Consider the following 72,089-nt stretch of genomic DNA (forward strand, 5'->3'; position numbering starts at 1 on the left):
CCATATATTTCCTAGGGTAATAAAAATGCCCTTTTCCCATCTGTATACTTTTAAGACAGTTTTCAGAAAACCGGATTGACCTGGATCGAGGCCTTCCAGGGAGGCCTGGAGTGCTGCAGTGCAGAGTCACAAAGAATCAGGCACGACTGAGTGACTGAACAACAAGCCTTCCATGGGCTATTCTGGCGTGAGTGAGGCCCCGGAAGCATACAGGGATTTACTCCTGCTTTTGGGAGGGGTAAAAGCCAGGTTCTCACTGGCAGAAAAAGTTACATGGAGACACTTGAGGGCACCCTAAACAACAACCTAACACAGCAACAACAAAGTTATTAAAAGTACACATTCAAATTTAACATTTGGGGTGGGAAAGACTGTTTTGTTCTATTATAACAGTGAATCCTGACTCTTGCCCTAGGTAAGGGGGGAAAATTACTTGTCATGCCTATAATTCCCCTTGTACGGAAAAATTAAATTGTTCTTGTTTCTAAAAGGAAGTCAAAAATTCCCCGTACAACCTGGTGATTTATAAGCAAATGAGAAGTTGAATCATGTGATGAAGTTACTACTAACATATACCAACTATCATGATTCAGATAGGAGAGCCGTTATGGGAGATACGCTGAAGCAAAGTGAACAAACAAGCTTTGGAAGGTACAGCAGTGAGATTTTCCGTTTTCTATCCTATACCACCAACAAAAATGAGTGAAGGCATATTGTGGGCAAACAACTGTCCCAGGGCTCTCGTCTTGCTGGATCCATACATAATTTTTACAAAAGCATTACCTTATGGATACTCTTAAGGCAGGGTTTCATGATCAGGGTACTATTAACATTTGGGACTAATTTTTGTTACAGGGAGCTGCTCTGTGAATTACAGGGTGTTTTACAGCATTCCTGGAGGCCCATAGCACACTGGCCCTCACCAGTGGTGATACCAAGATGGCTCCAGACACTGGTGATCTCGCCCCCAACCAAAGCTCTAAGGAGAGGCGGACTTTTACTGAGTACTTCACGGTATTCCGTGTGGCAGACACCGTGGAACATCAAAGATTGTAAATGTGCAATTTGCATTTCCAGTGTAATTATCCCACCTAATACTTCCACTCCAGTTCTGGTTGATTGAAACAATATTAGAATTTACCAACTACTTTTAAAAGCTAAATAGACTTAGTTATAAGGAAAAGTTGAGACGTTACTAGGTTATCATGAAAGAAAAAGACACATTTAGGAACTAATGCTTTCAAAGTCTGAAAGCATTACTAAGGGAAGTTGAACTCATCTGTTTATTAGATGTATGCTGTGCTGTGCTTAGTCACTCTGTCGTGTCTGACTCTTTGCAACTGCATGGACTGTAGCCCTCCAGGCTCCTTTGTCCATGGGATTCTCCAGGCAAGAGTACTGGAGTGGGTTGCCATGCCCTCCTCCAGGGGATCTTCCCAACCCAGAGATGGAACCCAGGTCTCCGGCACTGCAGGCAGGTTCTTTACCAGCTGAGCCACCAGGGAAGCCCAAGAATACTGGAGTGGGTTGCCATGCCCTCCTCCAGGGAATCTTCCCACCCAGGGATGGAACCCAGGTCTCCCACACTGCAGATTCTTTACCAGCTGAGCCACAAGGCAAGCCCTATTAGATGTATACTTGATGCTATCTCCTGCTACTTCAGTGATTAGAGGGGCTTTGGCAGAAAACCCTAAAAATGACCAGCATGTCGATATAACTTTGTTTTACAGAGTAGTGCGTGCGTGCTAAGTCACTTCAGTTGTGTCTGACTCTTTGTGACCCTATGGACTGCAGCCCCCCAGGCTCCTCTGTCCTTGGGGTTCTCCAGGCAACAATCCTGGAGTGCGTTGCTATGTGCTCCTTTAGATCTTCCAGACTCAGAGATCGAGCCCTCAGCTCCTGCGGCTCCTGCACTGGAGGCAGATTCTTGACCACTGAGCCACTGCGGAAGCCCTTTCCAGAGTAGCACTTCATGCATAATCTGAATGCATTGCTACTGTGACACCCTGAGGCCACACGGCGGATAGCTAAATACCCAAACTCTGTTCTTGGCAACCTGGGGCAGACTGAGCTACATCGGTGCCTCAGGGCTATATAAAATACTCAGAATCGTGCTTGCAGTATTATCAGATTTCCAAAAATGTTTTTTTCTCTGTAAGAGAGGGAACTCTGAAAGTATTCCTTAAGTAAATGTGAGCTTTTTCATCCAAGTTCAGTTCAGTTCAGTCGCGCAGTCGTGTCCGACTCTTTGCGACCCCATGAATCGAAGCACACCAGGCCTCCCTGTCCATCACCAACTCTCGGAGTTCACTCAAACTCACATCCATCGAGTCAGTGATGCCATCCAGCCATCTCATCCTCTGTCGTCCCCTTCTCCACCTGCCCCCAATCCCTCCCAGCATCAGAGCCTTTTCTAATGAGTCAACTCTTCGCATGAGGTGGCCCAAGTACTGGAGTTTCAGCTTTAGCATCGTTCCTTCCAAAGAAATCCCAGGGCTGATCTCCTTCAGAATGGACTGGTTGGATCTCCTTGCAGTCCAAGGGACTCTCGAGAGTCTTCTCCAACACCACAGTTCAAAAGCATCAATTCTTCGGCGCTCAGCCTTCTTCACAATCCAACTCTCACATCCATACATGACCACAGGAAAAACCATAGCCTTGACTAGACGGACCTTAGTTGGCCAAGTAATGTCTCTGCTTTTGAGTATGCTATCTAGGTTGGTCATAACTTTTCTTCCAAGGAGTAAGCATCTTTTAATTTCATGGCTGCAGCCCATCTGCAGTGATTTTGGAGCCCCCCAAAATAAAGTCTGACACTGTTTCCACTGTTTCCCCATCTATTTCCCATGAAGTGATGGGACCGGATGCCATGATCTTCGTTTTCTGAATGTTGAGCTTTAAGCCAGCTTTTTCACTCTCCACATCCAAGTTAGAGAAACAGAAAAACCAGTTCATGATTTTACAATGGGAAGTGCTGTAATAACAATTAAACCATTTATTCAATAAAGAAAATGTTCCAGAACCATATTATGCTGCATATTACCCATAGCATAATGAGAAGCAGAATTTCTCACTAATTTACAAATAAAGTAAGTAGCATTCAGAAGGATCCCGAGGCTCACTCAGGGTGATGGTGACAACGCATATGAGTGACGGGGCCGGAGTCTGGACTCAGGTCCGTTTCCTCACGACGTTGATTCCCACTGCACAGGTCTCCGCCTCTCGGCCGGCTGAGGACAATCTTCACGGAGCAGTTAACCGCACCGGGAATCATGCTAGCTTACGTGCCTAAATCACAGGATCTAGCTCATCTAGCACTCCCACAACCCTAGGTACTCTTATTACATTCTGGATGTAGAAACAGGCTTGAGGAGGTAGAACAAACAAATCATCCAAGGCGGAGTAGAGGGTAAAGTTTGGATTTACGTTTGAATGCTGCCGTCTATGGGGTTGCACAGAGTCGGACACGACTGAAGCAACTTAGCAGCAGCAGCAGCTTTTGAGGGCTTCCCTGATAGCTCAGTTGGTAAAGAATCTGCCTGAAATGCAGGAGACCCCAGTTCGATTCCTGGGTTGGGAAAAGCCCCTGGAGAAGGGATAAGCTACTCAGCAGTAGTCGTGGGCTTCCCTGGTGGCTCAGTTGGTAAAGAATCTGCCTGTAATTCGGGAGACCTGGGTTTGATCCCTGGGTTGGGAAGATCCCCTGGAGAACGGAAAGGCTATCCACTTCAGTGGGTATTCTTTGGCCTGGAGAATTCCATGGGCTGTACAGTCCACAGGGTTGCAAAGAGTTGGACAGGACTCAGCGACTTTCACTTTCACAGCCTTTGAGTAGAAGCTGAGTTTGAATTTGGAAAACTCAATCGGGCTCTAGGCCACTCCTCTTATCCGCTTGCCGAAGAATGTCAAGAGACCCAGAGGCCAAGGAGAAGGCCTGAGTCAGGACTAAAATGGGTCAATTATGGGTCAGGAAAAGGAACTTAAGCCTTTTTGTGAAAAGTCACCGTCAGATGGTCCAAGGCAAGGAAGCGAGGGATCGTGAGGGATCCGTCTGTATGTTCTGGGAACCTCTACCAGTTTCCTCATCCATAAAAATAACCAAATGAGATGATCTCGGAACTCCCGCTGGTTCTGAAGAGCACCATGTCATTGCAGTCTGCACCACTCCTTCGCTTCCAGCCTCCCGGCAGCTTCCCTGTGCCATCGTACAAAGTCTCTCCTGGGGAGCTGGCTGCTAACACTCCACAGGCGGCTGTCCCTGCCTGCCCTGACTCCCCTCCTTGTCTTCTCTCCCTCAGTCACAGTGCTCTCATCACAAGCGTCTCTGCGCTGGAAATGTCCTTGATCAGGGCCCTTATACTTACTTTTCCTCTGCCTGGAATGTCCTTCCCTGGATCTTTCTTTAGAGGTTTCTGAAATGCCACAGCCTTCAGTAGCTCTTCATAACTAACCACGGTGCCTATGGTAACATCCACCGCCTTGTTCTTCTCCACTTCACTGAAGTCCGTGTCCCTTGTTGCTTATTCATTTATCGTATTCTCCACCTATCCGTCCCCAGGTAAGCTCCATGAGAGCAGGATCCTGCCCATCTGGTTTGTGGCTGCAGCCCCTGAGCCTGGTACATTACAGTACTTGATAGGTTTGATGAATGAATGAGTGGACAGGCGACTACAGCTTTGACAGCCCACATAGGACCTAAAAATAATAAGCATATCATAACAGGAGTTCAAAACACATATAACAGCAGTAATGAAAGCTAGGATTTAGCAAGCTCTAAATATTGGCACCATGCTAAATCTTTTTTTTTTTTTTTTTTTTACAAATTAGTCCCCTTAATCATTAGTCCTTGCCACAACTCCAGAACGTGGGTAATATTATTTTGGCTTTTCAAATGAGGAAATTGAATCTTTGCAAGACCAAGCAATTGGCCCCAGGTCAGAGTGTTAGTCAGTTAGCCCAGTTTCAAAACCAAGTCCAATTTCAGCACAATGTTATTTGTTACCGGCTTCTGTGAAGAAAGGTTGCTATTGCCTCCATCTGGATTAGTGACTTCGTAATTTCAAAGAGCATTACTTGGATAGTTACTACTTGCGTCCTGGAGCTCAGGCCAGATAACAGTGATAGATACCTAGGACTCAAAGTCGAAAAATGTGATACAGCTTTCAATTTCAGATGGCTCAGTTTAATAAAAACTAATATGCAATTGTCCTAAAATGGACTTCTCTATGACATGAACACTCCTCGTCACCCCTACAAAAAACCCAGGCTGCTGGAGCCTCATTCTTCTTAATTGTTCCCCTGAACCTTGCCCAGGTATTTAATTTTGCATTCATTACATTATATTCTAACAATGTAGCAATGACTGGGATGAACCGAGTGCCTTTATGTGGCAGGTGATTTATATACAGTCCCTAATTAAGTCCTTGTAACAAGCCTGAGATTGGTGTCATTATTCCTACTTTACAAATGAGCAGCCAGAAGCTTATTGAGGTGGTGGATTACAACCTGCTGATCATAATACAGTGTCGGATTAGAACGTGGTATGGAAAATACTAGGATAGATGGATATGCGTGCAAAGACCTATGGGAGCCCCAAGAAGGGGACAGTTCTCAGCCTCCATAGATATTTACTTGAAAACTGTAATTGTAACAAACAAGAGACTAGTTAACGATTTATTATCTTATTAGTTTTGTAGTTAAATGTCTAATAAACTATGTATATTTCACTTTGTAAAATATATTACCAATATATTTACTGGAGGGAACAAATACTTTACCATTTTATTTTATATTTTTATGAATATTAATATGTTAGAAACCTTTTTATTATGATAATTGGAGCACAGACTTCAAGATTTTTGTATTATAATTTCCTGATATATAGCCTGCCATTTTTTCCTTCTGGGGCAGAAAAAAAGTATCTTTCTTCAGGTACTGTAACAGTCTCTTTATTTAGAATTATTCTTAAATAAACGGGTATTCCTGTCCAGTAGAAAAACGAGTGTAGGATAACTAATATTTTTGACATTTAAAAATCCAATCTTAGAGTAGTCTTTTGAACATAACTGAATCATGACTGCCTGCTAAGAATGCCTCAGTAAAATAAATTTCCGTTCTGAATGCATCTACGTGAAGGCACAAAGCCATCTCTATTATCTAAAAAAATTTAAAAAAGGACAGAAAAAGCTGCTAAGACAATCAATGTAATAAAAAAGTTAACAAAAAAATGTAGATCTCTAATGAATATCCAAAGATGAAATATTTTCTGCCTGAAGTGAGGATGCAAGTTCTCTCCAAGCTCAACTCTGTGGGGAGGGCCTGCCCCACTAAAAATGAGTTCATGTTCCAGAAGTGTGAGAGGAAGAGAGAAACTCACTTGAATAATAAGAATCTGTTTCCTGAACTGCAGTTTGGTGGTTTGAAGTTTCAGAAAATTTAATAATCAAAATGTGCTTCTTTACTTCCATGTAAGTAAAGCCACAGTCTAGCTTCACAGAAAATAAGAGACAAGGATTCCAGCAGGTCTGAAAACCTAGCTACCTTCACAGAATCTTTAGAACCCACTTTATATTCATAGACTTAGTATTCAGCTTTTAACACTTACCAATAATACATCCCCAGGGCCTAGTGAAGAATCTCATATCAACTGCAAGGCCCTCTTCTTTTCAATTAAGTAAATATTTGAAAATTATGCGAAGAATCAAATTATTTTACTGGACTCCACAATATGTAGCTACAGAGTCATAAATAAGAGGTTCTTTGCAACTACAAACTACATTTTGTGATGGTGTGTGTACATGTGTGCTCAGTTATGGCTGACTCTTTGTGACCCCATGGACTGTAGCCCACCAGGCTCCTCTGTCCATGGAATTTTCCAGGCAAGAAAACGAGTGGGTTGCCATTCCCTCCTCCAGGGGATCTCCCAACCCAGGGACTGAGCCTGCATCTCTTGCATCTCCTGCATTGGCAGGCAGATTCTTTAGCACTGTGTGGCATCTGGAAAGAACTGTGATGGTACTAGAAACCAAAAATACTCATTGCCTAAGAATTCATGGCAACATCAACCAAAAGACTCCAGCACAAACAGGTGCACACTTTCCTGGAATCTTAGGACAATAACAAGTATATCTAACTGTGAATCGTATTTGTTTGTGTGGAATTGACTGAAATAAATAGCAAGTAATAACTTTTGAGATCAATATTGCAAAAGTTTGCACTAATATTATAATTTATCTTTTTATTTATCTGTATAAGTAGTATGATGTTTAGGCTGATAGGATTGTGTAAAACTGTGTCAGCTTCCCCAACGTTAACTCTAATACTATGCTCTCAAAGATCACAGCGATCCACAGGACAGAAAATCCTTCTCCTCTTTTTGTGGCAAGGCCCCTTGAGGGAAATGAAATCTGCTCCCACCAGAAAACAGTCCTGACTTATGCATTAGGTACTAGGAAACAGAGCTTCAGGCCCACAGTACTTTTAGATATCCATGAAAATGTTTTCTTTTAAAACCAGAAGAAAAAAATGAACATATATATCAAAAAATGTTTAAAATACATAATATTAAAATATTAATATTTTGTGTATGTATGCCCTTGTGTGTGTGTGTGTGTGTGTGTGTGTGTTTACGAAGAAGGGATCCATAAAGGCAAAACGCCTAAGGCCCAGAAAAGCCATAATGTTGCCTTGCCTCAAAAAATATCCTGTTAAATTTCTTTGAATTGATTCTTAGGTATGCCAGATGCCAAGTTTTCTTTGGCAGCCAACTTTCGAGTTTTCACCTTTTTGCAAGTTCTCATCTTTTTGCAAGAAATTCTTTTACCCAATTCCTGTTAGAAGAGTGATTCTTTAGAAGTCTTGATTGCTTTAAATCAGTATTTACTCGCCTAGGTAATCTCCCTCCACCCCGACCCCAAGTTAATTTTTTAAAGAGAAGAAAGGAGGTAGGAAGAGATGTCAGGGTATCCATATGACACCTTGTCAGTTCTCAAGGAAATGGCCCTCTTCCATGCATGTGCCCAAAGGAAATCAGTCCAGAATGTTCATTGGAAAGACTGATGCTGAAGCTGAAGCTCCAATACTTTGGCCACCTGATGCGAAGAGCTGACTCACGGGAAAGACCCTGATGCTGGGAAAGACTGAGGGCGGAAGGAGAAGGGGACGACAGAGGATGAGATGGTTGGATGGCATCACCGACTCAATGGACATGAGTTTGGGTAAACTCCAGGAGTTGGTGATGGACAGGGAGGCCTGGCGTGCTGCGGTCCATGGGGTCGCAGAGACTCGGACACGACTGAGGGACTGATGGAGAAGCACGCTTGCCTCGGTGCGGACTCTGCGGGAGACCGCCCTCCTCCTCGGTGCGCTCACGGCCGTCCGGCAGGGGGCGCGCGGCGCCCGGCACTCCGCGCCCCTCCAGGACCGCAGCTCCGTCCGCCCCAAGGTCACGCTCCCCGCCCCGCTAGCGGGCGCAGGGCCGGGACCCCGAGCGGCGAGCCCCCCGGGGCTGGGGGCCGCGGCGCGGGCGGGGCCGATGGGGCGGGGCGGCAGGGCGCGGGGGCCGGGGGTGCGCTCACAAAGGGGGCGCGGGCGGAGAGGAGCCGGGGCCCGAGCGGTCCGCGCCCCGCGGGGGGACGGGGCGCGCGCAGACGCTCCGCAGCCCAGTCCGCGCGGGGAGCGGGAAGCCGGGCGGCCCGAGCGGAGCCCCGGAACCTGGCGTAGCGCCCCGCCGGCAGGGCGCTCTCCCCGCCCCCGGAGCCAAGCCCGCCCGGCCCGCCCCGAGCGCGCGGAGCGCACCTCCGCCCGCGCCCTCCTCCCCGCTCCGCCCGGGGCCGCCCGGGCCCCCACCCCGGGGCCGCCCCCACGCGCGAAGGTGGCGGGCGCCTATAAGAGCCGGCGACGGCGCGGCCCGCCGACACACGGCGCGGGCACCTGAGCAGCAGCCCCCGGACCCCGGCGCGACCATGTCCCATCACTGGGGATACGGCAAGCACAACGGTGAGTGCAGGGCCCCCCGACGCGCCCCTCGGCGCGGGGCCCCCGGGCGCGCCCCCCCCGGCGCGGGGCCCCAGGCCGCTGTGGAGGAAGCCCTGCGCCCCGCACCGGGCCGGGAAGGGGGACGCGCATCGCCGCGGGACCCGCGCGCGGCCCCTCTCGGGTCAATCACCACCCTGTCCCGACCCAAGAGGACGCTAGGAAGGGGTGCAGCGAAACACTTTGGTCGTTGATCGCAGAGAAATTAGGAGACTCCCCCCTCCCACCGTCTTCATCCCCTCTCCCCGCCTAACCCCCTGCCGCCCGCTTCATCCTTAGCACCACCTGTGGCTAAGATTCTCAGCATGAACTGTTCCCGGGGCGTTTTCTTGGGCTGGTGGTTTGAGTCCTTTGCGCTGACTTCTGAGTTTTCCTGATTTCTTGACTTCTGAGGTCAGGAGGTCCCCAGGAACCCGGTTTTTTCGGGGCCACAGGTCTGGGTTCCCCCAGGCCAGCGGACGTAGGAGCACATGTGTCTGGCGCATCTCTGAGCGTCTTGCGGGGTCTGGGGCTCGTCAGGTGATGGAGATCCCGACCCTTCAAGGCGAGGGGGCTGGCGGGGCGGTGACTCAGTCCTTGCCTCTGGCAGAACTGAGGAAGGAATCTCCCTCTTCGGGAGTGTCTTTAGGAAGCTTGCTCATTCAAATCCTAATCACAAACCCAGGGTCAGGTGCTCAGTTTCAGTAAAAGAAACATAAAAATAGCTAACATGTATGTGACACTCACTGCTTGTTCTAAAAGCATTACATGGATTGATGTTCTCATGCCAACCTCTAAGCCAGATGCTACTGTACCCCATAATACAGAGGGAAAAACTAAGGTACAGATCAAATGTTTTCCCAAAGGTTGCATTTCAGTCGTGTCCTACTTTTTGCGACCCCATGGACTGTAGCCCGCCAGGCTCCTCTGTCCATGGGATTCTCCAGGCAGGAATACTGGAGTGGGTTGCCGAGCCCTTTTCCAGGGGATCTTCCTGACCCAGGGATCGAACTCAAGTCTCCTGCATTGGCAGGCGGGTTCTTTACCACTAGCGCCACCTTGTATTCAGCTGTGAAGTGGTATCGCCAGAATTGGAGCCAAGCAGGTCCAAGAATCATTGCCCTATCCCCGGAGTTGGGGTGTGCCCTTCCCCACATTGTGGGGGGTTCACACATCTCTGCTCAATCCCAGGCCCCGAACACTGGCATAAGGACTTTCCCATTGCCAACGGAGAGCGCCAGTCACCCGTTGACATCGACACCAAGGCCGTCGTTCAGGATCCTGCTTTGAAGCCTCTGGCCCTTGTCTATGGGGAAGCAACTTCGCGGAGAATGGTCAACAATGGTCACTCTTTTAACGTGGAGTATGACGACTCCCAGGACAAAGCAGGTCAGTGTTTATAAAATAACTTGTGTGTCAGTAGCAGCTCTTTTCCCAGCTTAACAGGCGCAGGACCCCCTTAATACTACGCTCTGATCGTCTTCGTTGGATTTCAGCCTCTGGGAAGCAGGCTAATTTCTTTGCAGTGGCAGGGGCTGTTTCTCCCTGTCGGATTCCCCGTTTCTAGGTAGGGCATTGAATAACTGTGCTGTGCCTGAGAAAAGTCAAAAAAAGGCAGGGCCCCTTGGCGATAGAGATCAGCAATGAGGAGACTTGCAAAAACTGAACTTTTTAGGATTGGTCTTCAAGGTAGCATGCAGAAGAGCGATGAAAACCTGCTACTTTAAAATCTTGAAATTCTCAGAAACACTGTGTTTGTGAATATTTTCTCAGCCTTGGGCCAGTGTGATAAAGGTGGCTGTGTATCTCGGTATCCACCCAGAAGTTCATTCCATAAATGAAGATGTTTTAGAGTTGGTGGACATACCTGGTCCCTGGCTGACAAAACCAATTACCATAATTTATTTGTAGTCGTGCTGTTTACAGAACACTCTTGACTGCTGCTTCTTTTTATTATTTTTTTCTTGCTTAGAAGTCGGAGAACAATCCCCTTCAGACACACTAGCAGCCTTCTACGCCCACTGGTTGATTTCTTGGCCAGTGCCCTGTTTTCCCCAGTGCTTTCCTCTGAAGGGCCCTGAGAAAACGGTGCTACAAACACGTTATGTGTGGTGGTGTGGGCCTGGGGGGGTGTGGAGCCTTGGGCAGAAGGAGAAAAGACAGATCCAGCGTTCAGTAACGCTGTCAAAATGTTCGCCTAATGACCTGCAGTACTAGTATATGAATGTAATTAGAATCATTATAGTCGAGATGCCTTGCCTTTTTTGGTAGCTATCCGATGTATTCAGTACAGTTTTGAAAAAATTCTTCTTCCTTCCTCCTCTCTGTAAAATTGGAGTATCTATTACAGCGAAAGGATTAAATGGGACAGATATATAAAGCCCGGTGCTTGGCACCTAAGATTCCTCGGTAAATGGCCATTGCTCTTGTCAGCTCTTCACACCACTTGGCTGCCTTTGTTAGGTAAGAGCTGTAGCTATTGCACCTCTGATGTAAACTTTTGTTTTTTTTTTTTCATGGTAGCAAATGAATAGAATTTATTAAAGAGAAAAAAGTAAAGTTTTTAAATTGCTGTAAAATTACTTCTTACCACTTGATGATATTTTGAAGTCTTATAACACTTCTGTATTTTTCCAAACATGCCAGTTATTATGTTAAACTATGGACTGATTTTACATATGACATTATTACATAGTAATATGTTTTACCATGAGTATGCCCAGTTCTGATGGATTTCTACATGAGCAATAACTGATGAGAGCTAGCTACCTTTTTCTAACTGTTTCTCCCGGTGAATAACACACACATTACTAAAGCAACTGGCTGTGTTTGATTGTGAAACAGATGAAAACCAAGTGGTTCAGATAGAGGCTCAAGTCCATGTCTTTAGAGACAGATGTATTATTCACTTGCTGCTGCTGCTGCTGCTAAGTCGCTTCAGTCGTGTCCGACTCTGCGACCCCATAGACGGCAGCCCATCAGGCTCCCCCATCCCTGGGATTCTCCAGGCAAGAACACTGCAGTGGGTTGCCATTTCCTTCTCCAATGCATGAAAGTGAAAAGTCAAAGTGAAGTCGCTCAGTCGTGTCCGACTCTTAGCGACCCCATTATTCACTTAGTTTTTATAAAAGAAAAGAAAAATCTCACTAGCGCCACCTTTATGTAAGACAAGCCAGGCATCCGGAGGTCAGGATGGATCCATGGTCCCTCGCTCGCCTCCCCTGAGCCCGTGCTGGGGATGCCTCAAGTAGGAAGACAAGAGCAATAGATGCTGACAGTCACTTTGGTGGGTGCAACAAGAAGGTATTCCAAGGAAACATGGAAAGCAGGTTTGGAGTTGGCCCGAGCAAGTCAGAAAAGACTTTTCAGGGTGAATAAGGTTTGAGCTTAAAGGATGAGGCTTGAAGGATTTCAGCCTTTTGGAGGAGACTCCCAGCAAAAATGAAGCAGGAAACAAGGAGGACTTGAGAGAGCCAGGCGGGAGGTACAGTAAAAACAAGAGGAATGAATGCTAGAGAGGCTTGTTCTCCTTTACAGGTGAAAGACTCCTTTGTAATTTTGCCTGGTACCTCGTCAGCATTTGCAGGTGTTTTGATTAAACAAGGAAGCATTTTCCTCTAGAATATGAATATATTAAATGTTGATGTTAAGGGAAAACACATCTACAGGATAGAAAAAATAAAACCAAAGAGAGCATGCAGAAAAACACCCTTTGGACTTTTTTAAGATCCTAGACTCTCAAGTTGGAACACAGAGGAGATACTCTAGTCAAACCCACTTAAAATAAACATGAAGAAACAGAATGCTCAAGAGTTTAGGTTAATTGCTAGTCGTCTCCTTCCTAGTTTGTTGGAATGAGACTACATGGCAACCGCTTAAAAATGGAAATTGAATAAGAATCTTTAAATGACAGTCATAGTTAACATTTAGTGTGTTCATACCCATGTCATACTTTTAAAAACTGATATACTTTTCTGTTCTAAGTCTAAAAATAATTTTTCATTTTGGTCATTCAGTTTTTTAAAATCTGTAGTTTATCATCTCTTTCTATTAGGAATTATTTTCATTGTGTTAATATTTTAAGATATCCTTTATTTTCTATATTTAAATGCTTCAGTTCATTTACTCCCCTCCCCCGCAACCCAGTGAGATATCAGTCTTCAAGAACTTTTCATAGGCTCAGATTTTCGGATATATCCTAAATGTTCTTATACCCAAACTTAAATTCTTGGGGATAATGAACTGAATTGGTAGAATTTATTGTTATGTTTAAGCTTGCGAGAATTCTTTTTAAATATGGAGTTAATAGGCTTTAACTAGGAACTTGGGTTCAAGCTCTCCTCAATCTTCTGCCTTTAAAAAGAAACCACCTGAAATTAATGAAAAAATGTTAATCCTGTTAGGTTTTTTAAATTATTAAAAAATAACTCTCCCCGTTTGAGATCTTTTATTACATTCTTTATCTGGGAAGAAAAGAATAGTAGTCAAATTATTAACTCCTGCTAACTTATTAACTTTTACTAATGAGTTTAAAACTCTCCTACTGTATTGCAAAGTTAGAGGCAAATATTGAAAACCAGAGCTCGAATTATTGGGCCAACCCATGGACAGTCATTGTGAGCTTCTGTAAGATAGACTAAAGCATTCTAGACCCCGTATTTAATTGTGTTCATGTCAAAGGGTTACTTTAAAAAAAAAAAAAGCTGTCAAATAATTGCCATAAACCTGAAACTAAAAACTGCTGTTCGCTTCTGTCTTCATTGTGGTTATGTTAGTGAAAGTAACAGCTAAACATCTCACTACTGAAAAAGAAATGGAATATGGGCATGTTTCCCTCAGATTTGTCTCTACTGACACTTGCTTTTTTAACCTTAGCAGGTAGCCCTAGAATGGCTGACCACTGCCAAAACCCCAAAATAGATTTTCAGATTCTTCATAGAAATGATTATTCACCTGCTAGAATGTGTTTTTTAATAGACTATTTACTTCATTAATAGGAATCCCTTAAATTTTAAACTAAGGATTATTGGGAATAGTTTATTTATATTTTGAATTTAAGAGAGATTATTGACATTCACTAAGGTCTGTAGTTTATCTGGATGTATCTTATATCATATGTATGCATGTTAGTAGCTCAGTCATGCCTGATTCTTTGTGACCCCATGGACTCTGTAGCCCTCCAGGCTCCCCTCTGCATGGGATTCTCCAGGGAAGAATACTGGAATGGGTTGCCATTTCCTTCTCCAGAGGATCTTCCCAACCCAGGAATTGAACCTGGGTCTCTCGCATTGCAGGCAGATTCTTTACCAGCTGAGCCACCAGGGAAGCCCTCACATCTTATATTAAGTAATATTAAAGTGATCAAGAAGGAAAAAATGTTAATGTTACATTTATAGCTTTTAATTTGTATTAGTAGCTAATTTATTTCAATATTACTAAAATGAATCTTTCACAAGTAACATAATTTACATAAGTAACATATATAAGAGGACAGATGATAATATTACATTTAGTGCTTCTGTTGTGTTTTATATAGAGTACGTATAACTGATGGAAGATCATGGAAGTTAAAATCTTCTCAGGCTCTTGATTTTGCAGTTTGGATTTAAATGAAGTTTGGAGGCGTCTTGAACAGGACATTGGGTCTTAGAGTAGAAAACCGCATTCATGTATCTCCATTGCTTGTGGAACACATTTCTGTGGTACAACGGATGATGGATTCTACACACAAAAATCACTGGATTTTTCCAGAGGGGAAAAAATGCAGTCAGCAATTTCTGCTATTCTTTAAAACTATTTTTTCATTAGAAAAAGGAGTTTTTAAAGTGGAGTAGTTTAGAAAATGGCATGGAGCAATCAAATTAAGTAAAAGAGTAAGTAGACCCAGAATACTGTGCGAGTTCCCCGTCTTGAATCTCGTCTTTCCTATTTCTCAAGTGAAAAGATGCACGCTGCCTTTATGAGTGTGTGTGTCGCTCAGTCGTGTCTGATTCTTTGCAACCCCATAGACCGTATGGAGTTGGAAATGACATTCCTTCCCCTGGAGAAGGAGATGACAAGCCACTCCAGCATTCTTGCCTGGCGAATCTCATGGACAGAGGAGCCTGGCGGGCTACAGTTGACTGAGTGACTAACACGCTAACACCTTTCCTCGTTACAGTAGGGGCTTCCCAGGCGGTGCTAGTGGTAAAGAATCCACCTGCCAAGGCAGGAGACCCGAGAGACTCTGGTTTGATCCCTGGATTGGGAAGATCCCCTGGAGAAGGAAATGACAATCCATTCCAGTATTCTTGCCTGGAGAATCACATCGACAGGGGAGCCTGGTGGGCTACAGTCCATGGGGTCGCAAAGAGTTGGACATGACTGAGCGACCGAGTATACACTGTTTACAGTGGACTTCTCAGCTACATAGTAACATAGTTTTATTTTAACAGAAGCTGAAACAGATATGTCTGGTAATAGTAGACTAGTCCTGAAAGTGTTTAATCATTGAACACTCAGGCATTTCTTTTTTTTTTTAGTATTAGAAAGCCTTATATAATAAAAGTTCATATTACTCTTGCCTAATTCTAAATCTTTATAAACATGTATTTTTTAAGGGTATATATAGTTATGAATTATATTTTCATCTTGGAAAAAGTCTATTTGGGGGGTATAAGGATAATTCTTTAATTCTTTCTTTATCATCAGATTTTAAAAAAGCACTTTTACAGTAAGTTTTTTAAAGTTTTAAGAGATGTGATTTTATCTGAATACATCCAAATTCATGTTTCTTAATAGATCAGTAATATAGCACCATTTTTTAAAATTTATTTAATTTTTCATTGAACTTTCTTTTTATTTTTTAATATAAATTGATTTATTTTAATTGGACGCTAATTACTTTACAATATTGTATTGGTTTTGTCATCCATCGACATGAATCCACCACGGGTGTACATGTGTTCCCCATCCTCAACCCCCCTCCCACCTCCCTCCCCATACCATCCCTCTGGGTCATCCCAGTGCACCAGCCCCAAGCATCCTGTATCATGCATTTAACCTGGACTGGCAATCCATTTCACATATGATAATATACATGTTTCAATGCCATTCTTCCAAATCGTCCCACCCTCGCCCTCTCCCACAGAGTCCAAAAGACGGTTCTATACATCTGTGTCTCTTTTGCTGTCTCGTTCACAGGGTTATTGTTACCATCTTTCTAAATTCCATATATATGCGTTAGTATACTGTATTGGTGTTTTTCTTTCTGGCTTACTTCACTCTGTATAATAGGCTCCAGTTTCATCCACCTCATTAGAACTGATTCAAATGTATTCTTTTTAATGTCTGAGTAATACTCCATTGTGTATATGTACCACAGCTTTCTTATCCATTCGTCTGTTGATGGACATCTAGGTTGCTTCCATGTCCTGGCTATTATAAACAGTGCTGTGATGAACATTGGGGTACACGTGTCTCTTTCAGTTCTGGTCTCCTCGGTGTGTTTGCCCAGCAGTGGGATTGCTGGGTCGTATGGCATTTCTATTTCCAGTTTTTTAAGGAATCTCCACACTGTTCTCCATAGTGGCTGTACTAGTTTGCATTCCCACCAACAGTGTAAGAGGGTTCCCTTTTCTCCACACCCTCCCCAGCATTTATTGCTTATAGACTTTTTGATAGCAGCCATTCTGACTGGCATGAGATGGTACCTCATTGTGGTTTTGATTTGCATTTCTCTGATAATGAGTGATGTTGAGCATCTTTTCATGTGTTTGTTATCCATCTGTATGTCTTCTTTGGAGGAATGTCTGTTTAGTTCTTTGGCCCATTTTTTGACTAGGTCATTTGTTTTTCTGGACTTGAGCTATAGGAGTTGCTTGTATATTTTTGCAATTGTTTGTTTGTCAGTTGCTTCATTTGCTATTATTTTCTCCCATTCTGAAGGCTGTCTTTTCACCTTGCTTATAGTTTCCTTTGTTGTGCAAAAGCTTTTACTTTTAATTAGGTCCCATTTGTTTATTTTTGCTTTTATTTTCAATATTCTGGGAGATGGGTTATAGAGGATCCTGCTGTGATTTATGAGTGTTTTGCCTATGTTCTTCTCTAGGAGTTTTATAGTTTCTGGTCTTACGTTTAGGTCTTTAATCCATTTTGAGTTTATTTTTGTGTATGGTTATAACACCATTTTAATGTTCTCTCTTTTTTTTAAACAAATTCTTTTCTTCTCCTGGCCTATTGTAAGGCAGAGCTGTCAGCCAGAGGTTGTATCAGGAGCCACAGAAGGGCCCAGCCGCCTAGATATCTTCCAGCAGCTTTATCTTTTCTTTGACGAGATGAACGTGTGCTGCTACCAGTTAAGCGTATTAGGTGAAGTTGTCCAAACAAACTTTATCATGAAGACCTTGTCCCTTGGTTTTCAGCCAAAGCTGAAGTTATCTTGGACTCATTACTCTGCAGAATTATAAGCCCCAACTAATAAAATTCACTTACGGCAAAAGGGGTTCTATTTCCAGTTCTAGAGAAATAAAACTGAAGCAGTAGAACTACCCTAATTTTAAAAGCTTTTAAGTATGTCGGTTTGTTGCTGTTCAGTCACTAAATCGTGTCCGACTGTTTGTGACCCCACGGACTGCAGCACGCCAGGCTTCCTTGTCCTTTACCAGCTCCCAGAGTTTGCTCAAATTCATGTCCATTGAGTCAGTGATAATATCTAACCATCTTATCCTCTGCTGCACTCTACTTTTGCCCTCAATCTTTCCCAGCATCAGGGTCTTTTCCATTGAGTCAGCTCTTCGCATCAGGTGGCCAAAGTATTGGAGTTTCAGCTTCAGCATCAGTCCTTCCAATGAATATTCAGGGTTGATTTCCTTTAGGACTGAGTGATTTTATCTTGCAATCCAAGGGACTCTCAAGAGTCTTCTCCAACACCACATTCAAAAGCATCAATTTTTCAGCACTCAGCCTTCTTTATGGTCCACCTCTCACATCCATACATGACTACTGGAAAAAACCATAACTTTGACTGTACAGACCTTTGTCAGCAAAGTGATGTCTCTACTTTTTAATATACTGTCTCAGTTTGTCATAGCTTATAAATATGTCATAGATATATCAGTTAAATCCCATTAATACATATAAATTAAGTAAAAGCTTTTTGGAGGGCATGGGGAAAACAGTGGTTTATTACTATTTTAATCCTCCCTTAAGACACAGCTCCTTAATTATCTACAGATAGACTGCTGTCTAAGAGTGTGATCTCTAGTATGAATTTAAGTGTAACAAGGTTACACTAATACCAGAATCATGGGATAGTTATTAAAGTTAGAATTTTAAGAAAGCACTATGCACTGTATCTCACAGATGATCAGCCTGTGATGATCAATCAATTCTTAGTGAATAAATAATTGAAGGTATCCATTTTACAGATGAGCCAATTTAGTCAGAGTCTAAATAGAACATTTTAAGTATAAAGCTAAATAGTAGAAGTGACAATCCAAACTGGCTTCCTGGTGGGTCAGACGGTGAGGACTCTGCCTGCAACACAGGAGACCTGGGCTCGATGCCTGTGTTGGGAAGATCCCCTGGAGGAGGCATGACAACCCACTCCAGTATTCTTGCCTGGAGAGTCACATGGACAGAGGAGCCTGAAGGGTTATGGTTCATGGAGTCACTAAGAATCAGACATGACTGAGGAGCAAGCACACAATCCAAATTCTAAAGAACTGGGGAAACTTGTAGAGAAGAATTGATTTTAAGATCAAGGGAATGCTTCAGTTCAGATTAGTTGCTCAGTCGTGTCCGACTCTTTGCGACCCTATGAACCGCAGCACACCAGGCCTCCCTGTCCATCACCAACTCCTGGAGTTCACTCAGACTCACATCCATCGAGTCAGTGATGCCATCCAGCCATCTCATCCTCTGTGTCCCCTTCTCCTCCTGCCCCCAATCCCTCCCAGCATCAGAGTCTTTTCCAATGAGTCAACTCTTTGCATGAGGTGGCCAAAGTACTGGAGTTTCAGCTTTAGCATCAGTCCTTCCAAAGAAATCCCAGGGCTGATCTCCTTCAGAATGAACTGGCTAGATCTCCTTGCAGTCCAAGGGACTCTCAAGAGTCTTCTCCAACACCACAGTTCAAAAGCATCAATTCTTTGGCACTCAGCTTTCTTTGTAGTCCAACTCTCACATCCATACATGACCACAGGAAAAACCATAGCCTTGACTAAACGGACCTTTGTTGGCATGCTTATTGTTTCACAAATTCTAGTGAGAAGTGGTATCAGAGGTCGGCGAAGGGGGCTGAAGGTTGCTTTCCGGGCCGAGTCAGAGCAGAGGTTCCTGAGTTTGCAGGTGTGTGATGGCCCAGCGTTGGAGGGCTGCTGCCAGCGCCTCCTCACTGATTCACAGAAGAATTCACAGTGCCGTGAAAATCTCCTCTCTCTGAAACCTGAACCTCTGACTTCAAAACAAACCTGGAAGGAAAGTGTCCTGTGCTCAGAAAACAGATGGGAAAAGCATCCATCCTTTCAGTTAGTACAAGTAAAAGAAAAAAAAATAACAGCAGTTGAAATGATTCCATTCAGCTCTGCAAACTAAGCCCAAGTCTAGATTTAATTTTCACAGAGTGAAGATGCTGCTTCAGGCATAAATTTAGTACTATAAAAGAAGATTGAAGATTGTGACATTCAGTGGTGTGTGTGCCCCACGTGTGTACGGATGAGTTTGTGGGTGTGTAAGTGTGTGTGAGCCACCAGGCTCCTCTGTCCATGGGATTCTCCGGGCAAAAATACCGCGTCTCTTATGTCTCCTGCATTGGCAGTTGGGTTCTTTCCCACTAGCGCCACCTGGCAAGCCCACATAAATATTATATATATTTTTTTTCATTTTAGTGCTGAAAGATGGACCTCTTACTGGCACTTACAGATTGGTTCAGTTTCACTTTCACTGGGGCTCATCTGATGACCAAGGTTCTGAGCATACTGTGGATAGGAATAAATATGCTGCCGAGGTAAGACACACTTTTTTTTTTTTTTCAAAAGCTTAATTTGTAAATTCAGCTCAAACCATTTTCTTTACAAAGGCTCTTCATATTTGCTTCATATAACCTTTATTTGTGATGTTATGGTTAATGCCACAAAGCTTTCTCTAAGACCTCCTAAGAACACCGTTTGCGTGAAAATGAATTCAACTTGGAGGATCGTGTTTTAATGTAAAATCTAGAAATAAACGTCCCTCAAAGGTATGCAACGCTTTGTCTTAGAGTTGTTGAAGGAATCGCTTGCTTTTATGCCAAGTCGTGGACAAGTAGAATTAAAATACAAGTTTCGATGTATAATTATGCACATTTACGCTTTCTTTCATGAGCTCTAGCTATGGAGATAACTGTGTAGGCTTTTACCACGGTTAATTGTTTGCTGTCTGTGCTTCTGCTTCAGCTACACCTGGTTCACTGGAACACCAAGTACGGGGACTTTGGAACAGCAGCACAGCAGCCTGATGGACTGGCTGTTGTGGGTGTTTTTTTGAAGGTTAGTTGATGGCCCAATTCTCCCCCCCGACCCCGCCTGTTTCCAAAAAAGATGAACTGGACAGAACATTCATGACAAATAGGACATTCTAAAAAAAGCCTAGGAAATGCTTTTGGCTCTGAAGTATTTAGGGGCTTATTTTCCTGCATATCTGCTAACCGCAGTGGAGATAGAGACAAAAAGACAATTCCAGAGGTATTTCTTAGGTACTGTTTGGATGTAAATGTGAAGGATGTTTACACATGAAATATGAAATGAGAAAAAGCAATGCTTGGGATAAATACTAGTACTTTTTTTTTTTCTCATTCAGCCTTAAGCTGGGTAGTACTATACCATGATAGAGAATGATAAATTAAGACCAGGTTTTGGAGGAGTGAAGGACAGTGACTCCATGTTGCAGAATCCAGGCAGCAGGACTTTGACGTACCGACTGAGCTGCCCCCTGGATAGTTATAAACCCAGTGGAGGAAGGTCCGGGCTGCAGATTCGTGGTTCTAGAAATCCTGTGTCAATGTGACATTTGCACACACAAGTGACAAGTGAAGTGAAAGTGGCTCAGTCGTGTCTGACTCTTTGTGACCCCATGGACTACAGTCCATGGAATCTCCAGGCCAGAATACTGGAGTGGGTAGCCTTTCCCTTCTACGGGGGATCTTCCCATCCCAGGGATAGAACCCAGGTCCCCCGCTTTGCCGGCAGATTCTTTACCAGCTGAGCCACAAGGGAAGCCCAAGAATACTGGAGTGGGTAGCCTATCCCTTCTCCAGAGGATCTTCCCGACCCAGGAATTGCACCGGGGTCTCCTGCATTGCAGGTGGATTCTTTACCAATTGAGCTACTACGAGTGTCTATGAAATTATGCAAGGAAACCCTGACGAAGAGGGGGTAACACTGCTCATCAAGCAACTCTGAGAAACTGCAGACTGGGAGGAAAGACCCTGATTAAATGATCAATGGGGAATACAGGAGTCAAGGGAGATTTGGGAGGCTGGAGGGCAGAAGGACAGAGAAGGCATTGGCACCCCACTCCAGTACTCTTGCCTGGAAAATCCCATGGACTGAGGAGCCTGGTAGGCCGAAGTCCATGGGGTCGCAAAGAGTTGGACAAGACTCAGCGACTTCACTTTCACTTTTCACTTTCATGCATTGGAGAAGGAAATGGCAACCCACTCCAGTGTTCTTGCCTGGAGAATCCCAGGGACAGGGGAGCCTGGTGGGCTTCTGTCTATGGGGCTGCACGGAGTCGGACACGACTGAAGTGACTTAGCAGCAGCAGCAGCAGCAGGGCAGAAGGAAAGGTCGAAAGAGGGGGGATTTGGCAAAGGAGGGAAGACAATAGTGCAAAATTCTGCATGAAGCTTAACGCAAGCATTTGAACAGTGTTGTTGACTTTGGCAGTTGGAGGTCACTGGTGACATCTGAGAGGGTAATTTCAGGTGAACCACAGGGCCAGAAGCAGGTTGTTAGTGAAAATAGGGAAATGAGACTAAGACTGATGGGTGGCATGTAGCTAGTGGTGGTTTTTGCTTCACCATTTGGAGAAATTATACCTTAGAGCTGCCCTAATCAAGAAAGGGTGTAGTGCGAACTGCATATGCTGCCTTGTCCTTTGTGTCTTTCTGTAGGTTGGTGATGCTAACCCAGCCCTCCAGAAAGTCCTTGACGCGCTGGATTCTATTAAAACAAAGGTACAGTTCAGTGTTTTTGACACCTGCATAGGGTACCTATTTTCTATACCCAACTCATTTTTTAAAATTCTTTTGCTCAAGCTGGGTAGTCTCGGTTTGATGAGTGGTGCTTAGATGAGCACCTAATAAAGGTAACATGTTGCTCATATGTTTATGTAACTTAATCTTTATCCCAAAGTTAATCCTAATGCTTGTATAATTTTCGGACTTGTATTTATTTAATCTTGCTTCATTTGAACATCCATATGCAAGAATCAGAGAAAACTGTGATTGCAAGGAGGCTGAACCACCTGATCCAGTTATTCACCCTTCATTAGGCAGATATTTCTTGAGTACTTACTATATGCTGGCCACTTTGTTAGTCTAGGAAATGCAATGGAGAACACGATGAGTAAGGTCCTGCTTTGAGGCCTCTTTGAATTCATGTTTAAATCTATGTGCTGAGGTCATGGGGCATCTGCTTATAAATACGGCTTTCAGCAGCAGCAACCTGGCTTTATCAAACTCATCCTCAAATGAAAGCAGCATCTATCTTCTGAAAGGCTTACCTGTTACCCTGAGCTTGACTCCCTTGATTCGTATAGAATAAACCTGATCCTACAACACTAATTCAGAAGGATATATGCACCCCCCGCCATGTTCACTGCAGCTTATTTACAACAGCCAAGACAGAAGGAGCCTGAGCATCCAATAACAGGCGCATGGGTAAAGAAGACATGGTAGGTAGATAGAGATAGAGGGGGCTTCCCAGGTGGCTCAGCGGGTGAAGAACCTGCCTGCCAAAGCAGGAGACGTGGGTTTGATCCTTGGGTCGGGACGATCCCCTGGAGGAGGGCATGGCAACCCACTCCAGTATTCTCGCCTGGAGAACCAATCCCATGGACAGAGGAGCCTGGTGGGCTACAGTCCCTGGGCTTGCAAAAGAGTTGGATAGGACTGAAGTGACTAAGCTCAAGACACAGACAGACAGATAAAATGGACTCAGCTACAGGAGAATGAAATCATGCCATTTGTGAGAACACGGATGGACCTTGAGAGCATTAGGCTAAGTGAGATAAGTTGGATAAAGAAAAACAAATACCAGATGAATTAGTGGAATCAAACAAATAAGCAAAGAAAACAAATACAAAACCAGCTCACAAATACAGGGAATTGATGGTGGTTGCCAGAAGTGGGAGTGGGGGGCCAAAAATGATTGAAAGGGGACAAAATGTACAAATTTTCAGTTATAAAATAAAGACGTTTTGGGATTGACTTACAAGTAAATCAAAATCAATGCTGTAGTGACTGTAGTTAATATCATTGTATTGCCAGTTTGAAAGTTGCTAAGAGTAGATTTAAAAGTTCTTATCCCAAGAAAAGAAAATTCTGTAACTGTTTTATGTTGAGAGATGTTCACTAGACCTATTATGATCATTCGATAATATATTCAAATATTAAGTCATTACATTGTATTCCTGAAACTATATGTCAACTACATCTCAGAAAAACCAACTAAACCTTCCTTCGCTTGAGCCCGTTTTCTCTCAGCCTCTCACCTACGCCCAAGCTCATTATCTCTGTCCCCTTTAATTAGTCTTACCTGACAACTGTCTCTCTGCAGCGACCTGTCACTCTTCGGACAACCCTTTGCTGTTGCTTCTGTTTCTCTAAAGTGCTGTGTCCAGAGCTAAATGCAGCTCTTCAGTTCTGGTCAAACCATCAGACGGTACAACGGGACAGTTACCTCCTCATCGAGGAGACTGTCTACATGTTCTGTTCCTACATCCTAAAATCGCAGCGTTTCGGTGGCAGCAGTTTCACTTTAAATACCGGCTAAAATTAGTTAATGACTTAATGAAAAAGATAAGGGATTGTTTGAGAGGACAGATAAGCAAATGGACAGGTGAAATTGATAGGTTCTCTTATTTATATCTGCTAATCTAAGTTTCCCTGTCGAATGTCTTCTGTTAATTTCTTTTATTCTGTTTTCTGGTGAATATGGAATGTATCTTTTAAAAAAAAGGAAGGTGTTTGACTCTCCAAGTTGAATGTTTCTGTTGCCTCTTCTCCTGCGTCCCCCCGCCCCCTCCCCCCTGACTCTGATCACGTGTCTTTGTCTTGTGTTCCAGGGTAAGAGCACCGGCTTCCCCAGCTTCGATCCGGGCAGCCTCCTTCCTAACGTCTTGGACTACTGGACCTACCCTGGCTCACTGACCACCCCTCCTCTCCTCGAAAGCGTGACCTGGATCGTGCTCAAAGAACCCATCTCTGTTAGCAGTCAGCAGGTCCGTTTGCTCAAGTCGGGGGAGCACTTAGTTCAGGCGAAAGGACTGGACCTTTGGAAGCAGACAGACCTGGGCTCTAATCCTCCTGCTGCTCCTGGCGCAGCAATAGTGCTTAGCAGGTGTAGTTAGCACCCAACAAGAACTTGCTGTTGTGAACCATAACCTTAGGCAATTCTTTCTTTTTACTCTGAAGTCGGATAACATCGAAGATTACCTGAGAAAGGTGTCTGTCACCCAGTACATGCTTTTTGTGTGTGTGCATTAGGAGGAATCTGAAGCCTGGAACAAAGAGATTTTATATTCAAGGGTGCATACCTATGGGTGATCATTTCCAGCCAACGGGTCACTCACCTAAGAGCTTACTGTGGTTTATTTACATCAGAATACATCCTGAATTCTAACAGTTGAGAGTCATCCCTTGGATAAAAAGCACCTATTAAAAGTCACTCCGAGTTGCTGTAGCAGCTTAGACCAGACGCACATCTCCTACAGAGCGCAGTTTGTGCTGTTCAGAGCGCTGCAGTGGAGTGGCTGTGTGTGTTAACAGTAGTTGACTTACTCGGAAATTGACTTCCTCGGAGGTGACCAAGGGAATTTTGTTTGGCAAAGAGATCAGGATCTGATTCTCTGGCAGCTGCCCTACTTCCCAAACCACCATTCTTCGTTGAGATCAAGTCATGCTTAGTGAAAGGGAAGTGACACTTTCAGAAACAGCCTCAGAGAAGGAGGGAACTGGGGCAGGGCTGCCTGGGTCAGGGCACTCTGCTGGGAGCTCACACGAATTTAAAAGGAAATCAGAACTACCCAGTGATAAGCATTGGAAATGCCAGCATGGGCAGATTTAATCCTGTGCTTCTGTAAATGTAAGCAGAGATGTCAGCCATCATTCCACCCCGGAGTCACTTTATCTAATTGTACCCATGCTGATGTTTATCTTCCCTGGGGCAGAAAACAAAACCTTAATTTGGATCTAGAATTGTTATTATTACTTTACATCTCTGAAATATTTTATAGGTTTTTGATGTTTGATTATGTAATTAAAAGAGGAAAAAACAAGCTCATTGCAAATTTCCTTCAAATAACAGCAAAATGTTGTATTTATTCTGTGGAAATTAATTTGTTGTATAAACATATATATATGTAATCTATATGTGATTATATATCTGTGGGTGCGAATCAAATTAAATTTTGAACATTGCCATCTGAGACTCTGAATACTGGGAAATATATTTCAAGATTTAACACAAGCACGATAGTTGAATGCTCTAGTGAAACTTGTATTTTTGATGTTTTTCATCTTTAATTTTGTCTTTTAGATGTTGAAATTCCGTACTCTTAACTTCAACCCGGAGGGCGAGCCTGAACTCCTGATGTTGGCCAACTGGCGTCCGGCTCAGCCACTGAAAAACAGACAAGTCAGAGGTTTCCCCAAATAAGAAGGCCCCGGGGCGGTGTCCAGGGGACAGCCTTTGGGCCTCCCTTTAGCTTAGCACAAGTCCACTTGGTCAACTGGCCCCTTGCTGCTTTGCGTTTGGCCTTCTAGACCCTTCGTCTCTCACCTGACGTACTTACTACTAAAATGTGAAAACCTAGACCAATTGTCATGATTGACAGATTTGCTGTGACTGGTGCTTTGCTTATGATGGTAGCCTTTCTGTGACAGAGAATATAAGAACCTTGATTTTGCTCACAGAATGTGGGGTAATGAGCACTCACAATGGTTCAGTAAAATGCTATTTTTAAAATATAGGAAGGTAGGATGATTGAGTGCAAATCTATATACGAGGGTAGATTGAACTATGTGATATAAATCAGGTAAAATAGTCTCGATCCTATGTAATGTAAATCAGATAAATGTTTGTGATTCCAAGATGGTATAATAAAAACTTTAAATTCTTATATATTTGTAGCAATGGTATCTTAATTACGCTATGATTTAGTGACTTTTGAACTATAGCAATGTAAATGAATTATCTATAAAAATTGTTATAGTTGTAATACAGAGTATATTTCCATTCAAATAATATATCGTAACTTAATAAATATTGTATTTTAGATACATTCTCTAATAAAATCTGGAATTCTATCTTGGATTATTTTATTTTATGCTGGGCAGTGGGTAATGGTGAAGGAGCAAATGTATACTTTTTTAATTCATATTAATTCACTGTAAATAATAAGCCATCATAATTGGCTTACTCATAATCAAGAGTCTCCACAGAAGGAAACACCTGAAGGTTATCTGTATTTGCCATGCGCTCTTGTGAGTTTTCTGAGCACTGGCTCATGTGATCTCCATGAGGGTAGATCCTGAAAAAGGAGAGGAAGTGGTTACTAGAACAGCGGGAGGGGGGAGGGGAGACTTCCCAAATCAACATGTGCTCCTGGGAAATGCAGCGAATAAAAATCCATTTTACTCAAAAGAGGAATCCCAGTGGTCCCCAGAAGTGAGAGTCATCTGAATCTTCAGAAGGTGAATCATACCTGCTCCAGGTGGGAAGCAGGGTGAACAGATGAAACGCCAGTCAGCTGCTCCCATGGCTGTCTTGGATTTAGCTCCATGCCCAGACCCTGGGATGTTTGGCTAATGAGTTACTCTGGGAAGCCAAGTTTAACTCATGACTCAGGTGCCACACTTTGAGGGGAAAAAAATTAACTTCTTTGTTACCAGAGACAGAGAAGTCACTAACTCATTCTCACCTGCTTTGCTAAAGAACTGAGTTTTCTGTAAAAGAAAGATCAGAAACTTTGGAGTTTGATGGTCTGTTTTGAATCTCGGCTGTTCTCAATCGCTATGACCCTGGGTGTAAAGAGAGGATAACACCCAGGATGATCATATTATATGAGGTAATGTCTGGTGTATAGGAGGTGGTCGAAAATAATACATTTTAAGCCTGTGTACACACACAGGCTTAAACACTCACTGTGTTTAAGCCAGTGAGTCTGTTAGCTTAGTTTCCTGGAACAAGGCTTCTCTAATTTGTTGTTTATTGTTTTGGGTAGGGGACCTACAGGCCAACCTTAAACAGAATTGTATATGAATTAAAACTAAATCTACTCCAGGTGAACTGCAGAGGGCCTCTTCTAAATATGAAAATTTAACTTGTGTATATTTTTACATATTGGTTTTCAGTTATATGCTGAAGCAGAAACTTGTCAACACTGAGTTCTATATATAAGTGAGTTATGATGTTCTTGGTGTATAATGATCTCTAAATTTTGTAATGAAGATATTTTATACCACTCATCGGAGAAGGCAGTGGCACCCCACTCCAGCACTCTTGCCTAGAAAATCCCATGGACGGAGGAGCCTGGTGGGCCGCAGTCCATGGGATCGATAAGAGTCGGACAAGACTCAGGGACTTCACTTTCACTTTTCACTTTCATTTTTCACTTTCATGCATTGGAGAAGGAAAAGGCAACCCACTCCAGTGTTCTTGCCTGGAGAATCCCAGGGACGGGGGAGCCTCGTGGGCTGCTGTCTATGGGGTTGCACAGAGTCAGACACGACTGAAGCGACTTAGCAGTATACCACTCATGGCCAGAAATACATGTAATCAAGAGATACTATTTTCTTGATCTTTTTTTTTGGAAAGACTTTGACAAATATTCTAATTTATTCTGGTACTTTTCAGATGTTTCATCAAAATATTCCTTTAAAGCAGAAAAATTCCTTAGGCACAGTTCAGAGCAGATCATTACTTCTTTAGAGTTTCATGTTTTACAAAATTTATTCCAAATGTCCATCTTACTCTGTATTATAGCTATGTTTATTTTTAATATAAAATGTTACAACTGGCTTATTGCAGTTAATAAAATTGGCACCGGGGTATTGTTTATCCTTCAGCTTATTGTTACCTCTGGTTATCGGGTGTACTTGATGGGACCTGGGTAGCCTCAGTTTGAGAAGCACTGATAATGTTGAGAAGCAGGAAAGAATAAGTTAAAGCTAAATATTGAGGATTTGGATTATATTTATTTCTCCAAGGACAGCTGTTAGTTTTAAATGGCTCCTTACTTTAACGGATATCATAATTGGTGTTAGTATGTTTGTATTTTTAAGCTATATTTGAATTGCTCTTTTGCATCTCACAAATAGGATCCTAACTCAGTTATTCACCCTGAGTTAGAAGAAGGGAGGTGACATAAATGATACTCTTGTAGGCAGAACAGTGGCCCTCCAAAGATGCCTGCATCCTGAAACTGAATGTTACCTTACCTGGTAAGAGAGACTACACGTTTAGTTTCAGTAAGGGTTGTGAAATGAGGCAATTATCCATTGCAGTCACTGGGGTTCTAAGAGGGAGACACGAAGGTTGGGAGCAGAAGGAGGAGATGGGACGGCGGAAGCAGAGAGGAGGGATGAGCCCTCCGGCAAGGGAGAGGGCAGCCTCCAGACTCAGGTAGAGGCAGGGCACAGGCGCCTCTCTGGAAGAACCAGCCCGGCTGACACCTGGATCTTCGCCTGTAAGACCCACTTTGGACTTCCGGCTCTGGACAGGTCAAATAATAGCCCTGTTGTGTTAAGCCACTGAGTTTGCGGGGTGATTTGTTACAGCAGCCAAGAGAACTTAATACTGAGGCAGGAATTACGTGACCCTGCGTGTGAAAATAAAGGAGGTCAGCGGCTTCCTCCGTCCAGCCTGTGAGCCCGGGGGTAACCATTCCTCAGCCTAGACTGTTCCTCCTCTCCAGCCCTAACTGTGAAATCTTGCCTGCTCGTGGATGCCAGGCTCCCAAGTCAGGTCTTAACGCTGACGCTCAGTCTCTCACTCAGGAGAGCGTGTGGCTCTGGGGCTTCAGACGCCGATGGCCTCCTCCCCTCGGGGCTGCGGTCGGATCACCGGTCTCCCTTCCTGCCTCGGGAGCCCCTGGAGGGCAGCTTTCATTCACTGCCCAGAGCTGTGTGCACAGCTGGGGCTTGGCGAACGTGTGTGGGATGGAATTAGTCAGGGAGAGCCTTCGGAGGGGAGTGAACTTTGTCCTAGATCTAAAACCAGAGGAGCGGTGGGTGATGGAAGGGCCCCTGCTGAGGGATGTGTGTTCTGCCCTTTGTGTGCAAAGAAGAGGCAGCTTTTTATTTGCTGAGGCTCACCTCCCCCTCGCCCCCCCCGGCTCACCCTCATCCACAATCCTCCCCAGCAGTGGTGGCAGGGCGGCTGAAAACTCAAACTTGGCCCTAAAGAGCATCTCAACCTATGCTGGTTGAGGCAGTTTATTTTTGTAAGGTTTCCTATCTCTAGCTCCACACCAGCCCACACACAGGTCAGGCCTGGTGACTGGCGCCTAAGAGGTCCCCTAGGCCGCGGCCTCTGCCGGGGAGGGGCTCGCCCAGGCCGGCCCTGGCCTCGCTCTGGGTCTGCAGGAGCCTGTCTCATCTGGTCCTTGGAGGCGTCCACAGCCCACCTTACCCCCGCCGTCGCCTGACAGCAAAGACCTGTTGTCCCCTACAGCCCTGGGGCGCCCGGGTAGAAGTTGTTTCCAAAGGAAGCAGAGGGGCTTCCCGGTGCCCCAGGGGTTGGGAATCTACCCGTCCCTGCAGGGGACACGGGTTGGATCCCTGGCCTTGGAGGATCCCACGTGCCGCCGGGCAGCTGCGCCTGAAGGCTGCGTGCCTGGAGTGTGTGCTCACAACCAGAGAGAACTGGTGGGCAGCGAGGAAGACCCCGCAGCCGAAAATAAACGCGCAAATGAATAAAAGGGCGCAGCGTGTAAGGGAAGCCCCTCTCGCACCGCAAGAACCACATGATCGGCTTCTCTCCTCTGACCCAGTGCCTGCGGTCCTTGCTTCATCACCCAGATTTGACCCTGCAGGCAGATTGGGGAGATGAAGACGTACGTAGCTGACCTCTCTTCTAACTTTCCCTCCCCTCCTCCTCTTTCCACTGGCCAGAAAGATAGGCTGGCCCTTCTTCCTGTACAACAGGACTCTGTCTTATACTCTGTTTTCTTCTGGAACCGACATTCACCAGGACCCTTCCCCAGAGTCATCAGTTCAGTTCAGTTCAGTCGCTCAGTCATGTCCGACTCTCTGCGACCCCATGAATCGCAGCACGCCAGGCCTCCCTGTCCATCACCATCTCCCAGAGTTCACTCAGACTCACTTCCATCGAGTCAGTGATGCCATCCAGCCATCTCATCCTCTGTCGTCCCCTTCTCCTCCTGCCCCCAATCCCTCCCAGCATCAGAGTCTTTTCCAATGAGTCAACTCTTCGCATGAGGTGGCCAAAGTACTGGAGTTTCAGCTTTAGCATCATTCCTTCCAAAGAAATCCCAGGGCTGATCTCCTTCAGAATGGACTGGCTAGATCTCCTTGCAGTCCAAGGGACTCTCAAGAGTCTTCTCCAACACCACAGTTCAAAAGCATCAATTCTTCGGCGCTCAGCTTTCTTCACAATCCAACTCTCACATCCATACATGACCACTGGAAAAACCCTAGCCTTGACTAGACAGACCTTTGTTGGCAAAGTAATGTCTCTGATTTTCAATATGCTATATTTGTTGGTCATAACTTTTCTCCCCAGAGTCATAGTAGCAGCTAAAATGCACATGAGGAAAGGTGGTTTCATAGAAGAAGGTCCATCAGAAAGTATTTCCACATTTCTATCCACATTGCCCTAGCAATATGCTGTTACTGAAGACTTCAAGAGATTCCTTTACCTCACTTGGTAAAAATCTACAAGATATTTAACCTGTGTTTATCCCCCTTTCCTCTCCATTCTTTCTCAGTCCTGGACCCCTACTTTCACTGTGAAATAAATAGTGCTTAAAAATGTCGACAAAGGTGGCTGCGTTACTTCTCATCTAGGATTTCTAACAACCTGTTGGATGGCATGAGAAGAGAGAATGCTGAAGGCTCTGATACTGAAAGGTTCATGTTCCACAAATAGAGGATCACACAACTTCCTTTGCATGTGTGACATCCTGAGGTCTGATGGTCCTTCTGTGGGAGTGTATGTGTTGGGGAGGTGGTGGGGGGCGGGGGGGAGAAATGCAACACGAGGCTGCCTGATGGAGTTACATTCTGCAGAGGAGCATGGTAGCTTCACTATTGAGGACTTGCTTCCCTGGTGGCTCAGCTGGTAAAGAATCTGCTGGCAGTGCAGGAGACCTGGGTTCGATCCCTGGGTCAGGAAGATCCCCTGGAGAAGGAAATGGCAACCCTCTCTTATATCCTTGCCTGGAAAATTCCATGGACAGAGGAGCCTGGCAGGCTACAGTCCACGGGGTCACAGAGTCAGACATGACTGAGCGAATAACGTCCAACACACTTACAAGGAGCGATGCTTGGAAGGAGGCTCAGAAGACCTCAGAAGACCACCAGCCCTCAGCTGACAGGGTCCTGCAGGCTCACTGGAGACACTGAGCCCAGCACACCCCATGCCCCCTGCACACGGGCCCCCACTGGAGCTGCAGCTGCCACCTCTGCCACCTCTGCCACCTAAGTCTCCAGCCCCAGGCATCTGAAGGTCTTGGCCACACATCATTGGGCTTTGGACATCTCCGAGGTTTTTAGAGAAGGTGTTGCTCCTGAGACTCCTCTTAGAAGAATGAGCCTGGCTTGCTTGGCCGAGGCCAGCACCCCCTCCCAGAGAAGGCCTCTCCAACCCTTGGTCACTAATCTTTCTCTCCATCCATTCACTCCACCTGAGTTTCTACTTTGCAAAAGTTTTCAAGTCTGCAAAAGCTTTCAATGCTTTGTTGTCTGAAGCCTATTCTCAAAAAGTTCTGGCAGGAAGAAAGATGCCTTCCAGCTTTGAGACCTGTGTATAAACAGAGAATTTAAAAACAATTTTTTGTTAAATACACCCCCCCCAACCATGGTTGGCAAGGTGTGTTTCTTGTGTACAAATTATTTTATTTATGACTCTCTTGGTTAAGCCACCTGGTTCTTCTAGGAACCAGAATGAAGTAGAGTTTTGCACTACATCTCTTCCCATGTCGTGCCTGATGTATGTTGTTCAGTCGTTAATTTGTGTCCAACTCTTCACGACCACATGGACTGCAACACGCCAGGCCTCCCTGTCCCTCACCATCCCCCAAAGTTGGCCCAAGTTCATGTCCATTGAGTTGGTGATGCCATCCAGCCATCTTGTCCTCTGTTGTCCCCTTCTCCTCCTGCCCTCAATCTTTCCCAGCATCAGGGTCTTTTCAAATGAGTCAGCTCTTCACATCAGGTGGCCAAAGTAGTGGAGTTTTAGCTTCAGCATCAATCCTTCCAATGAATATTCAGGACTGATTTCCTTTAAGATTGACTGGTCTGATCTCCTTGCAGTCAAGAGACTCTGAAGAGTCTTCTCCAACACCACAGTTTAGAGGCATCAATTCTTCTCCTCAGGTCTACATCCTTGAAAATAGAAAATCCAACTATTGCTGACCAATGCAAGCTGATTTTACAGAGAGAACAGAAGTGAGGTTTTCACCTCACACAGTGTAGAATTTCACCGCCCAGATCCCCACTCCCCGCCCCTTCCTCCAGGACCCCACACCCCCCTGGACTGCGGTCCCCTGTCCCTGCAGCCTCCCTCAGGCCTCACTTTCTCCTCGATTTCTAATCGAGAACAATCTAGTGCCATCTTCCCTCCTCCTCCTCATAATACATACACGTGCATGCCCGTATGTGCATGCACACACAATGCATTGTGAACCTGTGTGCACCTCGGCACACACGCACATATCCACGTCTCGATGCTGCACTGCACTTAAGCACACGAAAGGTCGGCAGAGGGGAGCTCCTCCAGTTCAAGAGCCATGCTCCATAAAAGTGGCGGTGAAAGTCAAAGTGCAGTCGCTCAGTCACGTCTGACTCTTTGTGACCCCGTGGACTGTATCTACCAGGCTCCTCCATTCATGGGATTTTCCAGGCAAGAGTACTGGAGTGGGTTGCCATTTCCTTCTCCAGGGGATCTTCCTGACCCAGGGATTAATTCTGGGTCTCCTGCATTGTGGGCAGACGCTTTACCATCTAAAAGTGGAAGAAAAATCACAAATATTTATTTTTCTTATGACATTACTTCTAATTATTTTACTGTATATGTATTATCTATCATGCTGTCAATGTGTGAGTGAGTGAAAGTCACTCAGTCATGTTCAACTCTATGCGACCCCATGGACTATACAGTGTATGGAATTCTCCAGGCCAGAATACTGGAGTCGGTAGCCTTTCCCTTCTCCAGGGGATCTTTCCAACCCAGGGATCGAACCCAGGTCTCCCGTATTGCAGGCGGATTCTTTACCAGCTGAGCCACAGGGGAAGCCCATGCTGTCAATACAATAAAGTAAAATGAATGCCTCTTTTCCAAATGGGGGCGGGGGGGACTCAGGCACTAGAAATATTCAGTACATCCGATTTCCCACAGCAACGGTGGCAAAAAAGGATGTAAACGCAAGCTTTGTGGTCACGCCTCCACAGCACCCTGTGTGAGGATGGTGGCCTGGGGGCTGTCCTGCGATGCTGTCAACCCCTAGCCCCAACCCTGCCTTTTCTCCAAACTGCCGAGGTCTGTTTGAACTTGCGGTCTTCTATGCACCAAGAACAGGACTCGCTGGGGCGGGCTGCCAGCCTCCAGGGCAGGGGAGGTGGTACAGAATTTGAGAACATGCAGTGGGCCAGGCTTGGCCGTTGCAGAGCCTGGCTCAGAGCAGAGATGCAACTAGAGCTCACATAGATATTGCTGAATAAATGACTGAATAAATGTATTTTAAAGTCAAATGCAATGAAACGAGTTCTAGGGAGAGACGTGGGGGACAGTTACACAACCATGTGGGTAGGCCTGATACCACTGAACTGTCAACAGTGATTAAAACGATACATTTCATGTGGATTTTATCACATTTTTTTTAATGTCAGATGTGCATTCTTTTCCATTTCCCACTGTTGCGTCATTCACTTTTCCCTTCTCAGTGGAAAACAGACGCAAGACAGAACAGACACGGACAGTCTCACTTGAAAAGCCTTTAGGGCCTTAAACAAGACCGGGTCACCAGCACGAGTGGAATTTAAGGGCAGCAAATGTTGTGTTTAATCGTAATGGGTTCTGGAATTAGATTCTCTCGATTCAGAGCCTGGCTTTTGAACTCAGCAGCGTGAACTAGGGCAAGTTATTTAATCTCTTTAAATCTCCTTCCCCTCATCTGTAAATTGAGGATTATAATACTAGCTCTCACATGAGATTTTTGAAAGCTAATCTGTGTAAAAGAAATACTATCATGCTTAGAAAACAATCAAAAATATCAGTAACAACTAGTAAGATGTTATAGACCCCAAAAATGACTAAAAATGAATTGTTTCCAGTATTAGTCCAACTCAGACCAGCCTGCGGCTCGCAGACAGCATGAATGATTCGGTTCATCATCTTCCCTTTCTTCCTCCCAGGGATCAGGACACCATCTGTGCTGCATTCTTGGACCATCCCCCCGAGAATTCTCGTGTGCCCTGATCATTCTGTGAAGTAATACTAGACAAACAAAGAACACGCTTTTTTGCCTTTGTTTCCAAGTCTAGAGAGCCCTTGCGTGCATGCTAAGTCACTTCAGTTGTGTCCGACTCGTTTCCACCCTATGGACTTTAGCCCACCAGGCTCCTCTGTCCATGGGTTTCTCCAGGAAAGAATACTAGCATGGGTTGCCATGCCCTCCTCCAGGGGATCTTCCTGACCCAGGGATCGAACCCGGGCCTTCTGCTTGGCAGGCGGATTCTTTACTGGTGAGCCACCAGGGAAGCGCATTGTGCAACCAGAAAAGGAGATAATGAATCCATTTCAGATGGACTTTTTTAGTTGTTTTACTTACCGACCACTCTGGAGCAGATTAACTACTACCAAGAGCACTTTCTTAGCTTATCTTAGCCTGCTATGATCTAAAAATAGAAATGCCAGCTTTGAGGTAAGAGGTATTTCCTATGCATCACGATGATTCATAGGGTTTTATAGAAACAAATGAAAAATAAAGTTTAGAGCAGGACGTAGAGCCTTTAGAGTCCAACTGAGAGATGCTGTTCAGGCTCTGTGACCTTGAGCGAGTTGCTCAGTGACTCAAACCTGTTACTTCAAGTGTAGAATGATGATCACATGTATCAGGAGGTTGATGTCAGAAGTAAATGGAGTTTGTAAGAAGAGCAGGAACATAGCCTGGCTTGTGGGGAGTGCTCAAGAGAGAGCCACTCTTACATGAATGCTCAATATGAGATCTGTTTCCCAGCAGACAAAACTAAGGCCATCTCTTTATTGAGGGTCCCGTCAGCCTCTGTTGCTTGAGGTAACACTGAGGGGAAAAGCATGAGGGCCTGGCTGCTCGGGGTGAACACAGGCTCTGCTATCACTCACCAGCAGATGAAAGGTCAGGTGTTTAATTCCTCAGAGCTCCATTTTCCTCACCTGTCCATGCAGAGAGCAAGCCTACCTACTTATTACTTAGAGATAATCTAGGTAAAACTCTAATCACCATCCCTTGCTGATGGCAAGTGCTCCATACATATTAGCCATGGTTAGTAAAAATTCATTGACTCAGCCACACAGATATCCATTGGATTTTTTTTTCCAGGCTTCTGGAAATGCATCACCACAGAGGTGACTACATGCCGTTCCAACAACCATGTTGGGGCTTTTCATTTCAGAACACACGCGGATCATGCTGTGAGCTCCATGCAGCATCTGAGTCTCCTGAGTGTGATGCGTGAAACACCCACCTCAACATCTCAAACAATGGTGGCCATCCACAGATAAATGGTCCATTAACTGTGGAATAAAAGCATATATATTCTATAAAGAAAGCTGAGAGCCAAAGAATGGGTGCTTTTGAAATGTGTTGTTAGACAACACTCTTGAGAGTCCCTTGGACTGCAAGGAGATCCAACCAGTTCATCCTAAAGGAGATCAGTCCTGGGTGTTCATTGGAAGGACTGATGTTGAAGCTGAAACTCCAATACTTTGGCCACCTCATGCGAAGAGCTGACTCATTTGAAAAGACCCTGATGCTAGGAAAGATTGAGGGCAGGAGGAGAAGGGGACGACAGAGGATGAGATGGTTGGATGGCATCATCGACTCAATGAACATGAGCTTGAGTAAACTCTGGGAGTTGGTGATGGACAGGAAGGCCTGGCATGCTGCAGTCCATGAGGTCGCAGAATTGGACAACATGACTGAGTGACTGGACTGAACTGTGGAATGGACTAAGGGTGTGAAGTCACAGTATCTGGCGCCTCCCTTGGTGCAGACATAGAGCTGTCAGAGCTGACAGGCTCTTCTGTTTATTTTTTCAGCTGATCTTGTGGTGTTTAAGAAACAATTCTTCAGGCCACCCCCAAGCATTTTCACAGCCCTTTCCACTGTGCCAGTGAGCAAACCTTCCTGTTTTTGCCAAGTTTTCATTTACCTGTTTTTCACATAAATTTACTGAGTAATTACAAAATAGTTTTTATAACCATAAGGTTACCATATGTATTTTGTAAAAAATGCAATTGTCCTTGAAATAATTTTGTATGTTATAAAAGACAGTAAATTGACTTTAAAGGTATACCAATAAGATTGCTATATCCAGATTTGCATGTGAGTCGGGAAACATTTATAATAATGTTTAAATCTTTGACGCTCTGATCTTACCTGATAGACTTGCAGAAGGTTTTATCTGTGTTGATAGATTCTTTCTTTCCAGATATTTCTTCAGATCATCTGTATTCTTCAGATGCCTACATTTATTCACAAATTACTCCTTGGGCATTGCTTGCTGACAGGGCAGAAAATCCGACATTCCTTGTGGGCAAATTCCAAAGGTGACCCACCTCTGAGGTTTCTGCTTCTGTGTCTTTCCAGCGCTCCGGCTCCCAGAGAGGAACGGGGAGACCTGCCGTGGGAGCTGGGCTGGGGACCCCGCTTCCCTGGGGGGCTGTCAGCTGGCCAGGCCTTTCGGCTTGAGCCCTGATGGTCCCCTGGCCTCCTTCCACTCACACGGATGGTGATGCTCTTGGGGAAAAGCAGCATTAACCTTACTCGGGGCTGCCCCTCCTACTACAGAACTCTCTGTCTTCCCCCGCAACACTCCTCACATGTCTGTCTCCAAGAGGCTTCCGCAGCACCGGGCTGTTCAACCTTCGTGCTCTGGGCAGCCCAGGGCCCAGACTTCATCGGCCTTGCCCTGGTAGCGTTATCACTTTCATGGCTCATTCCGGTTTTAGTCACGTGTACACAGTTGGCTCAGGCGGTAAAACATCTGCCTACAATGCAGGAGACCTGGGTTCGATCCCTGGGTCGGGAAGATCCTCTGGAGAAGGAAATGGCAACCCACTCCGGTATTCTTGCCTGGAAAATCCCATGGACGGAGGAGCCTGGTAAGCTACAGTCCATGGGGTCGCAAAGAGTTGGACACGACTGAGCGACTTCACCTTATCTTACACAGTTTGCAGGTTTTTATCAACTTGAATCCCAAAGAGGTCAGTGTTCCCACGTCCTTTTCAAGGGCAGATTTTCAGCTCTTACGCACATTAACTCATCTCAGTGGGCATTCGGGGTGCTGTCCAGCTCTGCTCCTCCAGAGCTGCAAGCCCAGCCCTCCGACACACCCAGTGAATGAAGGGGACTCCTAAAGCAGTTTTCCAGCTCTGTTCGCTTGCTGGGGCTTCTGTTAACTCAGTGTCCGTAAACTGAGTGGCTTCAGTAGCACTTGATTGTCTCACAGAGTCTTAGAGGCTGGAAGGCTCAAGTCCAAGGTCAGGGCCTCTGAAAGCATGAGGGGAAGATCTGTCCCACGTGCCTCTTGAAGCTGCTGGTGGTTCCTCGACCAGTGGCAGCTTAACTCTAATCCTGCTAGTGTTCCCCTGTGTGTCTGTGCCCAAGTTTCCCCTTTAAATAAGGGCGCCAGTCATGTTGGATTAGGGGCCTGCCCTACTCTGGTATGGGCTTCCCTGGTGGCTTAGCGGTAAAGAATCTGCCTGCAGTGCAGGAGATGCTGGTTGAATCCCTAGGTCAGGAAGATCCCTGGAGGAGGGAACAGCAACCCACTCCAGTATTCTTGCCTGGAGACTCTCATGCACAGAGCAGTCTGGTGGGCTGCAGTCCCTGGGGTCGCAGAGAGTGGGACACAACTGAAGTGACTGGCAGGCACGCACTACCCCGTATGGCCTCATCTTAACCAATCATGTCTGTAAACCACCTGATTTCCAAACAAGGTCACATTCCACGGCACTAGGGTTATGACTCTAGTATTTGTTTCTGAGGAGGCGGAGAGACACAATTTAACCCATAAAACTACCAAATGTCGTTTTAAACAATATCTGTGTCAAATGACAAAGTGAAACTATATTTTTCATAAATGTCTAAATATCTCGTAATTAGATGTGCACTTCTTTATGTTACTTCTTTCTAAAGGAGTTACTGGAATATACATCACAAGTTTTAATCCCTGCAACAGAAATTTTCAAAAAATTAAAAAGAAGAGAGGAAAAAAGAAAGCACAATTTAGAGTTTCCATGTGTTTATACTATATGTAAACTTTCCTCTTTCACAAGAGGCAGAGCTTTTTAAAGAATATTTGCTTATGTGCCAAAGTGAAAAAAATATAAACACTTATCAAGCTACACTCACGTCCCCAATGCCTTCAAATGCACTTTGTTAGAAACCTTCATTTTCTCAGGAAGCAGGTTATCTCTTGCCCATATTGTGGTTTCACCAGCATCTTTGTTACTCCAGAGTTTTAGTTATAAAACATGTTCTTTTACAACTGGGGCAAAGCTATTTCTATATACATCAGAATACCACCTACTGCTACCAGTGTATTAAATTTCTACACTCTTAGGTAAAATAAAGCTCTAATAGCTTTGTTAGTTGAAAAGATGCTTTTTGTATAAAGTAAGTAGTGCATGAATTTGATTTTGTGTCAACTCATTGAATCTTTAAGGAGAAACAATTCATTTTCAAACTTCTTTGTTAAGTGTCGAAACTTCGGGCACATCTAGATTTCAGATAAGATGCTTTTTAAAAAGACTTCTGAATCAATACTTCATATAATTTCCTTTGCTCTCCCAGGACAGGAAGCAAAACCTTAGACTTGTATTGAAATGACCTGGGCAGAAAATTAGCCAAACTCCATCCTGTTCTCACAAATTAAAGCAGATTATTAGGTGAAAGATCACAGGAACATCACTCCTTTTTTTTTTTTTTTTTAATACTTCCGTTAACTTCAAGGATGCCACGCTCACAGTTTTCCTCTAAGAGTACCTCCTGTCCCCTGTTAGCCTCAGCTGCTGGCTCCTTTCTTTCCCAGGCCGTACAAGGATGGAGTCCTCTGCAAATATCCTCTTGGTCTATTTTCCCTCTAGCTACACTTTCTAGTTTATTTCCTCCAGGATTTCAGCTTTAACGGCCACCTGCATATTGAAGATGCTCAATTTTTATTCCCCACTTGAGGCCTCTCCCCAGGACCACAGCCTTTCCTGCTCAGCCATCTTTGCAGCTTTGCCACGTGGATGTCTACTAGGCCCCTTAAACTTGAGTGTGATCAGAACGACCTGTCAGGCTCTGCAGGCCTCTCTATCGTTGGCTTTCCCTGGCTCAGCAGACAGCATCGCCTCCTACCCAACCACTCACACCAAGGACTGAGACCTCACACCCGATTCTTCTTTCTCTAACACGTTTTCTGTACAACCCTGTCCAGGTCATCGGCGTGTCGCCCCTGAACGACCACAGTAACATCTCAACACACCTTTCTGCCTCTGTTCTGGCCACTCTGCTCTTTGCTGTTCACACAGATGCCAGCCCTGTAGACCTAAAGCATAAATTAGATCATACTGCTCTCATCCTTGAAGCCCTCCCCCGGCACCGACAAGCAAACCCAGACCTGCCCTCAAGACCCTACTCTCTTTGGCTTCAGCCCTCGCCTTTGAACTTGCTACCCTCTTTTCTGGTTTCACTGCATTCTGGTATTCGCCTATTTTTGGTGCCTCAAGGGCTTTGCACATTTTGCTTCTTCTTCTTGGAATGCTTTTCTCTGAGATTTTCAAATGACCTTTTTCTCTCATTTGAGGTCTCAACTGAGACGATGCCGCCTTAAAAAGCCCTCACCTTGCTCTTGCAGTCCAAACAGCCCCACAGGGCCATATCTCTGTCACTTACAAATGTATCACTTTGTTTTATTCTCTGCAAAGCACCTCCTCCTGTTTGAAAAAAATCTTATATAATTATAAGTTTTGGCTTCTGGTGTTTCTCTGGTCTAGAATGTGAGATCTTTTTGTGTCAGTAGCACCGAGCTCAGTGCCCAGCACACAGCAAGGACTTCTTCAATTAATTGTCAGCTTGGGGGCTAGAAACTTTAATTTCTCTGTTAGCTTGGGACAGAAACAAGAAATATTTTAGGATTGTTTATAAACTGCTCAGCTGGACTTGCAGAGAAGAGTTTAGTAAATTTTAGCCTTGTTTCTAAAATATAATTTTGGCGGGTGCTGTGCTGCATGGCTTGTGGGATCTTAGTTCCCTGACCAAGGGTGGAACCTTGGCTCTTGGCAGTGAAGATGTGGAGTCCTAGCCGCTGGACAGCCACGGAATTCCTTAAAATATCACTTTTGGTCTAGAAAATTTGCTATCTGTTAGCTATTACTCATGCTGAATAGATGTGTTAAAACAGACATTCTCAGACATTGAAACCTCTTTGAGACTTACTGGAGCAAGACCTCCAACAGTTATGTTCATACCCTTTGATTCATAATATCCAAAGAAAATTATATCTATATTTTCATAAAGTAAATTTAATTTAAAAATGGATCTACCATTGTTTGTAACAGTATGAATCTAGAAGCAACCTCAATAAGGTAATACTTAAATACAATATGGTTATAAAATTTATACAGTGAAATGGGAATTTTAATTTTTCATGTTCTTAAATTAAAAACTTACTCAAAGTTGTACTATGGTGAGTCTCCCCCTCAAATAAAAATCCATTGAAAAATGGATATGAAAATATATAAGCAGTGATTTTTCTCTAATTTCCAACTTTATTTCAATTTTTATTATGAGCATCTGATAAGTAAACAAAAGCACGTTCATAATAATTTTGATTAAAGCTGCATTTTTAGCACAACCTTATGTATTTAATAATCTAGCCTTCATTTGTCAATTACTTTTTAAATAGTGAAAAAATATAAAATACCAAAAATATTAAATGTCCATACTCTAATCATTGTCTAACAACTGTTAATATTTCATTGTTTTTGCTTTGTCTTTTCTCCTCAGTAACTAATTTAAAACATTATATGACAAATGTTTGCAAATACACAAGTCATATTTCTTTGTTGATATTGGAGAAAAGCAGAGAACTAGCTCTAGAAGGAATGAAGAGGCTGAGCCAAGGTGGAAACAACACCCCGTTGTGGATGTGCCTGGTGATGGAAGTAAAGTCCGATGCTGTAAAGAGCAACATTGCACAGGAACCTGGAATGTCAGGTCCACGAATCAAGGTAAACTGGAAGTGGTCAAACAGGAGATGGTAAGAGTGAACATCAACATTTTAGGAATCAGTGAACTAAAATGGACTGGAATTGGCGAATTCAATTCAGATGACCAACGTATCTACTACTGTGGGCATCCTTTAGAAGAAATGGAGTTGCCCTCATAGTCAACAAAAGAGTCTGAAATGCAGTATTTGGGTGCAATCTCAAAAACAACAGAATGGTCTCTGTTCATTTCCAAGGCAAACCATTCAATATCACAGTAATCCAAGTCTATGCTCCAAACACTAACGCTGAAGAAGCTGAAGTTGAACGGTTCTATGAGGACCTACAAGACCTTCTAGAACTAACACCCAAAAAAGATGTCCTTTTCATTATAGGGGACTGGAATGCATAAGTAGGAAGTCAAGAGATACCTGGAATAACAGGCAAGTTTGATCTTTGAGTACAAAATGAAGCAGTGCAAAGGCTAATGGAGTTTTGCCAAGAGAAGGCATTGGTCATAGCAAACACCCTCTTCCAACAACACAAGAGAAGACTCTACACATGGACATCACCAGATGGTCAGTACCGAAATCAGATTGATTATAATCTTTGCAGCCAAAGATGGAGAAGCTCTATACAGTCAGCAAAAACAAGACTGGGAGCTGCCTGGCTCAGATCATAAACTCCTTATTGCCAAATTCAGACTTAAATTGAAGAAAGTAGGGAAAACCACTAGGCAATTCAGGTATGACCTAAATCAAATCCCTTACAATTCATGCAGTGGAAGTGACAAATAGATTCAAGGAATTAGTTGTGATAGACAGAGTGCCTGAAAAACTACGGATGAAGGTTCATGACATTGTACAGGAGGCAGGGATCAAAACCATCTCCAAGAGAAAGGAATGAAAAAAGGCAAAATGGTTGCCTGAGGAGGACTTGCAAATAGCTGAGAAAAGAAGAAAAGTGAAAGGCAAAGGAGAAAAGGAAAGATATACCCATCTGATGGCAGAGTTCAAAAGAATAGCAAGGAGAGATAAGAAAGGCAGTGCCGAAGAACATTCAAATTACTGCAAATGCAAGGTGAATGCTTAGTCACTCAGCCATGTCCAACTCTTTGTGACCCCATGGACTGTAGCCCACCAGGCTCCTCTTTCCATGGGGATTCCTCAGGCAAGAATACTAGAGTGGATTGCCATGCCCTCCTTCAGGGGATCTTCCCAACCCAGGGATTGAACCCAGGTCTCCTGCATTGCAGGCAGACTTTTTATCATCTGAGCCAAAAGGGAAGCCCAATAGTACTGAAGTGGGTAGTCTGTCCCTCCTTCAGGGAATCTTCTTGGCCCAGGAATTGAATCAGGGTTTCCTGCATTGCAGGTGGATTCTTTACCAGCTAAGCTACCAAGGAGGTCCTAACTACTGCACAATTGCACTCATTTCACACCCTAGCAAAGTAAAGCTCAAAATTCTCCAAACTAGGCTTCAACAGTGCGTGAACCAAGAATTTCTGGATGTTCAAGTTGGATTTAGAAAAGGCAGAGGAACCAGAGATCAAATTGCCAACATCCACTGGATCAAAGAAAATGCAAGAGAATTCCAGAAAAACTTCTGCTTCATTGACTACACTAAAGCCTTTGACTGTGTGGATCACAATAAACTATGGAAAATTCTTTAAGAGTTGGGAATACCAGACAATCTCACCTGCCTGCTGAGAAACCTGTATGCAGGCCAAGAAACAACAGTTAGAACCAGACATGGAACAATGGACAGGTTCCAAATCAAGAAAGGAATACATCAAGGCTGTATATTGTCACCCTGCTTGTTTAACTTATATGCAGAGTACATCATGCAAAATGCAGGACTGGATGAAGCACAAGCTGGAATCAAGATTGCCCGGAGAAATATCAATAACCTCAGAAATGCAGATGACACCACTCTTAAGGTATAAAACAAAGAGGAATCAAGAGTCTCTTGATGAAGGTGAAAGAGGAGAGTGAAAAAGCTGGCTTAAAACTCAGCATTCAAAAAGCTAAGATCACGGCGTCTGGTCCCATCACTTCATGGCAAATAGATGGAGAAACAATGGAAACAGTGACAGACTTTATTTTCTTGGGCTTCAAAATCACTGTAGATGGTGACTTCAGCCATGAAACTAGAAGATGCTTGCTCCTTGGAAGAAAAGCTATGACCCACCTAGACAGCATATTAAAAAGCAGAGACATTACTTTGCCAACAAAGATCCATATATTGCTATAGTCAAAGCTGTGGTTTTTCCAGTAGTCATGTATGGATGTGAGAGTTTGACCATAAAGAAGGCTGAGGACCAAAGAATTGATGCTTTTGAACTGAGTGTTGGAGAAGACTCTTGAGAATCCCTTGGACTGCAGGGAGATCCAACCAGTCCATCCTAAAGGAAATCAGTCCTGAATATTCATTGGAAGGACTAATGCTGAAGCTGAAACTCCAAAACTTTGGCCACATGATGCAAAGAACTGACAATGGAAAAGACCCTGATGCTGGGAAAGATTGAAGGAAGGAGGAGAAGGGGAAGAAAGAGGATGAGATGGTTGAATAGCATCACTGACTTGAAGGACATGACTTTGAGAAAGCTCCAGGAGATGGTGATGGACAGGGAGGCCTGGCTTGCTGCAGTCCATGAGGTCTCAAAGAGTCGGACACAACTAAGCATCTGAAGTGATTTATAAAGGAAAAATACCTATTTTTAGTGAAGAATGTGGCTATTAAATAGCATATCTGGGATTTGTCATAAAATAATTCAGAAACGAGAAAGGAAAAATATAATAACTATAACAGTGTAACTGACCATTGTTTACTTTGTATTTTGATGGTTCATTTTACTTCTTCCTACTTCTGTGTATTATAGAATTTTTTTCTTGAAAGTGTTTTGTAAAACTACACAAACAACAGCAAATGACTTCTTTAACCTCTTTTCCTTTCAAGGTTTATTCTCATCTCTCTTTTCTCTTGATATTTTTAGAAATAGCTGTTTGACTAACCACCTCCACTTCCTTATTTACCTACCGCAGTTTGATTTTAAACCCACACAATCTCCTTGAAGCTGCTCTATCAAAAGATTGTATCTGTCATCTGCTAATTCATTCTCCACTGCACTGCGGAATAGGGAAGACAGCTTCACCGCAGAGGGAAGGAGACAGGATGTGCAGTGCGGGGACAGGGGAGTGCTACTCCAAAAACTGTTACAGGATTTCCTAACCTATGGTGATCTGTTCATAAACATAAGGTCACCGGGCAGATGTCATAGTAATCCTTCTGAAGAAGTAACTGTCGACTCTGCAAACCACAGGAGCCTTGACTGAGCAGAGGATAAATTCCTTCTCTGCTTGCCAAGTGATCTTCAGCAGAAGAATAAGGGTGTGCTTAGATGTCGTCATCTGCCTCCTGGGGATGGTTTGAGGATTCTCGTCATGGGAACAAAACATGCCCTTAAATAAAGAACAAATCCATGCAGAGACATCCCAGGCTGGGCTCCAGTGGCTCTCTCCAGGGCCCCCGTCTGCTGTGGTCCACATGGCCGCTGGGCCTTTGCCTCCCCTGCCATCTCTGCCCACCTTCCGCTCAACTGCCTTTGCCCCAAATCCTCTCTCTCCCCAGAGCTTCTGAGCTCAGCACAATCAGCCTGATCATAATCTCCAACATTCCAGTTCTGATTTTTGCCAAGATGTGGGTGTTATCTTCAACTCTCTTCTTTCCTGACTGTTTTGTACAGTTTGACCATGTTGCCCAATTAGTTCTTGTGAAAACTCTTATCTGTCATGAAAATCATCTCTCTTGGTCATCCTTCTTTTCTCATTCCTTCTTGCATGAGCTTTTTTTCTGCTTCTCAAACTATTGTTTCTCCAATATCTGTCCTTGCCCACTGCTCTTTTCAATCAGTATGTCTTTCTGGGTGATTCACATGGTTTATGTAATTCCCAATTTAAATGGATTGGAAAAAGATGACCAGGCATGCCCTTCAACGTTCACTAGTTCAAATACCTACTAGAACTTTTTCACAGCTGTAATATACAAGCTAGAAAGGACACATTATTGCCCTCTCACTTTGCCGGAGTTATCATAATTGCTTCCTCTTCTCATAATTTGTGGGCTTTTCTGGTAGCTCAACTGATAAAGAATCTGCCTGCAGAGCAGGAGACCTGGGCTTGATCCCTGGGTTGGGAAGATGCCCTGGAGAAGGAAATGACAACCCACTCCAGTATTCTTGCCTGAAGAATCCCCTTGGATAGAGGAGCCTGGTGGGCTACAGTCCATGGGGTCGCAGAGTCATACACAACAGAGCGACTAAATATGCACGCATGCTCACAAGTTATAAAGCAAGCTAAGTATTATAAGATATGCTGTGATGTCCCATCATCATTTTCCTCCTGATTTTGTGATCTATGAAAGGAACCTACGTGTGCGTGTGCTCAGTCACTCAGATGTGTCTGACTCTGTGTGACTCCATGGCCTATAGCTCACCAGGCTCCTCTGTCAGTGGGATTTCCCAGGCAAGAATCCTGGAGTGAGTGGCCATTTCCTCCTCTGGGTGATCTTACTGACCCAGGGATTGAACTTGTGTCTCCTGAGTCTCCTGCGCTGGCAGGCAGATTCTTTGCCACGGCACCACCGGGGAAGCCTAATTGCTTCCTAAAGTCCAATCTGTTCTAATAGCCTGCAGATCTGTAACTCTATGAGTAGATGGATTAAGAGCACACAGCATCTAAAACAATAGATTTTCCCCTAATCCAGAAGGATATGAATTCTAAATACCTATTCTGAAACAGTGAAAGTGAAAGTGAAGTCGCTCAGTCATGTCTGACTCTTTGCGACCCTGTGGACTGTAGCCCACCAGGCTCCTCTGTCCATGGGATTCTCTAGGCAAGAATACTGGAGTGGGTTGCCATTTCCTTCTCCAGGGGATCTTCCTGACCCAGGGATCGAACCCAGGTCTCCTGCATTGCAAGCAGACGCTTTAACCGCTGAGCCACCAGGAAAGCCCCATTCTGAAACAGTAGCCTTGCACAAAAGCACTACTTAGCTATCACATAATTATTTTCCAATTTCCAGAAAGCAGCATAGTTTCAGGTTAAAAAAGAAAATTAAAAATATGCTGGCTGTATTGGAATACTCTTTTACCTTTTAATCAATGCACCCCAGGGTCACACTTTATATTCCAACTGGGTTTTTTTTGGCCACATCTTCTGGCTTGTGGGATTGTTTCCAACCAGGGATCAGACCAGGGCTCTCAGTATGAAAGTTCAGAGTCCTAACCAGTGCAGTATGAGGGAGTTTCCTCCAATGACTTTTGAGTCTAGTTGGTCGCCTTAGAGAGAAGTGATTTATATTTGTGCAGGATTCTGCAAAGTTCTTTTCCGGTGGTATTGAAACATCTTCAACCCAGAGGGAAATAAATCAGTAGACCACTATGGAAACGTTTTCACCTGCAGAGTTTAAAACTGTTTCCTTCTCAGTTAGTAAGGTATTCCCTGAAAAGCCCCAAAGAACTCCAACTGCAGCATTTAGGAAGTCTTTATTATTTTTGCTTGAGTATATTTAGCACACAACTTCTGGGAAAGTAGCCAGGTTAGGAGTTGCCATAACTAACAACATATTTCCTTTAAATGTGAAAGTGGAAGTGATCACAAGATTATTACTTGTGAGGCTCCAGAGAGACAGTGGATACCGCTGCATAATAAAGTTGTCCCGTGAAATTTTCAGTTTCCTGACACGATCTTGTGAGGCAGCAGCTGACTGTTTTGTTCATGAATTAAATAAAGTTTTAGAACTACAAGCTGTTCTACTTCAAAGTGTGCTGCTTTGTACTAATTACCCCATTCACTCTTGGTAAACAGGACGGCAGCTATAAAACGCGTCAGTCACGTATTGGCTCTTACATGAGTTTTCTCATCAGGTTAATGTTTTAAAGTCATCAGTGGCAAATTTTCTCTCAGTTAAAGAGAAAACCTTAGTGATCTGCAGACACCTTAGGAAAACTGGAAATCTACAGAACTGCAGGCAGTGATTGGTTCAGTGGCTTCAAGAATTCCTAAGCTTTCTACTATGTTAAGTTCCTGGGGAAACTGAGTTTAAATTACAAAAATGCAAAGACATTTCTTTGAATTAGAGCAATGGAAAAAATGTAAAATGCTACTCTCTGAATTCAACTTTTAAGTACATGGTCTAGTAGAATGGTCTATCTTCTGGATCTCTACCTTGCAGGGGAAATACCAGCATCAGAGGTTAAGCTTGCAAAGACTGCCTGATAGGGAATAAATACCAATAGAGAAGTAACTGTGCTATGTGTCTATTAGGATTGTTAACTTATTAGTGTTTTGCTTGAAAAAGTTCCCTAGCTTTTGAACGATCTTCCCCAATCCTACTCTTTCATAAGTTTTGTTATTTTTTAGTGTGTTATTTTGCAGAAAGTGAACATGCATTGTAATAGGTACACTTAAATCCATTCCATTTTATAAACAGAAGAAATCTAAATCTATGAGAGATTAAAACCAAGTCACAACCAATTCAAAGACAGAGTTAAAATTAGGGTTTATGACTAGTAATTCTTGTAAAGCTGTTTTAAATGGTACTTGTTCATCTATACATTACCACTGGAGATGCGTCAATTCAGTCAGTTCAGTTGCTTAGTCATGTCCGACTCTTCGAGACCCCACAGACTGCAGCACACCAGGTCTCCCTGTCCATCACCAACTCCCAGAGCTTGCTCAAACTCATGTCCATTGAGTCAGTGATGTCATCCAACCATCTCATCCTCTTCATCCCCTTCTCCTTCTACCTTTAATCTTTTCCAGCATCAGAGTCTTTTCAAATGAGTCAGCTCTTCTCATTAGGTGGCCAAAGTATTGGAGTTTCAGCTTCAACATCAGTCCTTCCAATGAATATTCAGGACTAATTTCCATCATGATTGACTGGTTGGATCTCCTTGCAGTTCAAGGGACTCTCAAGAGTCTTCTCCAACACCACAGTTCAAAAGCATCAATTTCTTGGTGCTCAGTTTTCTTTATAGTCCGACTCTTACATTCATACATGACTACTGGAGAAACAATAGCCTTGACTAGATGGACCTTTGTTGGTAAAGTAATGTATCTACTTTTTAATATGCTGTCTAGGTTGGTCATAGCTTTTCTTCCAAGGAGTAAGCGTCTTTTAATTTCATGGCTGCAGTCCATCTGCAATGATTTTGGAGCCCAACAAAATAAAGTCTGACACTGTTTCCACTGTTTCCCCATCTATTTGCCATGAAGCAATGGGACTGGATGCCATGATCTTAGTTTTTTGACTGTTGAGTTTTAAGCCAACTTTTTCACTCTCCTCTTTCACTTTCATCAAGAGGCTCCTTTAGTTCTTCTTCACTTTCTGCCATAAGGGTGGTGTCATCTGCATATCTGAGGTTATTGATATTTCTCCCAGAAATCTTGATTCCAGCTTGTGCTTCACCCAGCCCAGTGTTTCTCATGATGTACTCTGCATATAAGTTAAATAAGCAGGGTGACAATATACAGCCTTGATGTACTCCTTTTCCTATTTGGAACCAGCCTGTTGTTCCATGGAGATGCATGGCTGCCTGAATATTGAAACTCTTCCAATTTTTTAATTTTCATTTTATTTTTACATATTTATTTCCAAAGACACTGATATATCACTCAATGCTTTTTGGCTTTTTCAGATCACACATGTTACACATTTTAAGACATGGTTAAAATGAAATGTGTGTAATTGAAAAATACCACACAGCTTTAGGATTGTGCTTTTTCAAAAGATAAAGCCCAACATTCCAAAAACTTTCCTACTAAGTCATAAAAGACAGAGACATAGCTTTGGCATCTGATGGTAAGCTGGCTGGCAGAGGGTGGTACCTTCATGATGGATGAGGATGTCAAGGGTGGAGGTGGAAGCCATTGTCCTGCAGGACAGAGTGACGCATGGCCAGGCCACAGATGGACGTGATACCAAACATCAGCCCTGGGGCCACCTTGTTGTGTGTCACCAAGGATCTTTGCTTATGACATTTCTCTATATTAATTATGCATTTGACCCAAGAAACATGTATCGTCCACCTACTGTATTCCAAGAACTGCGCTTAGCGTGAGGGGTGGGAGAGAGATGAAAGAGTCTTTGCTCTCAAGTCCACAGCCAAACACGGTCCAGAGTGATAATGAGTATCTGGCTCTACGGGAGCAGAGGAGACACTTCTAACTTGGACCATGGTCAGGAAAGGCTAAAAAAGGTGAGGATAATGCTTGAGTTTAGACTCCAGGAAAACTTGTAAATAAAAGGGAATAGGAGAGCTTCACACAGAGAGAATGGCATGTGTAAAGTCATCAAATAAAAACAGTGTGGGAGTCTGTGGAGAATGCAAGTGGGTGTGAGCGAAGCCTAGCCTGTGTGTGTGTGTGTGTGTGTGTGTGTGTGTGTGCGTGTGTGTGTGTGATATGTGGGCAGTGGGATAGTGGGGAGGGAATAAGAGGTTGGAGGTTGAAGTTGAAGTCAAACCAGGCAGGTAGAATGCAAGTCATAAAAGAGCCTGTTTATCAAGAGATCGAGCCCTGTACTTCCGGACAACCAGCTTATCCACCCAAAGCTGCCTGCAGTGTCTGCTTTCCCTTTACTAGACATTCAGCTGTATGAAGGTGGCGGGCATGAAGGTCTTACCCTTGACTGTATCTCTGGTGATAAGAAGAATAGCTAAAGCATGGGAGGAGTTTGACCATTACAGGTGGAATGGAGAAAGTATCTTTCTTCTCAAGCTTTCAGCTCCATCAGCTCCTCCCTCCCAGAAGATGGCTTTAACTTCTTACACAGGACCTCATCACAGTCAGACACTGTATTAATTTCCTAGGGTTGGCATCACAGAATATCACAAACTGAGTGGTTGAAACAGACAAAATTTTATTGCCTCATATTTCTGGAGGCTGGAAGTCCAAAATGAAGGTATCAGCAGAGTTGATTTATTCTCAGAACTGTGGGGAAGGATCTGTCCCATGTCTCCTTTCTAGCTTCCAGGGGTTTTGCTGGCCATCTTCAGTGCTCCTTAGCATGTAGGAGCATCGATTCAATCTCTGCCTTTACGGGGTGATCTCAGGTTGTGTGTGTGTGTGTTTAAAATTCCCGGTTTTACCAGGACATCTGTCATACTGGATTTGGTCCCATGGTAATAACCTTATTTTACCTGGATTACCTCTGTAATCTGTCTTACCTTCAAGTAAGATAATATTTTGAGGCAGTGGGGCTTAGGCCTTGAACACATGACTATTTTGTGGGTAGACGGGCATAATTCAATCCATAATATGTATAAACTTCAAGAGCTACCTTTGTCACTTTCTAATTTACAAAGAATAGAATTCACTGTTGCCATTTTTAAAAGAAGAACACTGAGGCTTAATGACTTATATGAATAGATCAAATTCCCACAGTAAGCAAGTAATAGAGTTTGAACATGGTCTTAACTAGCCATATTGAATCCAACCCAAAGAAACATTAGAGGGAGGAATTACTTGTTCAATGAGTGTGTGGATTCAATATGGAAACTGTTTGTTCATCGTTTCATTTATCTGGTATTTACTGAAGATCTATGATACATTAGGTACTGTGCCAGGAGCTTGGGGGAAAAGATTAGTAAGACACGAAGACTGACTTTAAAGCAATTTACCATTTGCAATTCCAGACTTAACTATTAGGACAGGTAAGCATTGATTAAACATAGGAGATGCTTTTCTAGACTGACTGACAGAGTCTCTAACTACCCTGGCTGAAACAATTTCTCTTAGACACCTCAATAAAACAATAAAGGAAAGAGATGCATTGGGCTAATAATAAATATAACTTGGGAAGATTGGCTTCAAATGTGTTAAAGAGTTTTTAAAAATGGTGGACAGTTTAAAATCCTGTTCAGATGAAATAGCAGATTACTTACAAAATTACATGCATAAATGAGTCAGAATGCTTGCTAAGCCTCGTGTTTACTCATTTAGTGTGGGGGGATTTGAGGGTGATGAAAAGAAACAGAATTCGCCTTAAAAGGCAGTGTATTTTCTGGTTTGGCAACCATTTACTGAATGCCTACCATGTGTCAGACTGCTTCACAGGTGTTTTCCATTTTGTTTGTGTAACTGCAATTTACTCAGTCCCCATGATTCTCAGTTCCTCACCACACTGTTACAAAGATCACATGAAATATTGTGAGAAAGCACTTGGAATATGTAGCTTTTCAATAGATGTTCCGTGTGAATCATATACTCTTCACTATTGTTCTTACAATAAGATTGGAGGACTTTTATCAAATCTTAAGTGCTTTAAAGCTGAAAGTTGTTCTATAACTTTATTAAAAGTACATATTATCAGAGAGACGCAAGCATCATTTTTGGCAGTAGAGCAAACATTAATATAATAAAGAAAATGATAGCAATGGTCTGAAAGTAAAACTAAAGTGTAGTCGGAATTATAATACTTTAGACGAATTATTTGTAAATGTATTTAAGAGAAGCTTTAAAAAGTGGCATTTAAAAAAAAATCTTTCCTCTACTATGTATTGCATTAAGATCAAAGCTACTAATTTGTTTATTTTTCTTTTTTGTACGCAGCTTGTGGGATCTTAGTTTTCTGACTAAGGATTGAACCTGGGCCCTCAATATTGAAATTGCAGAGTCCTAACCACGGGACCACCAGAGGATTCCTGAGACCAGAGCTATTTAAATGAAGAAGTCAGTCACATTCTCTGTTTAGAGTAAGAAGGTTTAAATGTCTTATAAATAAAGCAGTGAGTTCATGCTATAAGAAACAAAATTGATCAATTTAATCTCACAAATATGAAACAAATACACCAACATATTATGTGAATAAGTGTGGACCACTCTGTAGCTATTCTACACGGATGGAACTGTACCTTAATTTATTTTAGATTTATGCCCCCTTTGTTTCTGAAAGGATGTGAGGCAGTGAACAGAATTCAAATGGTTTAAAGTTGCAAAAGGCACCTGAAACGTACCACCAACAAATCAATAAACTCCATCAAAACCTAAACAGCCTGTGCTTTTCAGTTTCTGGGCCACGTTTGCGGTTTCTTAAGGGAAAATGGACTCAGCTTCCTCTTCTCCATTCTCACAGGCGTCTCATAGGGAAGTGGGCGCTGTCTGGGTCGTCGTTAATAAGCACACTAACTTGCATGGGCTGGGCTTCTATCCCGCTCACAGCAGCGATGTGTCAGTGAACCTGCACGGAGCCCTGTTGTTGCTGTGGACTTGATACAATGAGTGATAATATTTGTAAGACTTTAGATCTGGAATATATCTATTTTAAAAAGTAGATAAGGTATTAAGAATATCACTATATATGTAAAAAATAGCTCTAGAACCTTTTTTTTTTGACTAGAAAGAACTTTCTACCACAACTTGTATTATAGTAAATGACACTCCAAATGATGACTATATCCTTTTGTAAAATTTATAAAATTTTAATTTAGAAAATTAAATGAATTAAAAAAAAAGTTATCTCCTTTTAGGGAGCAGAATTATTTTACGGGAAACAAACAAATAGGCCAGAATCGTGCATTTTTCCTTCATCCCCTTGGTCATTTCTCCCACACACCTTTATTGAGCACGAACTATGCGCTGAGCAACAGAGCACCGGCGGAGGATGCAGGGATGTGTACAGCGTGGTCCCTGCCTCGGAGCGTCTTCGTCCAGGTGGGAAGTGAGGATGTCAACAGGCTTTACAACAGAACCAGGCTGGTGTCCTGGGAGCAGAGGAGGGGCACTGCACAGCGAGGAGGCATCAGGACCCTGGGAGAGTGGATGATCTGAAGAGCAAGTTGAGGGCGTGGAGCCAGTTTTCACCCGGAAGGGACACCTCGGGAGTCTTCCCAGTTCATGCAGCACATTCAATACAACACGGCGGCAAAGAGGTAGGCGGGGGTCGGGTGTCACGTGTTCACCCGAGTCACACTGCAGAGACAGCCCCACCCCGAAGCCCGCGGGGAACCCCTGGAGAATGGCAACATGCTCCGCACTGAGCTTCAGAGACACTTCCCAGGCTGAGGGCGGTCGTGTGGGAAACGTGCTGGCTTGGGAGAGGCAGCAAGAGACCATCACAGAATATGTGGGGTGGAGGGAGAACAGAAACCTTCAGTAAGTAGGGATGAGAGTTTAAGACTGGCTGTTACTGAAGCAGAAACAAGTCCAAGAGGACTATGAACATAGATTCCATGGGAATTCACTGAGTATCATCAAGCAATAAAGTAGTTCTGTTCTGTCCCTTAGGCTACTGGAACTGAAGATGTGAGTCGTTCAGTCGTGTCTGACTCTTCCTGACCACATGGAGTGTAGACCATCAGGCTCCTCTGTCCATGGAATTCCCCAGGCAAGAGTGGAATTCCCCAGGCAAGAGTACTGGAGTGGCTAGACACTCACTTCTCCAAGGGATCTTCCAGACCCAAGGATCGAACCCAGGTCTCCCACATTGCAGGCAGACTCTTTACATCTGAGCCACTCTCCTTTGCTCACTTACCAAGCTCCCCTCTTACAACTAAGGTTCTGAAGCAGGAAAGCTGCAACATCAAAACAGTTAGTACTTCTCTCTTTTTGAATTCCCAAAAAGCACTGAGAAATGAGAAAAAAAAAAAGAAAAAGATGAGTCACTCACTATATCCTAAGAAATCTAGACAAATACTTGTGATTAAAAATAATAAAATTATTTTTAAAATGGTGTTAGGAAAGATAGAGACCTTGCAATTAACTTCAAAATAACTGAGTTTATTGCATATATATTTTTTCAGCTCTTAAATTTCTTATCAGAAATTGGGTGGAAAAATAAACCAAAATGTACAAAATACTGAAAATTATTGAAGCTAGATGGTGTCTATACTATTTTCTCTATGTGTTTAAAGTTTTCCCATAATATAAAGTTTTTTGAAAGCATTATGGAAATATTATATGTGATGAATATCCAAAACTGGAAAGTGCTATAACAATTGTATTAAATTGTATTAAATTACTTGGTCAATTTATTTGGCCTCTGAATTTGTGGGTCTATTGAATTCACACAGTAAGCTTATATTATATTGCTCTAACATCTAAGAAAATGGTCCCCCAATTCCTTCCCCTAGAAAATAATTTACAATAAGGATTCAAATTCAACAAAAGATAATGGTAAAATATTATCATTTTCTATCTGAATAATTTGAATGAAAAATAAATCTTCTGTGCATGGATAGGAATTAACTTCTTGAAGAACAACAATTTACATATATTTACATCCCAGCTTGTTTCAAATTACCTGATGTGGCCTATGACATATACCAGAGTGATTTCTTACCCTAGAAAATGGAATATATGTCTCAAAATAATTGAATCTTGGAGAATAATTTTCACAAATAATATATAATTGTATTTCATGTTTTGCTTACTAATGCTGTTTTCAAAATGGTGATAATTTATTACTATTACTTTTTAAATAAAAAAGTTTTATGAAAAAATTCAAAGTGGAAGTTGTCTTAATTAAAACTGAAGAGAAGACAGTGTGAATTAATTTTTCCTTCTTTGTCAAAAAACATTTTAAAACAAATTAAACAAGACTTAAGAATTATAGCCCTGGTACTATAGACGACTCTCCAGTGCTAAGGTTTCATATGTAGTGGTAAATTGGAAATGATAAGCCAGAATCTCCTTGAAGCCTAGAAGATTCAAGTAGTCTGCAATTATCCATTTTCCAAATTTGACTTCAAGAATAAAGGTCAACAGTGATGCAGTATTGAGACACTATATCGAATATCTAATATCTAATATCGAAGCCATATTAGAGGAAGAGTCCCCACCCAGGTTGCAAATCAATCAGGTCTGAAGAGACTGTGCTAGTATCTTGTCTGGAATTCACAGAACATTTTCTTATGGAAGTAATCTTTCTTATCACGGCTTGGATCCCAGAAGAGTCCACAGATTTCTTGAACATGTAATGGGTTTGCAATATGTACTGATAAGGCTGGCAGCTGATGAATGCTGAAAACACTGGTGAACGCGAGTTCTCTAACTCAGTGACGTCCCTGTACCCCAGGAGTTTCCCACAGTGCCTTTCGCGCGGCCCCCTTTGCTCCTCTCGGTTCTTATCTCACACCGCTCTCCCCTCCCCCTCTGTGCTCCGGTCACACGGATCTGCTTGAGATCCTTGAGTACGTCATCTTAGGACGCTGGCACGACCTATTTTCTCACTTAGATGCTATTCTCTCTGATTTTCACCAAGGCTGGCTCCTTCTTGTCCTTCAACCACCCAGGAAAATGGCCCTGGATATAACTGCCTAGTAGACTAACCTTAACTGTTAGATCTTCTCTGATACCTGGTATAAATTAGCCACGTATACTGTTTTCCTGTTTTCATTCTTTGTCTAGCTCAAAAAAAATCTACCACCTGAAACTTTCCTGCTAATTTCTTTGTACATTACGTATGCGCTCTGCTACTATGTAAGCTCTATAAGAAAAACCTTGTTCATCATCACCTCCAGTAGCCTAGACTATTCACGGACAATAGCAGAGCCTCAGTGCCCAAGGGAGGGAACTCCATAAACAACTCTGTAGAACTACCGTATGTAGTAATCGAGACCCTAACTGCCACCAGACAATTTAGTCTGAGTCACATATTAGGGAATCAGGAATGCATCTTCCGTTTCATCCCTGATGGTATCAAGGCATTAGAGTTGTCTTCCAGCACCCTGGGATGAGGGAAGCAGCGCTAGAGATGAGCCACTGAACACAGGCGTGGGGGTGGCTGGTGTGAGGATGAAGGATGGCCCTGAGACTGATGGAGGGGAGGCTGTGGAGATCTGTGGGGCAGAGCGTTCTCTCCTTCTCATTTTGTCTCTGCCTTCCCTCCTTTCCCTCCCCTCCATGCTCACTAAACAAGATCAGGGCTAGGACAGAAGCCAGCCGGCCGCACTGATTGAACAGCAATAGACAAATATTTCTTCCTTTTCTCCCATCTTTCCTTTCGTCTTGGGTTCTTTCTTCCTTCCTCCCTCTCTAATTTTTCTAGTTCCTCCCATTCCTCACCCTCTTCTCTTACAACATTCAGTCGGTACCGCTGGGAGTGAAGTTGGAAATGTGGCCAGTGATTAGCACCGTGCCGGCATGCAGTACATGCAAAAGGAACGCCTTCCAAGTAGGACAGAGTCTACAGCTTTGCCTAAGTCAAGACAGATTACTTCTCTGACTGGCTCTCGGCACTAACAGACTTGTCACTTGGCTACTTAAAGAATTTTGATTAGTGGGGTATGATGTTCTTCTGTGAAGCTAACACGATTTATTAGACTCTCAACTTTAAAATGAATAGGTTCAAATAGAAAACACTGTAAACTGTGTCATATTAAAACAGTAACTTATACTGAATAGATAATGACCACTTATATTCCTAAATTCCTAAAGGTACTATTTTAGTTAGGTTAAGAAGTCTTTTTTTCTCTCAGGAGAGGTACTAGAATACCTTTCATCGATCCATAGATTCTGTTACGGTCTTTTCTAACAGTTATGGACTTCCCCGGTGGCTCAGCCTGAAATGCAGGAGAACAAGGTTTGATCCCTAGGTGGGGAAGATCCCCTGGAGAAGGGCAACCCACTCAAGTATTCTTGCCTGGAGAATTCCATGGGCAGAGGAGCCTGACGGGCTACAGTTCACGGGGTCGCAAAGAGTCGGACACGACTGAGCAACTAACAATGAGAAGATGGACAGTTCAGTAATAGTGGTACAACCAGCTCTGCTCCAGTGTCAGAAATAACCCCCATGGACTCAGAGGCCGGACTTACTGACTCGTTTGGCCGCCTTCTTCAGTGTATCTGTTTCTTACTTCCCAGGACCGAGGAAGATGAGCAGTTGCTGCTTTAGTAGGTCTCTCTGTCTCCATGCTGGTGACAACGAACCTGACCGTCCCAGAGAGAAGCCTCCAGCCCGCTGAGCTGCTTCTTTGCCCTTGGATTCTTGCACAGTGACACCGCCGAGAGGCAGCTGGCTCACGGGGCTCAGCAAAGGAGGCGGGGACCCTTGAGTCTGCTGACTTTTCTGGAATGACAGGCAGCCTAAGAGCCAGAGGCGGTAAACTCTTGAAAGCAAAGTTGCTTATAAACAGCGAAACAGAACAATTCTGTAAAACAGTTACCCTTCAATAAAAAATAAGTTAATTTAAAAAAAAACCAGAGCGAGAACATACTATAAAAAGCCACGTTTATTTTTTGATCTATAACTCAAACAGATTTCAGCGTTTGAGTCTTCAGTAAAACTTCAGATATGGGAAGTTGGAACTCACTATAAGTTTTAGGTTTTTATCCACAACAATTATTTATAACTGCTGTAGAGTATCATTGGGTTTCACGTTATGCACCCCCCCCCCACCCCCCCCGCCCCCTGGTTCTCTGTGAATACAGTTCAACAGCAGCAACAACAAAGCCTGAAAAAAGTTGAGTAACTGAAGAGCTCACTCAGCAGCCTCGCTAGCATCTGTTCCTCTTATATCCGGTGTGGCCTCCTGCGGTCTGGGTGAGATTTGCCCCGCTACTAGGTCCGGAGGGGAGCTGCGATTGGTCCTGAACAGTCACGCATCCTGTCCTCTGGCCATGGTGATTGGCTAAGGCACTCAGACACCAGCCAATCAGGGCATTTTTCTCACCACAGGAATTGATTCTGCATGAGCCAGGTTCTAACCAATTCAGTAAAACTGTTTGTTGAAAAGGAATTTGCTTGCTTTTCAGAGAGCCTTCCCAGGTGGCTCAGTGATAAAGAATCTGCCTGCCGATGTAGGAGCTGCAGGAGACTCAGGTTGGATTCCTGGGTTGGAAAGATCCCCTGGAGGAGGAAATGGCAACCAATTTCATGGACAGAGGAGCCTGGTGGTCTACAGTCCATGGGGTCGCACAGAGTCGAACAGGACTGAGCGCTCTCATGCAGAGAGAGTAACTCAGATCAGCGATCTTTTCTGAGACACTTTGGTGTACCAGTGTGACACCTGGAATTTATGAGCCTCCTTGAGAAGAAAAGCTGTAACCAACCTAAACAGATTGTTAAAAAGCAGAGACATTTACTTTGCTAGCAAAGGTCCGTCTAGTCAAAGCTATGGTTTTTCCAGTAGTCATGTATAGATGTGAGTTGGACCATAAAGAAGGCTGAGCTCCGAAGAATTGATGCTTTTGAACTGTGGTGTTGGAGAAGATTGTTGAGAGTCCCTTGGACTGCAAGGAGATCCAACCAGTCCATCCTAAAGGAAATCACTCCTGAATATTCATTGGAAGGACTGATGCTGAAGCTAAAACTCCAATATTTTGGCCACCTGATGAGAAGAATTGACTCCTTGGAAAAGACCCTGATGCTGGGAAAGATTGAAGACCGGAGGAGAAGAGGAGGACAGAGGATGAGATGGTTGGATGGCATCACTGACTCATGGACATGAGTTTGAGCAAGTTCTGGGAATTGATGATGAACAGGGAGGCCTGTTGTGCTGCAGTCCATGGGATCGCAAAGAGTCTGATACGACTGAGTGACTGAACTGAACTGAGGAGGCAGTCTAGTGGAGAGCACAGCTGAAGGAGAACAGGAAAATGGAATGGAAATGTTGAAGCCACTTGCACTGAGGACCCAGTGAATCAATCAACTTCTTGTTACTATTTAAGCCTGTTTGTGAAGGGGTGTCAGTGACTTACAACAAAAAAAGAAATTCTAAATGGCACACATATTAGCTGTGATTATAATACTTCTTACAATTTTCATTTGTAATTAACATTGATCAGAAAGAGTTGCACAAATGATTCATGCAAAGAAATCCTTTGGTTTGAAAGGTCAGCTTTACCTTGAGTAGAACCCAAGGAGGGTTGTAATTTAATATTTGATTACTTTGATAACAGTAGAAAGATTTTAATTTGGTTCCTCAAGTATATCTCAGGTTTCTTATTAGTATATAAACATGGAATTTAATTTTGAAATCATCATATCAGGCAACCAGAGTTATAGTCAGGACGTTTTTTAAATGATTGAAAATATACTCACAGATTGACAGTCAGTTCTAAATACTAGCTTCTAATTTCTGTTGTACCTTTTCTTCTTGACTGTGTGGCATGACACTCAGGGCAGGGAGCCCAGTGAATAGGGATTGAACTCAAGCCACCAAAGTGAAAGCACTGAATCATAACCAGTGGACCAGCAGGGATTTCCCATCCATTGTCCTTTCCTGAAGCATTTTAAGAACTTCGTTTTTCCCTGACAGAATTAAGTATCAATCCTTTCTAGAATAACTCTGAAAAATCAATAAACCTATTAATTGGAGGGGTCTCTATTCATGGAAAAACAGTGGTAATAGTGAGCACCGAAGAATTGATGCTTTTGAACTGTGGTGTTGGAGAAGACTCTTGAGAGTCCCTTGGACTGCAAGGAGATCCAACCAGTCCATTCTGAAGGAGATCAGCCCTGGGATTTCTTTGGAAGGAATGATGCTAAAGCTGAAACTCCAGTACTTTGGCCACCTCATGGAAGAGTTGACTCATTGGAAAAGACTCTGATGCTGGGAGGGATTGGGGGCAGGAGGAGAAGGGGATGACAGAGGATGAGATGGCTGGCTGGCATCACTGACTCGATGGATGTGAGTCTGAGTAAACTCCGGGAGTTGGTGATGGACAGGGAGGCCTGGCGTGCTGCAATTCATGGGGTCTCAAAGAATCGGACGTGACTGAGTAACTGAACTGAACTGAATAGTTGCTGTAGTGTAAAAAACATTACAATGCATGTTATAAATAATCAAAAAGTTTAAAACATTTATCCTCTCTCTTTTGTAGAAAATTAAAGTTAGTTGGGGAAACGAATCCTAAATTCCTAAATTAGCTGAAATAGTCAATAACTGAAAATCAACTGAAATTTTAATTGCATCTTATTCTGTGACTTCATTCATTTGCACCATTGCTCTTAGGGTGGGAAGAAAGAGCTGACAAGCAGCTTTCTAGAAATTGTTTAATAAGTAATTCTTCTTTTCAAAAGTAGCCAGAGCATCAGTGAGTGAGATAAATTCTTAGGATAGCAAAACTGAATTATAGATGTCTGCAGTGGATAATCTTGACTTAGCTGCTTTCTTTTTCTCTGTGTAGAATTGGATTTTAGTCACAGCGGGCAACTCTGACTTGCCTTTGGCTCTGTTATTGCAATTCATTTTTGAAGGGGGTTATATAAAGTATAATTTATTCCCTGGCCTGGAATGCTTGGGATATAATGCAGACAAGAAAAAATAGTTTTGAGGATTGACTAATGTCTCTAAAGATACTGAAGAATATCTCATGGTGCTTTGTGTTATTATAGTTGTATTCGTGAATGTGTTTTGGTTGTAATTGATCTGCATGTCTCATGCATAAAACGGTTCAAACTGACAATATTCATGCACACTAAGTTGCATCAGTCGTGTCTGACTCTTTGCGACCCCATGGATTGTAGCCCACCAGGCTCCTCTGTCCTTGGGATTCTCCAGGCAAGAATACTAGAGTGGGTTGCCATTTCCTTCTCCAGTTATAGTTAAAAAAATAGATTACAAGGCCATTGTGTGTTGTATTAATAGTTTAACTAAAATAAGGATATCACCCCCTCCCCCAGTTACCACTATTATATTCTCTACTTTTATGAGTTTGTCTAACTGAGGCACCTCGTATAAGTAGAACCATGCAGTATTTGTTCAATGACTGGCATACTTCACTTAGCATAAAGTCTTCTAAGTTTGTTCATGATGTTGCAAGTGGCATGCTTTCCTTCTTTTTAAATGCGGAATAATATTCCATTGTAGAATATGTGTATGGCACAATTTCTTTATCTACTTATCTGTCAATGGGCATTTGATTTATTTCTGTAACTCAGCTACTGAATAGTGTTGCAAAAAACACAGAAGTATAGATATCTTTTGAAATTCTGATTTCAATTATTTTAGCTATATACCCAGAAGTAGGCTTGCTAGATCCTGTGATAGTTCTATTTTTAACTTGTTGTGTACACATCATATTGTTTTCCATAGCAACTTCACCGTCTTACATTTCCACCAACCGTGTAGAAGGATTCCAATTTCTCCACGTCCTCCTCAACACTTGCTGCCTTTTGTTCTCTTTTTTTTTTTTTTTTTGATAAAATAGCTATCCTGACAGATGTGAGATGATCTTGCACTATGGTTTCGATTGGCATTTCCCTGATGATTGGTTATGTTCATACCTGTTGGCCATTTGTATATCTTCCTTGGAGGAATGTTGTTTCAAGTCCTTTGTCCATTTCTTAAAATTGGGTTATCTGATTTTTGCTACTGAGTTGCAGGAGGTTCTTATATATTTTGGAAATTAACCCCTTATCATTACATTCCTTTGGCTGCCCTGTTTTTTCCTGTTGCTTGTTGCCTTTGCTGAACAGAAGTTTTTAAATTCGATCTCATCTCACTTGTTTACTCTGTCTTTCGTTGTCTGTGCTTTCGGTGTCACAACAAAGAAGTCCTTCCCAACCCAATGTTTTCTTCTAGTAGATTACTACTAGAAGTATACAACTTCTAGTATATATTACTACTAGAAGTATACTACTAGAAGTTGTATACTTCTAGTAGTAATCTAGATTACTTCTAGTAGTAATCTAGTAGTTGAAATACACAACTACTAGTTGTATATTTCAGGTCTTATGTTTAGGTCTTTAATTCATTTGGAGTTTATTTTATGTGGGCTTAATTCTGGCTTTTCTGTTTTGTTTCATTGGCCTATATATGTTTATTCCAATACCATATTGTTATAGTTATTATGACTTTGCAATGTATTTTGAAATCTGAAAGTGTGATGTCTTCAGTTTTGTTCTTTCTCAAGTCACTTTGGCTATTCTGAAGTTTTTGTTATTCCATATGAATTTTAGGGCTGTTTTATTTTTTTTTCCTATTTCTGTTTTAAAAAAAGCACCTTTGGGATTTTATTGGGGCTACTATTGAATTAGTAGATTGGTTTGGACTATAAAAACATTTTAACAAGATTAAGTCATCTAATGGGCATCCCTGGTGGCTCAGGTGGTAAAGTTTGCCTGCAATGCAGGAGACACGGATTCAATCCCTGAGTCTCGAAGATCCCCTGGAGAAGGGAAAGGCTACACACACCATTATTCTTGCCTGGAGAATTCAATGGACAGAGGAGCCTAGTCACAAAGAATCAGATGTGACTCAGCAGTTAACACATACACACAAGTCTTTTAATAAACAAATACAAAATGTCTTTCCATTTATTTGTTTTTTCTTTAATTTATTTTTTTCCTTTAAGTTTTTTCTTTAATCTTTCATCAGTGTTTCATAGTTTTCTGTCTATAAGAGTTTCCCCTTTTTTTGATGCTATTGTGAATAAGATTGTTTTCTTTCTTTTTTTTTCTATACAGTCAGTTGTTAATGTAGAGAAATACAATTGATTTTTGTATATTGATTTTGTGTTCTGGAGCATTTCTGAATTCACTTATTAGTTCTAACAGATTTTTGTTTGATGGCTTTAGGATTTTCTACATATAATGCTACACCATTTGCAAAGAACTGGCATAGTTCAGATGCCTAAGATCCTGGGGGAGAGGACACTTCCCTGCAGGCACTTTGGCTTTTTGAGGCTTGGAGAAGGTGTAGCCTTACTATAAAATAATTAAGAGTAGGAGGGGCTCAGTAACTTGACTAAGTGAGAAAGGTGCAGATACAATGAATTCAGCTGAACTCGCTCTCCGATTGGACTAATTTCACCTGTAAACTTGGCTGGCCCCACTTTGGTAGGTTGCAAGAATGTAAACATTCTATAACCTTTATCTAGTTTGTCTCAATGTCTTGATGAAAAGTATATACTTCAAAATTCATTGACAAAACCTTTCTAACCTAGCATGCTGCCTTCCTTCAATGCGATGTTTCTCTTTTGAGCAGCACTACTCAAAATTCTTGCATTGATTTATTGCCTTTCTAAATTTCTTATCCCCCTATAAAAAATTCATTACTGCGTCTCCCCATATCTTTCTCTCTGACCCTCTTCTTCTGCCAAGCCTCTTTGATTCAGCTGTTAAGACCAGTATTTTCCAGTTCAAAAACAGGTATGTTACAAAAGGTTATTTTAAAGTTTGTTACTTGGAATCATAATGTACAGGGTCTAATAAAATTTATGGTTGCTTTTCCAAAGTAGCAAGCAAATGTGTACTTAATCTCTAACATAGTTGTAGCACTGTTCATTTGCAATGACATGGAGAATAAGGCAATGTTATTACAATATTAAACTATAGGAATAACTAAGCAGGAGAAAAAAACTGATGATATTGAATAATAAATAGTGACATATTCATTAACATTTAGTTTCATTAAAGAAGCATCACAGAACATCTTTTGTGGAGATCATAATAAGGTTAAATTTTATTATTATGAATAATTTTATCTAAAAATAATTAGTTCTCTTTTCTTGATATAAATTGACCCAAGTCCCACTTTATATCACTCAGTTCCTTTTATTTTGGGGGGCTCTACATGGGCTTGGAAATAAAATAAGCCTTCTCCCATAATTGTGGATTTCTAATATTATTTTCTCTCTGTATTCCTGCACCCAAACCTGCTGTCTCAGCGCGGCCTGAATCTGGTTTCCATGAAAAAGACAAAGTGAAAAAGACACTCTGGGCAAGCATCTCTCGGGGTTCCTGAGTTTCCTGAAGATCTAGAGGCATCACTGGAGCGTGAATCACACACTCGCACCGCCCCAGCTCACTCTTCACAGTCTGCTCCCTTGCAGAGCTGTCTCTCTGCATAGGCGGATCCCAGGAAGTACCACGACCCCGACCGGTCAGGCGGTGGCGAAACAGACCCCTCCCGGCCCCCCCCACCCCCCACCCCGTGCGCGTCAACTTCCAGAACAACTCCCTCCTCCTCCCACCCGCTCCTGCCAGGTGGTCCCCCCCATGCAGCCCCCTCTCTCTCTGGGATTGCACCACTGCTTGGGCTCCTTGCCCTGCAAGCCCAGGCTTGGTAAGAGCCCCTTGCTCCTTCTGGCTCTGGGATGTTACCCTCCCCGTGGACAGTCCACAGCTCACCCGCACTTTTGGAGAGTCCCTTTGTTAAACTCTCATCAGATTACTCAGTTGGCACATGACTCTGTCTCCAGCCATGACTCTGGCAGAAGTGGGATTATACTTACCGAGTGGCCTTTGGGTCAGAATCAGAGCAAGTCACATCAGGCTAATGTGAAAAGACTTTTTTTTTCTGTGATAAATATCTAACAAATAGTTTTTCTCAGGCTATTGAGCTTGATCTTCTCAGTTTAGCAACTTGGCAATGAAAAGGAATGAGGTAATGATACTGAGAATAAGGTACCGTACAAGTGAACCTTGAAAACATGATGCTCAGTGGGAGAAGCCAATCACCAAAGATCCATGTATTGTATGACTGCATTTACATGCAAAGTCCAGAAGAGGCCAATCTACAGAGACAGAAAGTAGGTAAGTGCTTGCCAGGGTTTTGGGGGATGGAAGAATGGGGAGTAATTGCTAAAGAGTATAGGGGTTTTTTGAGCTTTCCTGGTGGCTCAGATGGTGAAGACTCTGCCTGCGATGCAGGAGACCTGGGTTTGATCCCTGGGTCAGGAAGATCCCCTGGAGAAGGAAATGGCAACCCACTCCAGTATCCTTGCCTGGAGAATCCCATGGATAAAGGAGTCTGGTAGGCTACAGTCCATGGGGTCTCAAAGAGTTGGACATGACCGAAGAAACTTAGCATACACACACACACACCCACACACACACACACACAGCGAGCTGAACACCAATTAGTGACCAACACTTTCACGTTCACAGGGTTTTCCTCAGGGCTAGTAAAAATGTTCTAAAACTAGATAATGTTGATAGTGACAAAAACATTTGAATATACAAAAACCCACTGAGTTGTACACTTTTCAAGAGTGAATTTTATGTTACATGAATTATATCTAAATAGAGCTGTTATTTATAACTGTGTCTCAGCAGAGATCAAAAATCCATTTATTTCACTTCTGTCATAATATAACTGGACAATTTTTGGTTCTCTTAAATTATATTCTAACACGGGCTGGGTGAAAATCAGTATTCATTTGTTTGATATTTGTTGTTCTTATGGCCAGTCTATAAAGGGCTTGAAGGTAGAGGCACTTATAAAGGAAGAATAAGTGGGAAAAATATTTTATTCTAGTTTTCAGTCAACTCTACCCTCATGTCCAGGCAACTGTTGGAATAAAACTTTAGACCCCTGGAGAAGATCTTCGACTTTCCTCCTGGCAGTCACCGTTCCCAGGCCTCTGCTTAATTTGTGCAGTCTTTCCAAGACCATGCCTCTAAGGTCTGCTTCTGGGGAAAACCAACATTTTGAACTGTGATAGGAATTTCAGATTCCAGCTTTAATCCTCACTTGGGCAGATGAATGTAAGCAAGTGTTACACATAGTCTCAGGCCAGGGCCAGGGCAGGCAATTCTTTCATAGCAAACTTTCTGAAAATCAATTGAGAGAGAACTCATTGAGTCCAGAATGTTGGTTTCTGCAGGAGCAAGGCAAGTACTCATCTAACCCAGAGGGAGACTCAATTTGAATGAACGTGTAAACAGTCCTGGGGGCTTTGCTGTTAGCTCACTTGGTAAAGCATCCTCCTGCAATGCGGGAGACCTGGGTACGATCCCTGGGATCCTCTCAACCCAAACAGTCTTGGAATGGAACATATCTGAGTTACCTGCCATCAACTGACTTTAAAAGTCATGATGAAAGCTGAGCGCTGAAAAATTGGTGCTTCTGAACTGTGGTGTTGGAGAAGACTCTTGAGAGTCCCTTGGACTGCAAGGAGATCCAACCAGTCCATCCTAAAGGAGATCATTCCTGAATATTCATTGGAAGGACTGATGCTGAAGCTGAAACTCCAATACTTAGGCCACCTGATGCAAAGAACTGACTCCTTTGAGAAGACCCTGATGCTGGGAAAGATTGAAGGCAGGAGAAGGGGATGACAGAGGATGAGATGGTTGGATGGCATCACCGATTGGATGGACATGAGTTTGAGTAAGCTCCAGGAGTTGGTGATGGACAGGGAGGCCTGGCATGCTGCAGTCCATTGGGTCACAAAGAGTCGGACAGGACTGAGCGACTGAACTGAACTGAAATATCATGAAAATGAAAGCCCATCTGACGGCCTTTAAAAATTCAAGTCACTGACTTTGAAAGTGTTCTCTGTATTTTTATGGCACAGGTAACTCAGTGCTCAAATTGGGGGCAGGGGAGAGGGCTCTCTTAGGAAGGTTTTTTTCATCTTTTGCAAAACAGCTGAAAATTAACAAGCTGATTTCATCTAAGATTCAAGCCTGTGCACAGCTCTCACAACATTCATTGAAAGGCATTTGTAGCACAGAAGGACCATCTGCAGACTAACTGATAAGACGAAAGCAGAAGCCGTCACACCCCCTTCACCTGCATTACTGTCGCCTTTAGCAGAGCAGCTGTAAGAGACACCGGGCGGAGCGGCCGCACAAAACCTCAGTCCCTAAGCAAGAACTTTGAAGAAGAGCTTTTTGGGAGTAAGAGGGCAATTTTGGATCAAGAAGACTGCAACAGTGCCTGTTAAAATTTTATGAAATATTTTGTTCCCCTTTAGCCACATCTAAGACTCCTAGGTGACTTTCCGTCATGAGGGATTTGCGGAGCAAAGGCAAATATGTTAATGGAGAAAAGATTTGGGGTCAAAGGTAACAGTGACCAAAAAAAGTACTGGAGAGATTTTAGGCAAAAAATAAAACAGAAAATGAAAGCTCTCATTTCCTGAACAGTGAGTAGTGACAAGTCCCAGGAGAACCCAAAAGGGCTCTGGGTAGAGAAGATCATAGTCTGCTACTTTTTGTTTTGTTCAGGATTAAAATGCGAACTAAATTTTGTTTAGCATTTTATTAAATCCCTTAGAGAGTTATTCCTTACAATGTTTTTGATTCACTCAAAAAAGTCAAATAATGTTTTTTTTTTAAGAGAGAACTAAAAAGTAGAGGCTTTATTCTAAATAAAGACTCCCCTTAGGGTACTTTTCAGGAAGTCTGATCAAACTGTCATCTTAACAAATATTTGAATGATAATATTTCCTTTAAAAGAAGAAACTGGTGGTCAGTTCATCCTTGGTATTGTGAAGAGGTGAGTGTATGAATCAATAGATCGTGATACATATATTGGGAAAATTGGTTATCTTTGGGTTAAGGTGATATGTTACATTTTGAGTGTGTTTTAAGTTATACAAAGCTTGATTGTGATTTGCAACAATATGTCTCAGATTTTGTGTTTTTTGGGGGAGGTTCAAAATGTTTAATGAGTTCTGAGTTGATTTTTGAGACTTTAACAGTGTTTGAGAGTTAGGGTACAAACACCTGAAAAAGAAAACCATTTTATTTTGTCTACACGTTTTTCAATTCACAAACTATTTTACCTCCAGTGGGCCAAGACGTGGCTACATTCAGGATTCGGGAAAACTGGAACTTCCTACATGATTACGATCTTTTCTTTGCCTGTAACAATTATGCAAGTTTGAAACAATCCCTAACCATTGCAGTACTTATCAACTTTCTCCCTTGGAAAAATGGGAATAGCCCTTGAGATCCTGCATTATTTTTGTGTGATCACATTCCAGTGGGAAACAGACACTTAGCCAAACTTACATCAGCACTTCCTATGATAGTTATTAGAAATTAAGTACAGGAAAAAATGTTGCTATCTCTTGCATTTTTGTGGCTCTGTAAAAAAAAAGAAAAGATATATTTTGACTCTTCCTTTTCACACTTTCCCCCCATTGCAAATATTTTGAGCAAATAACGACATGTTGGCATTTGATCATTCTTAAGACTCTACAAAATAAAAGAAATTGTACCATGCTATATTCGTCTCCTGGGGCTGCTGTTGCAAAGTGCCACAGACTGGGAGGCTTGACACAATAGATGTGGATCGTCTCACGGTGCTGGATCGAGCTCTCTCTGACACCCAGAAGGGGGACTCCTTCTTGCCTCTTCCTGGCTTCCGGGGGTTGGCCAGCCACCTCTAGCTTTCCTTGGCTGTAGGTGTATCCCTCAGGCCCTCTGTGGTCACGTGACATTCTCCTTGTATGTCTCATCGTCATCCTTCCTGTGTATCTATTTCACAGTTGAGGTTTCCCCCTTTTATACACCAGTCAAGTTTGATCAGGGCCACATCCTAATGGCCTCATTTAAACTTAATATTCTGTGGAAAGATCCTACTTCCAGTTAAGGCCATATTGTGGGGCTAAAACGTCCACATATCTTTTTGATGGGGACACAATTCAACCTATAACACACATCTATACACATGTACAAATAACCACAGCACACAAGGTATTATGCTCAGATTTAAGGAAGACAACGTTTGGTTTATAGCATCAAAATGTTCTATACGTATGGGAGCAGGATGTGAGTCTTGAGATCGGCGAAGACGAATCTGATCTGGTAAGTATCTAGTGCCCCCTGACTGGTGGCATCACTAATGGTTCACCAGTCAACTCTCCATCCCTCCCGAGAGTTAAGTAATTGGCCTCAGCTTGGAACTGGTCACTGGAGTCAGGATTCCGATTCGGACAGTCAGTCTGCGTCTTGGTGCTTGCTCACTCCAGAGTCCTAGCTTTTCATTTCACAACTTAAGAAACTACAGCTCAAAGAAGCCTTTGGAGGAGAGTTACCAAGCCTTCTGAGGAGCATTGGTCTTCATTTCCAGGCTTTAGGTGTTAGCAGATCTCTGTGAATGTTTCTTCATTCTATGTTTTTCTGTTCTGCCCCCTGATGACACAATGAACTGGCTTCAGTAACTATTTCACACACACACATCCCCACACACTCACATACACGCAAATGCACACTTTCACTGCCGCACTTACACATACTTACAAACATATAGATGCACACACACACACACACACGCACACACAGACCCCTTTCCTTCTTCAAAGCCTCTGCCCGTAACATCTCTATCATCAAGAATGTGCCTCATCGAGTCCTGGTCCGCCGCTATCTCAGTTCAGTTCAGTTCAGTCGCTCAGTCGTGTCCAACTCTGCGATCCCATGAACTGCAGCACACCAGGCCTCTCTGTCCATCGCCAATTCCCAGAGTCCACCCAAACCCATGTCCATTGAGTCTGTGATGCCATCCAACCATCTCATCCTCTGTCATCCCCTTCTCCTCCTGCCTTCAATCTTTCCCAGTATAAGGGTCTTTTCCAATGAGTCAGCTGTTCGCATCAGGTGGCCAAAGTATTGGAGTTTCAGCTTCAACATCAGTCCTTCCAATGAATATTCAGGACTGATCTCCTTTAGGATGGACTGGTTGGATCTCCTTGCAGTCCAAGGGACTCTCACCTCAGTCCAATTCCTCAGAAGCATTTTACCAGGATGAATTAAGTGGTGACCTCTCCCTGAATCTCTGCGGGCCTGGGGCTGGGAGAGGGGCACCTCCTCTGTGCTTGCCCCCCACCCCCAAGGGCCCTGGACAGGCTCTGTTCCTAGAGCTATCAGCCTGCTTCTGTGAACCATTTCTTGGTCAGCTTCTTGAGGGCAGACAGTAGGTACTAAATCACTCCTAGTGCTTAACAGAGTACTTGGCACACAGTTCCCCTTAAACAGCATGTACTGAATAAATGAGTGAGTGAATAAATAAAGGAAGGGAAATGGAAAATGGGATGAAGCTGGGAACTGACTGTAACCACTGAGCAACCTTATCACACCTAGATTTTATTAAATGGGTCAGAAGCAATTGGTCATATATTTTAAGGGTATTTTTCATCTGCTCAGCCAACAGACTCCATGGATGAGCAGAGACGGAGGGACTAGGGTGAGGACGGGGAGCAGGGGCTGTCAGGAGAGAAGCTCGTTCCCCTTTTTGGTGACAGCGTCCCGAGTCAGGTTGAGGTAAGAGTTAGATGGAGCCCTGAGACAGACAGCTGGCGTTGGTCAAGTGGAGTAAAATTAAAGCTTTGCTTCCCTCCATTCTCAGAACAAAGCTAGTGGCAGAAGCTAAGGTCTGCTGAAGTAGAGAGGTAAGATGATCACTGCTGGGGTCAAGGAGAGCTTCCCTGGCTGTACTCGCACAGGAAGGCTCCTTGGGGGTCAAAAAGGGAGGAGGCACCACCCCATACCCCACAGGGCTTCCCTGGAGGCTCAGGCAGTGAAGAGTACACCTGCAGTGCCGGAGACCCGGGTTCGATCCCTGGGTAGGGGAAATCCCCTGGAGTAGGGAATGGCAACCCACCCCAGTACTCTTGCCCAGGAGTCCCATGGACAGAGGAGCCTGGTGGGCTACGGTCGATGGGGTCCCATGGAGTCAGATATGACAGCCACTAACACCAACCCCACAGGCTTCTGCAGTGGAATCCATCTTAGCAAAAAGCTGCACACTCATGTTGGGGAGGGTCCTAGGCCCAGCCATGTGTGAAAAAAGAAAAGAATATAGTTGGTCAAAGGTAAAAAGTACCTGGAAGGACTGTCCTATATAAATGATTCATTTACGTAGGATGTTTTAAAAAATCAGAGTGTGGGCTTCCCCAGTGGTTCAGCAGTAAAGACTCTGCCTGCAATGCAGGAGATGTAAGAGATGCGAGTTTGATCCCTGAGCTGGGAAGATGCCCTGGAGGACGGCATGGCAACCCACTGCAGTATTCTTGCCTGGAGAGTCCTGTGGACAGAGGAGCCTGGTGGGCTGCAGTCCCTGGGGTCGGAAAGAGTTGGACACGAGTGAAGCGCTTAACACGCACATGCTTGCTTTGCAGTGGGCCTCCTTGAGACATTTTTGCTTTCAAACCCGGGCAGGAGCCAGGGCCCTTTGCTTCTAGCCCTTGCTGGACCCGCAGCTGGATTCAACTCCTCGGCAGGAAAAGAAGAGACTGCTTCAGGACTGCCATCCTTCTGAGAGCAAGGCGAGAGGGCACCCGACCCAAAATGCGGGGTCCCATGCAGCTGAGGAACACCTGGAGGGCTACCCGACAGTTTTTCTGTCTTACGGGGAACATTTCATCTCCACGTGTATGAAAATAAATGAAAAGAGAGATAAAAAAAAAAACAACATTATGTAGTGACGTTTGGAGCTGTGAAGTAGAACGTTCTGAACTGTGGGAAGAAAGCTCATATAACCTTCAAACCAACCTCCTTTCCACTGCTTGGCAAAGTGTT

At 43.3% G+C, this 72,089-nt stretch overlaps 1 protein-coding gene and 1 long non-coding RNA gene across 3 annotated transcripts; one reads left to right on the plus strand and one right to left on the minus strand.

Moving 5' to 3' along the window:
- Nucleotides 1–8,765: 8,765 nt before the first annotated feature.
- CA2 (carbonic anhydrase 2) lies at nucleotides 8,766–26,560 on the plus strand. The gene is made up of 7 exons (XM_070382911.1): nucleotides 8,766–8,997; nucleotides 10,204–10,401; nucleotides 19,881–19,999; nucleotides 20,427–20,519; nucleotides 22,145–22,207; nucleotides 24,319–24,474; nucleotides 25,791–26,560. The coding sequence occupies exons 1-7, from the start codon at nucleotides 8,964–8,966 to the stop codon at nucleotides 25,908–25,910; spliced, it is 783 nt and encodes a 260-aa protein (XP_070239012.1). The 5' UTR covers nucleotides 8,766–8,963; the 3' UTR covers nucleotides 25,911–26,560.
- A 25,785-nt stretch (nucleotides 26,561–52,345) lies between these two features.
- On the minus strand, nucleotides 52,346–57,923 carry LOC138990785 (uncharacterized). 2 transcript variants are annotated; one of them, XR_011466888.1, is made up of 3 exons: nucleotides 57,707–57,900; nucleotides 53,508–54,517; nucleotides 52,346–53,160 (listed from the first exon to the last, which is right to left on the minus strand). It is a non-coding gene; the product is annotated as an uncharacterized lncRNA (long non-coding RNA). The 2 variants fall into 2 exon arrangements; XR_011466887.1 differs by lacking the exon at nucleotides 52,346–53,160 and adding an exon at nucleotides 57,387–57,610 and having other exon boundaries at nucleotides 53,172–54,517; nucleotides 57,707–57,923.
- Between the last annotated feature and the right edge of the window lie 14,166 nt (nucleotides 57,924–72,089).

This window comes from Bos mutus, chromosome 14 (genome assembly GCF_027580195.1).
Source record: "Bos mutus isolate GX-2022 chromosome 14, NWIPB_WYAK_1.1, whole genome shotgun sequence".
Lineage (NCBI taxonomy): Eukaryota > Metazoa > Chordata > Mammalia > Artiodactyla > Bovidae > Bos > Bos mutus.

Coding starts and splice junctions, on each gene's coding strand:
- CA2 (XM_070382911.1), top strand. CDS start 8,964: ATGTCCCATCACTGGGGATACGGCAAGCACAACG. Junction 20,000..20,426: donor GGAATAAATATGCTGCCGAG/GTAAGACACACT, acceptor CTTCTGCTTCAG/CTACACCTGGTTCACTGGAA. Junction 24,475..25,790: donor TCTCTGTTAGCAGTCAGCAG/GTCCGTTTGCTC, acceptor TTTGTCTTTTAG/ATGTTGAAATTCCGTACTCT.